The sequence below is a fragment of the Oncorhynchus clarkii genome, chromosome 26, assembly GCF_045791955.1.
Source record: "Oncorhynchus clarkii lewisi isolate Uvic-CL-2024 chromosome 26, UVic_Ocla_1.0, whole genome shotgun sequence".
In the NCBI taxonomy this organism is placed as follows: Eukaryota; Metazoa; Chordata; class Actinopteri; order Salmoniformes; family Salmonidae; genus Oncorhynchus; species Oncorhynchus clarkii.
This window is the reverse complement of record NC_092172.1, coordinates 8,305,148-8,377,236: the sequence shown is the minus strand read 5'-3', so window position 1 is coordinate 8,377,236 and position 72,089 is coordinate 8,305,148. Positions and strand designations below refer to the sequence as shown.

The 72,089-nt window shown below is 44.0% G+C and overlaps 1 protein-coding gene and 1 pseudogene across 1 annotated transcript; both read right to left on the bottom strand.

Annotated features, from left to right (window-relative positions):
• Positions 1-25,575: 25,575 nt before the first annotated feature.
• On the bottom strand, positions 25,576-48,227 carry LOC139385297 (cadherin-17-like; annotated as a pseudogene).
• Positions 48,228-62,681: 14,454 nt separating this feature from the next.
• Positions 62,682-65,642, bottom strand: LOC139384309 (GTP-binding protein RAD-like). Its single transcript, XM_071128990.1, has 5 exons — positions 65,555-65,642; positions 64,853-65,218; positions 64,268-64,341; positions 63,865-64,069; positions 62,682-63,664 (listed from the first exon to the last, which is right to left on the bottom strand). Exons 2-5 carry the CDS (start codon positions 65,205-65,207, stop codon positions 63,387-63,389), a joined length of 912 nt encoding a protein of 303 aa, XP_070985091.1. The 5' UTR covers positions 65,208-65,218; positions 65,555-65,642; the 3' UTR covers positions 62,682-63,386.
• Positions 65,643-72,089: the final 6,447 nt, after the last annotated feature.

Below are 72,089 nucleotides of genomic sequence, written 5' to 3'. Positions count from 1 at the left end.
ACTTTTTTAGGGTACTTTATTGATGAGAGATAAGCACCTCCTCTGTCGTAAAAACATGTTTGACAGTGTTATGGTTATCATGTATACTATACTGAACAAAAATATGAACGCAACATGTTTCATGAGCAGAAATTAAAGATTCCAGAAGTTTTCCATGCACACAAAAAGTGTATTTTTCTCATGTAGTGCATACATTTATTTATATCCCTGTTTAGTGAGCATTTCTCCTTTGCCAATATACTCCATCCACCTGACAGAGGTGGCATATCAAAAAGCTTTTTAAACAGCATGAGCATTACACAGGTGCACCTTATGCTGGGGACAAAAGGCCCCTCTAAAATGTGCGGTTTTGTCACACAGCACAATGTCACAGATGTCTCAAGTTTTGAGGGAGCATGCAATTGGCATGCTGACTGCAGGAATGGCCACCAGAGCTGTTGCCAGATAATTTAATGTTAATTTCTCTACCATAATGTCGTTTTTGAGAATTTGTCAGTAAGTCCAACCGGCCTCACAACCGCAGACCACATGTATCCACGCCAGCCCAGGACCTCCACATCCGGCTTCTTCACCTGCGAGATCGTCTAAAACCAGCCACCCGGACAGCTGATGAAACTGAGGGGTATTTCTGCGTCCCTGCCCAGTCATGTGAAATCCATAGATTAGATCCTAATTCATTAATTTCAATTGACTGATTTCCTTATAAATTGTAACTCAGTAAAGTTGTTGGAATTGTTGCATGTTGCGTTTTATATTTTTGTTCAGTATATTTTAAATAAAGGCTATAAAATCCCTCCATAGGTGATTTACCAAGACTATGCAACTTTGTGTATACGTTGTCTGATATCTATTACTCTAAATATGCTAAATTAATGTGAACGGCCCAATGCAGCTGGTTTTTTTCACAATATCAAATCATTTCTGGGTAACAATTAAGTACCTTACTGTGATTGTTTTCAATCAAAATGGTCATAAATAAATAAAAATAGCTTTTTAGCAAGAGTAATTCCTCAATCAAGAATTTAGCTAGGACTGTCTGTGTGGTCTGAGTGGGGAGGGGGAAAACAAAAACTAGCTGTTATTGGCTGAGAGATTTGGAACTCTCTTTGTTATTAGTCAGCTAATGAATTTACTGTCCGGTAGGTCAAAACTCCATCTAATCAAAACAGATTGAAATTCCAGGCAGTCTTTTCAAATAGATCTTACACTAAAAGAGCATTATCATTCATTTCACAATATTATTCCAACCTCATAGTGTGGAAATATATATAAAAAACACAGGTAAATCACGTGTTTGACTGGACTATGCCTTTATGGAGAAGCAATGTCCCGAAGAAAGGATTGCCATGACTCCATTACAGTCAAAACAAGGTCAAACAAAATAAAGCCCTGAACTTCCCCTCTGAGTGCTTTGTGCTCAGTGAGTGAAACGACTGAAGCCTTTGGCTGGCCTTGCGGAGTGCACTGAGGACTGGCACCAATGACTGCCTAACACTCACCCAGGAGCCTTGACAGGCCTGTTTACCTGAGGACGGGGATGTAAAGTCCCTCTTCAAGTTTCCAGGACACATACTTGATAAGGCGACAGCAGCAGGCTCGTTTTGGAATAGCAATTCAGTGGCTGTACTAATGTGAGAGACAATATCCGCCATCACTAAGTGGAGAAAGTGGAGACTCTGGACGTGACAACTGTGTTAATTAACGCCATAGAGTCGATTTGATATTGGTGCTATTGGTGCTTCGTAGCCATGGCAACAAAGGGAGAGGTCAGCTGACCTGAGGTTGTAGAGGCTAAGCCCCACCGCAGCCAGGATGACAGGAGGCCAGGTGTTGGAATTCCTGAATGGAACCCAGTACGGGAGTGGATGATTGGTTAATCCTGAGAGATCCACAGGGCCCAGCCGACACACTGAAGCTGCTTGATGTAGTTTGTGTAGTAGTGTTTAAACTTGATGATCAGACACCAGCAGCACCCTGGGTAGTGTGTTATATCACGTCCACGTTACGGCCTATATAGCATTGCAGATCAGTTAACAAGAAATGGAATAGGGTTATATGCATGTTACAACAATGTTTGTCTATTAGGCCATTTTAGGGCGTCTGCCAATATATTTTTAAGGACTTTACTCACCCTAAAGAGTCATGGACAATACTGTCTGAGATCACAGGACTATAAAGGCACCCGCATTCTAGGTTCGGTTTGCTCTGCTAGGCGAAGCGAACGCCTGTGCCTCGCATACTCCCTTAAAAGACCTTGCATAGAAAAACTAGAAAAAATCGTCAATTTTACTGTTTGTCCCTTCTGAGACGCTGAAGCAACAACATACCCAGTAACACATCCTCAAAATAGTCATAATTAATCTAAAACCAATCTATATCTGAATATATCTCAAATCAATCTATAAATCTGTCATTCATTTTGACATTTTAGCAAAGGAGGTCTTAGTCACGTAATTTTACACATAACTAAAATGTTTGCAGTATTTCTTGAGTGAAACAAAATGGGCATGCAAACTAGTTGTCTCTCGGTGAATGACAACAAACACTTCATTGAAGAATCCCATCCATAGTTCCCACTCCTACTTGGAGTAGTACTGTTGGCCAATCACCGACAATGGGGGCGTAGACTTCGGCTACTGAACTTCGATTTGCCTAAAAAAAAATGCTTTGTGTGGGTGAACAGCCGGGGGGGAAAAAAACCTGCCGAACACCAAAACGAACAAAAACGTCACAAAATGTCATCCTAATATATGCGCAAAATGTTTCCGACTGGGATCCATATGACAGGCTTTAAGAGTGCTTTTGGCTTTGCTGCCCCATCATCTTGGAACACATTGCAGAAGGACTTAAAAATGAGATCATTTCCTTCTGATTGATGATTTTTAAATCCTGGATTGGAGGGCTGCTGACGACTGACTGCACGTGTTTTTAAACCTGCTCTTTTAATCTCTCCTATGCACTTTGCACTGTTTTAACTTCCATTTAATTGTTACCTTTTATGTGTTGTTGTATCTATTGTGTAAATACATGTAGGCTGCTCTCTTGGCCGGGGGCTCACTTGAAAAAGAGATGGAGATCTCAAATGTGACTTCTCTGGTAAAGGAGAACAATTAAAGCAAAGCAGCTTTGTGGACATGTAACCCGACACTGGCTACTCTAGGTGAAATCTCGCTCGTTGTAATAGTTTTATTTTGTGTAGCCTTCAGCGTTGTTTTGTCTCCGTTTCATTTTGTTGTGTTGTCATTATTGGTTCGTCTGCTCTTCAGTTGTTTTAAAAGCCTTCGTCATAGTCATCTATAGTACATCCAACTCTGTCAACGTCTGTCTGTGCGTGTGCTCATCTCTGTGTGTGTAAAGTTGCATTTGGGCATAATATTTTTGGGATGTGCACAGGCTCTGTGGCCCACAGGGCTCTGTGAAGGGAGAGGTTCCTTCAGGACCGGCGTAGCTCCATGATGTCAGCAGAGGAGAGGGAGAAAGATTTGCAGGAGTTCTGAGCAGCGGCAGCCTTTACAATTGCCAGGCTCAACTTTTAATGGAGCTATCTGTGCCTCTGTTGTTACTGGGACAGAACCGTCAGATTAGAACCATTGATAGTCCCCTCACCGTGGGAGGTACTATGAAGCTTGGTGTTTCAAATGAAAGAGCCGTTGGAAAGAGGGTCAGAGGGTGAGGGGGGCGATGAGTTTAAAGAGGGGGCTTGTGTAAATGGAAAAAGTGGGTTCAAGGCCTGCATTTGTCATTTCAAATGACGCCACTATAGTAGGTTCTGTCTCTCGCTCATATCCCAAAACAAACAGATGAGTAAGGAATTCTTAGCTGTCTGCTTTGCTTTTATTATTCTTTAGACAGTCTAGTAATGATTATCTTTTCATTTCACCAATTTAAAATCAAAATGCTCTCTTCTCTGTTGGCGTCGTTGATTTGATTTAAAACAGACTGACCTACTATAGCTCCCATTCTGATGATATCGAGCAATATCATATTCATGTAGCCAGGCGTATTGTTTAAAGTGTATACGTTGATTGCACGCATACTAAGGTGCTGATAAACATGTACCTTGAAGCCTTATGCCTGGTCTATCTTGAATTTCCCTTGCAGTAGGAGATGAAATATCACACAGACTGCCTGTGCCTTGTTCTGAGTGGAATCGCCCACACAGAGACAGAGGATCACATCCCACACAACTCAAGGCTGCTTCTGCTGGTGACCTTACACGTTGGCACTCCACTACACACTCCACAGACTCAGACAGTGGGCGAATAATGTGGGATACTACTGTATGTCAGTGTGACTGTGGAGCAGCTTAGTTCGAGGTGTTACTCTTCCACTATCGCATACTGAACGAGTGAGCTGGAAGTGCTGGGAAGAGTGGGCGGCCATGTTGGATAAAGTGAGCAACTCTTGCTCTTTTGCGGTGTGGCTGAGTTGAGTCGAGCCATCAGTAAGCCTTGAGAGGCGATGTGTGTGACTGTGGAGGCTGACTCTGTGTGTGACAGTGCACTGCAAAGGAGTATGTGTGGGAGTAGGAGAGAGGGGTTTGTGTAGGCAGGTTGTGTAGGCAGCAAGTGACTGTTCAGGGTGTTTGTAGTGTTTGAAGTCAATTTATGTGCTGTGTTTTGTTGTTCCGTTGTTGGCAATTATCGATGACGGGTGACAAATTGGTCATTTGGGTTATGGTAGGCACTTACATGGGAATTATATGTAAAAAAAAAAAGAGTAATTAACAAAAAAACAATATGAGTGATGTGGGACAATTATAGGTTTTGTTCAGTGTTGTAAAAGAACAGCAGCAGGCCATGCAGAGTGCAGCATTTTATGAGTGATAGTGCACAGTCACATCTGTTGTGTTCTCACAGCATGCTCTCGTTATGATGAATTGTACTGACTGCTTTCCTTTCTGGTGAAGTCCAAACCTCTGTCAGTTACTATAGGAGCAGATGGGAGGAATCTAAAATGGAGTTTCTGTTTTACTGGGGATTGTTTCACTAAATTTCGACTCTTTCTTGACAGACAGCAACATTGAGTAGATGGCCAGACCAGCGCACATGCTATATGGTTCTGGGTGCAGAGATCACTAAATGACAGACCGTAAATATCTTACTATAAGAGAAAAATCATACAGATACTGCATGTGGTATGTTTATTTTACCTTTATTTAACTAGGCAAGTCAGTTAAGAACAAATTATTTTTTTAAATAACGGCCTGTTCAGGGGCAGAACGACATATTTGTACCTTGTCGGCTCAGTGGTTTGAACTTGCAACCTTCCGGTTACTAGTCCAACGCTCTAACCGCTAGGCTACCCTGCCGCCCCATGTGTTGGACGTGCCGGCAAAAGCCAGCGATGCAGAGGTCCTCTCATGCTCCTGATTCTTTTCATAGCACCTATTCAGAAGCATCTTTCTGGCTTCCCAAAGAAAGCTGCGTAGCTCTCAATGTCCCCCATCTTAATGTGAGCCATTTGATTTAATGAAACCATTGTCCCTGAACAACCTTCCCTCTCTCCACAGTCATCCACTCCTCTCCTCTTCTCTCTCCACCTAGCTGTGAATCACACGGGTAGGCCTACTTTCTTCCCTCCCTGCCATGTAATCACGCCGCTCTTTTGTGAAGTGAAAGTGTCACGCATTCAAAGAAGAATGATGAATGATACTCTTCTTGGAGTTATGTAGTAGTTGACTGAGGAGAAAAACGCTTGCCATGTCATACAATTGAGGCATAGGGCAATCTTCAGGAGGGTTACAATAATCAAACAACAAACCAAAAAGCTCTCCATGTTTTCATCCCTCCTATGTAATTATGGGTCACGATTATCTGCGACCTTTTACAGTTGAAGTCGGAAGTTTACATACACTTAGGTTGGAGTCATTAAAACTCATTTTTCAACCACTCCACAAATTTGTTGTTAACAAACTATAGTTTTGGCAAGTTGGTTAGGACATCTACTGTATGCATGACACAAGTAATTTTTTCAACAATTGTTTACATACAGATTATTTCAAATCAAATCAAATGTATTTATATAGCCCTTCTTACATCAGCTGATATCTCAAAGTGCTGTACAGAAACCCAGCCTAAAACCCCAAACAGCAAGCAATGCGGGTGTAGAAGCACGGTGGCTAAGAAAAACTCCCTAGAAATGTCAAAACCTAGGAAGAAACCTAGAGAGGAACCAGGCTATGAGGGGTGGCCAGTCCTCTTCTGGCTGTGGCGGGTAGAGATTATAACAGAACATGGCCAAGATGTTCAAATGTTCATAAAGGACGAGCATGGTCAAATAATAATAATCACAGTAGTTGTCGAGGGTGCAACAGGTCAGCACCTCAGGAGTAAATGTCAGTTGGATTTTCATAGCCGATCATTAAGAGTATCTCTACCACTCCCGCTGTCTCCAGAGAGTTGAAAACAGCAGGTCTGGGACAGGTAGCATGTCCGGCGAACAGGTCAGGGTTCCATAGCCGCAGGCAGAACAGTTGAAACTGGATGAGCAGCACGGCCAGGTGGACTGGGGACAGCAAGGAGTCATCATGCCATGTAGCCCTGGGGCATGGTCCTAGGGCTCAGGTCCTCCGAGAGAGAGAAAGAAAGAGAGAATTAGAGAGAGCATACTTAAATTCACACAGGACACCGGATAAGACAGAAAAATACTCCTGATATAACCGACTGACCCTAGCCCCCAGACACATAAACACACTTATAATTATAATTCACCGTATCACAATTCCAGTGGGTCAGAAGTTCACATACACTAAGTTGACTGCGCCTTTTAAACAGCTTGGAAAATTCCTCAATTGTTTAAGCTGAAATAAATCATTCTCTCTACTATTATTCTGACATTTCACATTCTTAAAATAAAGTGGTGATCCTAACTGACCTAAGACAGGGGATTTTAAACAGGATTAAATGTCAGGAATTGTTTTAAAAAAATGAGTTTAAATGTATTTGGCTAAGGAGTGTGTAAACTTCCGACTTCAACTGTACCTATCACGACATTATAGTGTATTTTGTGACATATTGTTGGTAGCCCGTCAGTGACTTTTGCCATGTTCTACTATTCATCTAACTGAGTACAAAAATAAGTGCTAGACCAAAAGCTAAGCTAATTGTATTAGCAAAGCCAAGCAGTAGCATTCTCACAGGGCAGCCAATACTGACTGCCTTAATGCAATTACACAAAGGTCTATTCCAAAGCCCACGCCTGCAACACTACTTTGATAGGGAAGATGCAGAGCCCATTAGCTGCTACGTGAGTTTAAACGCCGGTGCCTCTGTGAATGATTGTGTACTACGTCACAAGGCTTCAAGGTCCAAATGAATTAAGAGCACCATCCACATCTCGCCCACCGCATCGCCATCCAGCAGATAGCATGAGTGACGCACAGACCTGGTCCAACCTGCTGCTTACTTACACGTGCTCCACTAAGGCAGTTATTTATCTTATAACTTGTGGTAAAAATTATGTAGGTAAAACAAAGCACAAATTAAAAGTACGTATCTCAGAGCATCGTAGCACCATTAGGTGTAAAAACTTTACTTATCCAGTTGCGGCCCACTTCTTGGAGGCAGGCCACTTGATTTCGTCTCTGCGTTATATTGGCATCGAACATGTCACCCTCCCTAGGAGAGGGGGTGATCTTGATAATTTATTGTTAAAACGAGAGGCTGCCTGGATCTTTAATTTAAAGACCCTTGCGCCCTTCGGTCTCAACGTAGACTTTGATCTGAAGCCATTCTTGTGATTATTGTGACTTTGCCATTGTAATTGTTTGTAAGCTTGTGTAGTCAAATAAATCTATGATCGTATGCTATCCATTTGTTGTTTGTATGCTGTTCTTTGTATGACATTTTAACATTTGATTATTAACCAATGACATTAGGCCACTCTTGGCCATGATTACAGACACCTGTGTCTTTTGACACTATATTAACAAGTCATCCCGCAGTGTTTGTGATTATACCCTGATGAAGACAGCTTGGCTGTCGAAACGTTGGTATTAACATTTTTGCATCTGAGCTCCTAGAGTGTGCGGCTCTCTTTTATTTTCAAGTTTCTATTCCGCTAGCCAGCACCTCGTCTTAATAGGTGTGCGTTTCTTTTTCTTCTACTTACAGTATCAAACATCCAAAAGGGTTATTTTTCACACAAAAAGAGTGACACGAAATCAGATGGACTCAGACATAAAGCTCGGAACAAGCTGTTCCTAAGTGTTGTTCAGCAGTCTAACAGGCAGTAATGTACTTCTCTCTTTTCAAAGGACTTTCTGCTCATACTCTGTTGCTTGGCAAACAATGCCTGAAGTGGGTCTGGAGACTGGAGAGTGCCTTTTATTTAGCTGCCTACTTTACACACCTCTGTGCTTTGATGAAGTGATGACCTTGCCCTGCTGGAGCACAATGCAAATGCCACATGTGATGTTACTTGAACATGTACCGTGGAAATGACTGTAAAATGACTGTAAAATCATTATGAAATACAAATTCAGCATTTGTAGTATACATATTATTTAGCCTGTTGTTTTCTTCAGAAGTGGTGTTATCAATGGTTTTAGGCTACCATTTTCTATTGATGTGTGAGGGCAGGACACGAGTGCTGAGAATGCTCTCCTGTAGTTCTAGGACGTGATGGCTATAGTAAACACAGGATTAACGCCACTCAGCGTAGCCAGTGGAGCGACACCGTTTCTGAAATAGACTCCTCCCACGTCTGTGCCAGCCCCCTTCGGCAGGATCCGTTTCTGTCACTAAATGGGGCCTTATTGGAGCCAAACCATGCCTTTCTGTTTCTGGGAAGGCTATGACGTCACGAGGAGCAGCTGGGGACAGTTGGATATACATAGTTCCATGTAGCACAGTTAGGCTACCACAGAGCAGAGGCAGCCAGCTGGAGCATGGGGTTCATTGTCATGCAATACCAATGCCTTAGTCACTTTTTCAATGTTTCCTGTCACTGAGTCTGCTTACAAGTTCATCTAGAAAGAGCTTGAATAGCCAAGGCTTTTCATAGGTAGGACACTAATAGGAATAAGAAAATAATAAATCCTACCCATGTGTTTTGTCAGCGAATCCAATCAGGTTGTAATCAAAATGCTCAATTCAGACACCCTGTTTCTTGATTTGAACTTGATTCAAATGAGACTCTGCTTTTGAATTTCCGACGAGGGTAATGTAGACAGACGCAGACACATTTGAAGGAGAGAAGTCATTTTCGGCAGACCTATTCTGTGTGTCGCAGAGCAGACCCAAATCACAACCCCAAAATTGGATTTCATGCTTGTCCCTTTCCCAAACCCACAGGAGATAGAAATGCTCGATATGATTAAATATACTTCAGATCAGGGAAATGACAGGTTTCCTGGTAGAGAGAGGAAGGCTTTTCCAATTTTCTGTCTTCTAACCTTCAGTCGACTACTGTAATCTTGCCCGTTGTAAACAGGCCGGTGCAATGGAGGTAGGTTGAGAGGGACTAAGTGGCCAAAGCCCTATTAAATGAATCAAGGCAGTGAAACGGCCCTCTCTTTCTGAGATAATAAGTGGGTTTATAAATAGGTGGTGGAGGTGATGGTAAATTCCTTCCAAGTGTGTAACTTTCTATCTGCCCAGAGTTTTGTCAGAACTGGCAGCGGTGAGAGCAGCTAATTTTCACACTGCTGCCAAGGCTGGCATGGCATCAATTTAAGGTCATTCACTTCCTGCCCTTACCAGCTGCAGATAGACAGTAGAAGTGGGTCCCCCACTCACGGTCAAGCCCAGCAGAGGTACCCCAGGGATTCCCTAACGAAACATTCAATATGGCCGCTTTTAAACTGTCTCAGGAACTCCTGCTAGGTTCTAAAATGGTTACTGTGATGTCAAACTTTCCCCGTGCTTGACTTGGTGTGAAATAGGTTCCGGGACTCCTTTTGGGCTACGGTAGTGTTTATATTTAGGTGCAAGAGCTCCACAATACTTTGAGCTAATATTCTATAAGAAGAACAGGAGCTCAAGCAGTAGAACATTATGAGGGACCGGTACTCCACCTCCGGTGAGCTCCTGCGCGAGTCAAGCACTGAACTTCCCTACATGCTGCTGATATACAGATAACCCCCATTACAGATGAGCACATGATCATGTTTGGCGAAAGTCTAATTGCTCACTGAGAGAATTCAAAATATACTTTTTAAGAGGAGAAAACACACAACAATGTTAAGTGACCCAGCAATGGAAACAGTACGGAACGCAAGCAAAGTCACAGAGCATCCATATGTGGTACATTACCTCTCGTTTTCCTTGAGCCAGTTGGCGGGGACAGGGTCGAAAATGTCTCCTTCATACGTGTCCCTGCCCCATAGCCAGCTGAACTACTCTGGTCCACAGAGACACAGAATATGGGCACAGAGAGGCTAAATATAGAGCAACAGTCCCTCGCAGCCATACTAATGCTTGACCCTATGTCAAAAGCAGGCTCGTTGGGCCTTTTCTACGGGGCCTTTGCGGTTATTCTGCTTCCGAAGTACGTAAGCCTATGCTGTTTTTAGCTGGGTCACGTGTGTATTAGTTCCAGTGTAATTCCCTTGTGTATGATTCCATGCACATGTACTGTTGGCTACTATTAGAAGACGACATGGAGGAAGGAGCAACTTGCCTGCCCTTTCTATATATAGTATACTGGATTTTAATGTTATTTTTATACGTCCTAATGCTTCCTGTTGTTGTTGTTGTTATTATTATTGTGTTCTTCCTAGTACAGCCTAGTACGCTTGTGGAACACGGCTGAGCGGAGCGTCTGTGGATGTGAGCTCCTTTCTGCTTTGATTCCCCACAGCCCATTTAACCCTGCATGGGAGATGACATCGCTAACCCATCTGCTAACCTGCACACAGATGTATACATGAATAGCTATAATCTCAGCGTTCACATAAACCAGATGCATGAAAGGGTATAATGTGGCTGCTGGTCTTTGTTTATAGGGCCGCCAATGGAGCTAGGGCCAATTCCTCCCAGGGTAAATGTACCATTAGAAAACCAGAATGCATCAACTTGGTTCTAAACATCATTTTTTAAATAAAATTGTGTTGGTTTGCCGCTGGGCGTCATTCAGAGGACCTTGAGCATTGGGCTATTTATGGCATCCCCTGGGTGTATATATAGCCCAGCACGCTTGTCAGGTCATCAAGGTCACTTAAGCTATTGTCATTATCCTGTAAATTGGAGGCACATTGCTAAATGTGATTAAGACTGCTCTCTGGATAATCCTGGCTGTCCTATTACATGTGCAACCATTTTGAGGTGGTTATTATAGATCCACAAGGGATGGAATGATAACAGGCCTGGCGGTGCAGTCAAAAACGTGATTTCCTGTATTTTATATACATTTCAACACTATGAGGTTGGAAAAATACTGTGAAATTGTGAAAATTATGATAATGCCATTTTGGAGGTTTCTAGAGCTGTTTAATAAGACCCCCTGAAATTTCAGCCTGTTTTGATGGGATGGAGCTTTGGCCTGCCTGCTGACATCACCAGGCGGTGAATTAGATAATAGACCAATAAGAAAGAGAATTCCAAACTTCTCTGCCAATAATAGCTAGTTTTCAGTTTTCCCCTCCCCACTCAGACCACTCCCAGACAGCCCTAGCAAAATTCTTGCTTGAGAAATTGCTTTACTAAGAAGCTATTTCTGTTATTTTATACAGTTTTATTAGAAAACCGTAAAAGTAAAGGTACGTACAGGGTATTAAACCTGGGATTGCTTTAACAATATATCAACCTCGATGTGGTTAAGCCTCCTAAAAAGCATTGTGAATGAACAGTAGGCTCTTTTTTTCTCTTTTCAGTAGATTTACAATGGCTTGCGTAAGTATTCACCCCCTTGGCATTTTTACTATTTTGTTGCCTTACAACCTGGAATTAAAATTGATTTTTGGGGGGTTTGTACCATTTGATTTACACAACATGCCTACCACTTTGAAGATGCAAAATATGTTTTATTGTGAAACAAACAAGAAATAAGAGAAAAAACTGAAAACTTGAGCGTGCATAACTATTCACCCCCCCAAAGTCAATACTTTGTAGAGCCACCTTTAGTCTCTTGGGGTATGTCTCTATAAGCTTGGCACATCTAGCCACTGGGATTTCTGCCCATTCTTCAAGGCAAAACTGCTCCAGCTCCTTCAAGTTGGATGGGTTCCGCTGGTGTACAGCAGTCTTTAAGTCATACCACAGATTCTCAATTGGATTGAGGTCTGGACTTTGACAAGACCATTCCAAGACATTTAAATGTTTCCCCTTAAACAACTCAAGTGTTGCTTTAGCAGTATGCTTAGGGTCATTGTTCTGCTGGAAGGTGAACCTCCGTCCCAGTCTCAAATTTCTGGAAGACTGAAACAGGTTTCCCCTCAATAATTTCTCTGTAATTAACACCATCCATCATTCCTTCAATTCTGACCAGTATGCCAGTCCCTGCCGATGAAATACATCCCCAGAGCATGTTGCTGCCACCACCATGCTTCACTGTGGGGATGGTGTTCTCGGGGTGATGAGAGGTGTTGGGTTTGCGCCAGACATAGCATTCTCCTTGATGGCCAAAAAGCTCAATTTTAGTCTCACCTGACCAGAGTACCTTCTCCCATATGTTTGGGGAGCCTCCCACATGCCTTTTGGCAAACACCAAACGTTTTCTTATTTTTTCTTTAAGCAATTACTTTTTTCTGGCTACTCTTCCGTAAAGCCCAGCTCTGTGGAGTGTAAAGTAGTCCTATGGACAGATACTCCAATCTCCACTGTAGAGCTTTGCAGCTCCTTCACAGGTTATCTTTGGTCTCATTCTTGCCTGTCTGATTAATGCCCTCATTGCCTGGTCTGTGAGTTTTGGTGGGCAACCCTCTCTTGGCAGGTTTTTTGTCGTGCCATATTCTTTCAATTTTTAATAGGGCTATTTAATAGGGCTCCATGGGATGTTCAAAGTTTCTGATATTTTTTTATAACCCAACCCTGATCTGCACTTCTCCTTCTTTGCATCTGACCTGTTTGGAGAGCTCCTTGGCCTTCATGGTGCCGCCTGCTTGGTGGTGTCCCTTGCCTAGTGGTGTTGCAGACTCTGGGGCCTTTAAAAGGCCTCTGGGGCCTTTATATACAGGTGTATATATACTGAGATCATGTGACACTTAGATTGCACACAGGTGGACTTTATTTAACTAAATATGTGACTTCTGAAGGTAATTGGTTGCACCGTATCTTATTTAGGGGCTTCATAGCAAAGGGGGTGAATACATTTGCACGCACCACTTTTCCGTTTTGAATTTTTTGAAACAAGCAATTTTTTTTATTTCACTTCACCAATTTGGACTATTTTGTGTCCATTACATTAAATCCAAATAAAAATACATTTAAATTACAGGTTGTAATGCAACAAAATAGGAAAAACGCCAAGGGGGATGAATACTTTTGCAAGGCACTGTATTACGATGTGAAATGTAATCAGTTGAATGATATGGTGCAAAGAATAGATTCAATTTGTCATTGTGCATTTAATTACAAGGTTTAAAATCAACATTAAACAGGAAAAACCTATGGATTCTTACAAATCATTACTTGTCAATATTTTAAATAGCTACATGCTAAAATAAATAAATAACAAGTAAATGTAACATAATGCATAGCAGTATGACGCAATCTTAATGATAATATTGTAATTGCGAGAACAACTAAGTATTGTGTGTGTCACAAACTATGACAGATACTATAACTAAACTCAACAAATGTGTCATATATTCTGTAGATAAGCAATGCCAAAAGTCTACAACTAGGGTGGTTCTTGAATTGAGGTGGCATTTAAAACCATGAAAAACATTTTAAAATTACAAATAGTTACATTTCAAATATGTTTTTGTCAATGATCAAATATAATACATGCCATTTATACTGCCTTATGTTTATGCATTATTTAAAGTATTTAGGGATAGAAAATGGCCTTGTCCTAGTTGTGACCCAGTAGAGTTGTAGTCAGAGCTATATATTAAGAGAGTTCAGCCAGGTTTTTATAATGGTTGGTTTCAAGTTTTCTTAGTCGTATGTACGGGATACACATGTTATACATAATATACATTATCCAACAAAATACTTGTTAGCACCTTTATTCACAATGTTTTGTTGATGTAACTATACGAGAGTGTCTCCCGACAATTCCCTATGAATTCCGTAGGAAAACAACAGTATTTCCGGGAGTAATCATGTAGAGATTACTACTACTTATTGTTGGTACTAAATAAGTATTCAAAACACTACAGCTTTACTACACAGGCTTGTCTATAGCAGTCAAGTAGAGTTTTTACTACTTGATGTTGGTAGTAAATAAGTATCACAACACTACAGCCAGACTACCCCGGTTCTTCGCAACCTCAGAAGAAGGCAAAACAGGAAGTCGTAGCGACTGTTTTTGACAATCCCAAATGTAATCCTCTCCCATCCTTCGTCATTCTGTCTTTCACAGCTCTTATGCTGGCACCGCTTTTAGATTTTATTTTTATTTATACGTTCATGCCGTTGCTCAGCCATTTTCTAAAACGTTTTACCACATCAAAAAGATTGCTAACCAAAACGGTATTAGCTGATAGCCGTTGTCATAGAGATGTATTGAGTTTAGCTTAGCTGTTTGCTAGCCACATGGAAATGTAGATATGTAGCCTGTTTATGTCATGCTAGTTAATCCGTATGTGTGTTTGTATGCAATTGTTGGGTATGTTCATATCGGTATATTTACTCATTCTACTTACCTCTTTTGACATAAGAAGAATGCTTTTCTGTGCTGTCTTATGTGACCTCTGTTAGCAGATGATTGATAATGGCTTATTATTGGTTGTCTCTTCTGCTTCTCTTTATTTTCTAAAAGGTGACGTGGTGGAGAAATGTGGCTGCAACAAAAAAAAGAGGATCTGAAGAAATTGAGGCAAATCTGAATGAAGACAAGGCCTCAAATGGATTATCAAAGCAAGTGTAAATGTGTAATTTAATATGTCATTCATCTAATACAAATAAAACATGCATATATCATTGTTTAATGACATGACAACAGTTATACAGTCGTGACACAGTAGTGAAACAAGATCTCAATAGTGATTTTGAATAGGTAAACAGTAATACAATTTTTTTCAAAGGGTTTATGTTGGAAATGAAAAAGGATCTGGAGCAATTCAGTAGTGATCCGTAGTGACACAACACTACACACACAGATGGCAGTAGTAATTCAATAGGGATGGAGTAGGCATGCTGTACAGCAGTAATGTAGTAGATACCCAAATGCTCAGTAGTTATACAGTGGTCATTAAGGGAGAATTATGTAGTGATTTGAGTAGGAAATAATTTGTGTTCAAATTATTAGTTTTTTATGATTAGCATTCAGGACTATGTGTATCCCAGTCTTTACTGTGTTGTGGTGTCAACCAATTGCATATCTGCTTTCACTGAACATCTTCAGAGGTTTTAAAAATAATCCCAAATAAACATTACGACGTAGATGCGTCGATTATCACTTAGCAATGGCTATGGAGGAAAAAGTGGCACTCTCAGAACGTTCAGAAAGAGATTACATTGGCCAAACTCTATATACAGTATACAGTATGACTCTGGTTGTTTTCTGACATGTTTTTGAGGATTTAGAGATATCTATATATTATATTTACTGCTTGAAAGTAAACAAAAGTATTAAACATACTGTATAGATCTATAAAATCAAAGTATGCTATTAAAATACAAATGTATTTACTAATATAATGTGTCCCTCAGTTTTATGTCATTGGTGTTACCGCCTTGAAAATCATTTCATTACATAATGGATGATTAACGATAGGCATGCGTTCTATGCAAAATAATAAACGACTTGGAAGGTGTGGTCCACGCGGATTCCCTCCAGTGGCAAACTGTTAACGGGGGAGTGGTCTATTTTAAATACAATTACAAGCTAATCATACCCTTTTAGTATATCATACATTTGAGGATTTCATTGATCATTTGGTGTGTATAAATCTAAAGTGTCACTTGGTGTTACTCTATGTAAATGAAGGGAAATTACATTGGGAGCATAATTATTAATCATATCTCTTTAGTAAGGGATTTTTAAAGGGTTAATGACCTTAGATTTTAGTATATGTGGCCTCCATTTCAGAAAATCCTCATTTGCCTAAAATGTATCATAGGTGTTATCGTCATTGGTGTTACTACTCCTACTGGTGGTATAATGTTATCATAATTGTGAAAATTATTTAAAGTCATTAAGCTGCCATTAGTTGATTTAGACTGAGAAGATGTACCCAAATACATTTACTGTAAATAAATAAAAATAATCTAGAAAAATTAAGTAGATTTTTTCCCCAGATGCACTGCCTAAATACCACCACAATCCAAGAACTACCCACTAGGTAAATACTATGCACATTACTGAATAAACATTCTCACTATATCATTGCTCTACTAAGGGCAAAGTCAGAGACATATGCAGGCAGTACCCTCACAGTGAGATCCTCAGGGGCTCTCTCTCCTGGTTGGTTTTGCACGGCGGTTTGGGGTTCTGGTAGGACAGCCTCACAAACACAACGATTAGAATGATTCCTGGGATAAATAAGAAAGATAAAATCAAGCCCACCGTACTAAAATCTCCCATGACTCACTCAAGTGTAAGATCCTGAAAAAAAGATCCTAAGTGAACTCAGATCATCATGACACAAAATTACACAAAGGACCAGTTTGCTTCTCCTTTAGGCTCGGTTTCTGTACAAGCACTTTGTGACAACTGCTGATAGAAAAGGGGCTTTAGAAATACATTTGATTGATTGATTAACCTTGCCGTTTTAACTTGGTAGCTTAAAGGTTTTCAGTCTACAATCCAACCGCAGCTACTCTTACCTATGACCCCCAGGGTTCCCAGTAGGATGCCGACGGTGGACTGGACAGTTGGCATGCCTTGCTGCTGCTTAACGGCGGTCCTGCAGTTTCCTTTCACATTGCGCGGGCACACCGCCACTGTGATTTAAGACACAGTCAACACCACTCACACAGTACAGGGACATATTCAGCCCTCATCAGCAAATCACAGCCACCCTGAGCAGACCACAATGACAGGGAGAGAACGTTTCAATGCCCCTGAGGCCTCAGGGTTTTACTAAATCAGTTCAGTGTGCTGTAGAGGGGGGATCACCAGGCAGACTGGGCTGAGACCAGGCTGCGACAGGGTGAGAGGATGCACCTGCGGCTCAACCTGCCCTGAGACTGAGTCAGTCTGAATATTATGTCTCAGGATGACAAGTACTCTATTCCAACATGCTGCCATACATCAGGCGTATAAAGAAACAAATTGACAGGGATCTATGAGATGTCCTTTTCTATTTACAGAGCAGATGCTGTCGACAAGATTGAGTTGTGGAGATATTCTGAGGGGAGGGAGGGCCAGGAGAAAACACATGAACACAGACCCAGCATATGCCCAACCCAGTCCTATTTGCTTTCAGAGAAAGGACAGACATTACAGAGTAACTACAGCTCCAATGGCCCAGTGTGAAAGGAAAGCCCAGAAGTGACATTGATTGTAAACACTACATGTTTCTTTTGATAGTTCAATAATCCATTGACATGACTGTAATAACAGCACAGCTACCAGAGCGAACAATGGTGGTGCTGACAGAAATGTATACTCTACTGAAAGGAATGGACAACAAACAATGGCCATCTATTATTGAGTCCTCGGTTGCAGCACTCACTGCCGAGTTCCAAACTGCCTCTGGAAGCAACATCAGCACAATAACTGTTCGTCTGGAGCTTCATGAAATGGGTTTCCATGGCCTAACAGCCTCAGACAAGGCTAAGATCACCATGCGCAATGTCAAACGTCAGCAGGAATGGTGTAAAACACGCCGCCATTGGACTCTGGAGCAGTGGAAACGCGTTCTCTGGAGTGATGAATCACACTTCACCATCTGGCAGTCCGATGGACGAATCTGGGTTTTGCAGATGCCAGGAGAACGCTACCTGCCCCCAATGCATAGTACCAACTGTACAGTTTTTGTGGAGGAGGAATAATGGTCTGGGACTGTTTTTCATGGTTCGGGCTCGGCCCCTTAGTTCCAGTGAAGGGAAATCTTAACACTATAGCATACAATGACATTCTAGACAATTCTGTGCTTCCAACTTTATGGCAACAGTTTGGGTAAGGCCCTTTACGGTTTCAGTGTGCACAAATGGCCATGATTTTGGAATGAGATGTTCGATGAGCAGGTGTCCACATAATTTTGATCCTGTAGTTTACTTATAAGACCAATTTGACTGACGATACACAGAGGTATCTTGTCCATTTTGGCTAGCGTCTAAAAGCAAAGTAAACATCAGAGGGAAATTCCAAAAGCTCCAGAGCCCGTGCGAGAACGAAAAACATTACCTCAGATATATTTTTAAACATCTGCTTGGACTCAGTAAAAAGTCTTTGGATACAGGCCAATTCATTGGAAATGTAATTCACAGCCATGTATAAATAACCACGGCTGATTGATTAACTAGGTTTTTGGAAAACACGAGAAAAATACTGACATGATCAACAGCCCACACCAACATTATTCTAACAGAGGAAAGACTTAGGTCTGTTTATCATACACGTACTGTATGTGTGAGGGACCCTGTCACTTGTGTGTGGTGGAGCCTCTGTGACTCAAAACAAACAAACTGGCCAAAGGGTGACAAAGGGGGGGGGGGGGGGGGGTTCTAGAGCAAATGCTCTGATTACTTTAACTAATCTATGAACGAATCCAAAATACAGCGGCATATACCATAGAGGCAGGAGCTCCCGTCTCGTAAACAGAGGTTTACTATCAGACTGTTAGCTGTTATCTGGGGGTGCAAAAGCCCCTGGCTGGCCTCTGACACTGTTCCCCTTCATGTGCCTCTGTTCTGAAAGAGATAGAGAGACTGTGACACACCTCTGGATCAACACAAATAACATTATTATCTTCTTCTACTATTACCACGACAGGTCCTCAGGTCTGACAGACATTATAGTATATTACACTTTATGCACAGCCTTGCACAGTTTGACGTGTCATTATGTACCTACCTTATGTAATGTCAGATGCACAGTGCATTCGGAAAGTATTCAGACTCCTTCCATTTCCCCATATTTTCTCATAAATCTACACACAATATCTCATAATGACAAAGCGAAAACAGGTTTTTGGAAATGTTTGCAAATGTATTACAAATAGAAAACAGAAATACCTTATTTACATAAGTATTCAGACTTTTTGCTATGAGACTCTAAATTGAGCTCAAGCGCATTCTGTTTCCATTGCTCACCCTTGAGATGTTCCTACAACTGGATTGGAGTCCACCTGTGATAAATTCAATAGATTGGACATGATTTGGAAAGGCACACACCTGTCTATATATGGTCTCACAGTTGAAAGTGCATGTCAGAGAAAAATCCAAGCCATGAGGTCGAAGGAATTGTCTGTAGAGCTCCGAGACAGGATTGTGTTGAGGCACAGATCTGGGTAAGTGTACCAACAAAAAGTCTGTAGCATTGAAGGTCCCCAAGAACACAGTGGACTCCATCATTCTGAAATTGAAGAAGTTTGGAACCACCAAGACTCTTTCTAGAGCTGGCACCCGGCCAAACTGAGCAATCGGGGAGAAGTGCCTTGTTCAGGGAGGTGACCAAGAACCCGATGGTCACTCTGACAGAGCTCCAGAGTTCCTCTGTGGAGATGGGAGAACCTTCCAGAAGGACAACCATCTCTGCAGCATTCCACCAATCATGCCTTTACGGTAGAGTGGCCAGACAGAAGCCACTCCTCAGTAAAAGGCACATGACAGTCCGCTTGGAGTTTTCCAAAAGACACCTAAAGGACAAACAAGATTCTCTGGTCTGATGGAACCAAGATTGAACTCTTTGGCCTGAATGCCAAGCGTCACGTCTGGAGGAAACCAGGCACCATCCTTATGGTGAAGCATGGTGGTGGCAGCGTCATGCCGTGGGGAACGGAGCAAAGTACAGAGAGATCCTTGATGAAAACCTGCTCCAGAGCGCACAGGGCCTCAGACTGGGGCAAAGGTTAACCTTCCAACAGGACAACAACCCTAAGCACACAGCCAAGACAACGCAGCAGTGGCTTAGGGACAAGTTTCTGGATGTCCTTGAGTGGCCCGCCAGAGCCCAGACTTGAACCTGATCGAACATCTCTGGAGAGACCTGAAAATAGCTGTGTAGCGACGCTCACCATCGGACCTGACAGAGCTTGAGAGGATCTGCAGAGAAGAATGGGAGAATCTCCCCAAATACAGGTGTTCCATGCTTGTAATGTCATATTCAAGAAGACTCGACGCTGTAATCACTGCCAAAGGTGATTCAACAAAGTACAGAGTAAAGGGTCTGAATACTTATGTAAATTTGATATTTAGGTTTTTTATTTTTAATACATTTCCAACCATTTCTAAAAATCTGTTTTTTCTTTGTCATTAAGGGGTATTTTGTGTTGATTGATGAAGGGGGAAAAACAATTTAATCCGTTTTAGAATAAGGCTGTAAGGCAACAAAATGTGGAAAAAGTCAAGGGGTCTGAATACTTTCCGAATGCACTGTATATCATCTTGTTAGGTAAGGTTGCAGCCGGCAGGCGTCAGTGACATAAATAGTAGAGGAGCCCTTGGTCTCAATGGTTCTTATTGTGACCTTTCTTTGACGTCATCATTGACAGGAATAGTATATGTGAGAGGGGGTTTTAAATATACCTGGTTTTATCACGGCCCAGGAATAATGGGAAATATAGAGGTAAATGATTGCTGTGTGATTAATTATAATTGACTGACGGTCTGTTCTGTTCTGTTCTGTCGTGAACAGGAACAGTGGAATCTACTGGTACCCTCTCAGAACAAGCACGGCACAGATGCAGCGTCACACCTCCGTCACTCTCTCCAGCATCCCCAGTTATCAGGGAGGAGGAGGGCGAAGCACCACAAAGGTGAGGTAAATAGGTGCGCCATGGCACGTCTGCAGCAGGTGTTATTAGGGACAAGTCTTGCAGCTGCTAGGCACTGCTGGGAAAAATACACTTTTAGCCTCTTAGCCTTTCAGCCCAGCGGGCCCCAGCTGTGACATCACACAAATTAAAGGGGAAATATAATTACAGCCAGCCCCCGCTGCTTCCATTAATAACGCGTCAGAGAGTTTGGGCGGGAGAAAAAAACGAAGACAAAATGTTGTCACAGTGAATCAATAGAGACTATGTCAGCACAGCAAAGTGGACAAGTCTGATTAATGTATGTCAGCCTGACACATTACAGACAAGTACAGCGACAGGAAGAGGGCCATTAGGCGTATTACTGACACTGCCTAGTCAGAGCGCCTCAGAAGAAAGGATAGGGGCCATTTTTACTTCCACTGCCAGTCAGTGTCTCAGTGGCACTCACTCCAATCCTCTCTACATGTGACTGTGGATCTACAGGTGGCCTGAATGGATCCCTGAATTACATCCTATCTGAATTACATCCTATCATCCTATCTATTTTGAAAACCATTTTATTGTCGGTGACGTCACCCGATACACGGGTAACCACAGTGAGTGTCAGGTCTAACATCCCCATGACGATTCAAATAGAATGGTCTAATTTGTCACTTTAATTTAGCTGTCTGGTAGTGGTTCTTACACAGACTCAACCAATACAACACCTCGATCTAGAATGGCACCGGAGAGGATGGCTGACGTTTTACGTGCTCCTGGTGTTGTTTGTAACTTATTTTTTTACTTATTTAGTACATAATGTTGCTGCTACCATCTCTTATGACCGAAAATAACTTCTGGACATCAGAACAGCGATTACTCACCTCGAACTGGAAGAAGCTTTTTCCTTTAACGAGTCCAACGCGAAGGACATACTGCTTTCTCGGGAACAGGCCCAGATCCCCATCATTTGTGTGAAGAAAAGACGGAGAAAAAGAGGGCGGATGTTGAGCTGTCTTCTGAGAAATCATGGGCGAGCGAGTAAACACCCACTGCCATCCGTTCTATTGGCCAATGTGTAATCATTGGAAAATAAAATTGATGACCTACAATCAAGATTATCCTACCAACGGGACATTAAAATCTCTAAAATCGTATGTTTCACCGAGTCGACGCCGATAATATAGAGCTGGCAGTATTTTCCATGCACCGGCAGGACAGAGAAGCTACATCTGGTAAGACAAAGGTAGGGGTGGGTGTCTATTTGTCAATAACAGCTGGTGTGCAATGTCTAATATTAAACTCAAGGTATTGCTCGCCTGAGGTAGAGTACATTATGATAAGTTGTAGACCACACTATCTACCAAGAGAGTTCCCATCTATATTATTCGTAGCCGTCTATTTACAACCACAATCCGATGCTGGCACTAAGAGCGCACTCAACCAACTCTATAAGGCCATAAGCAAACAAGAAATTGGTCATCCAGAATCGGTGGTTCTAGTGGCCGGTAACTTTAATGCAGCCAAACTTATATCCGTTAAATGTGCAACCAGAGGGAAAAAAACTATAAACCACCTTTATTCCACACACAGAGATGCATACAAAGCTCTCCCCTGACCTCCATTTGGTAAATCTGACCATAATTATATCCTCCTGATTCCTGCTTACAAGCAAAAACTAAAGCAGTAAGTGCCAGTGACTCGCTCAATACGGAAGTGGTCAGATGAAGGGGAATGCTATGCTACAGGACTGTTTTGCTAGCAGAGACTGGAGTATGTTCCGGGATTCATCCAATGGCATTGAGGAGTATACCAACTCAGTCATTGGCTTCATCAATAAGTGCATCGACGAAGACGTCCCCACAGTGAACGTACGTACATATCCCGACCAGAAGCCATTGATTACAGACAACATCCGCATCGAGCTAAAGTCTAGAGCTGCCGATATCAAGGAGTGGGACACCAATCCTGACGCTTATAAGAAATCCCACTATGCCCTCAGACGAACCATCAAACAAGCAAAACGTCAATACAGGATTAAGATTCATTCCCACTACACCGGCTTTGATGCTCGTTGGATGTGGCAACTATTACGAACGACAAAGGGAAACATAGACACGAGCTGGCCTGTGACCCGAGCCTACCGGACGAGCTAAATGCCTTTTATGCTCGCTTCGAGGCAAGCAACATTGAAGCATGCACGAGAGCACCAGCTGTTCCGGACGACTGTGTGATACGCTCTCGGTAGCCAATGTGAGCAAGACCTTTAAACAGGTCAACATTCACAAAGCTGCGGGGCCAGAAGGATTACCAGGACGTGTACTCAAAATATGCACGGACCAACTGGCAAGTGTCTTCACTGATATTTTCAACCTCTCCCTGACCGAGTCTGCTATACCCACATGTTTCAAGCAAACCACCATAGTCCCTGAGCCCAATGAAGCGAAGGTAAACTGCCTAAATGATTACCGCCCCGTAGCACTCACGAGGTAGCCATGAAGTACTTTGAAAGGCTGGTCATGGCTCACATCAACAGCATCCTCACGGATACCCTAGACCCACTCCAATTCGCATACCACCCCAACAGATCCGCAGATGACGCAATCTCAATCGCACTCCAGACTGCTCTTTCCCACCTGGACAAAAGGAACACCTATGTGAGAATTATGTTAATTGACTACATCTCAGTGTTCAACACAATAGTGCCCACGAAGCTCATCACTTAGCTAAGGACCCTGGGACTAAACACCTCCCTGGATCCTGGACTTCCTGACGAGCCACCCCCAGGTGGTAAGGGTAGGCAACAACACGTCTGCCATGCTGATCCTCAACACTGGGGCCCCTCAGGGTGTGAACTTAGTCCCCTCCTGTACTCCCTGTTCACCCATGACTGTGTGGCCAAACACGACTCCAACACCATCATTAAGTTTGCTGACAACACAACAGTGGTAGTCCTGATCACAGACTACGATGAGACAGCCTAAAGGGAGGAGGTCAGAGACCTCGCAGTGTGGTGCCAGGACAACAACCTCTCCCTCAATGTGAGCAAGACAAAGGAGCTGATCGTGGACTACAGGAAAAGGCGGGCCGAACAGACCCCCATTAACATCGAAGAGGCTGTAGTGGTGCGGGTCGAGAACTTCAAGTTCCTTGGTGTCCACATCAGCAACGAACAATCATGGTCCATACACACCAAGACAGTCGTGAAGAGGGCACTACAACACCTTTTCCCCCACAGGAGACTGAAAAGATTTGGCATTGGTCCCCAGATCCTCAAAAGGGTCTAGAGCTGTACCATCGAGAGCATCCTGACCGGTTGCATCACCGCCTAGTATGGCAACTGCTCGGCATCTGACCGTAAGGCGCTACAGAGGGTAGTGCATACAGCCCAGTACATCACTGGGGCCAAGCTTCTTGCCATCCAGAACCTACATACTAGCCGGTGTCAGAGGAAAGCCCAAATAATTGTCAGAGACCCAGTCACCCAAGTCATAGACTGTTTTCTCTGCTACCGCACGGCAAGCGGTACCGGAGCGCCAAGTTTAGGACCAAAAGCCTTCTTAACAGCTTCTACCCCCAAGCCATAAGACTGCTGAACAATTAATCAAATGGCCACCGGACTATTCACATTGACCCCCCCCCCCCCCCCCCCGCGCCATCCCTTGCTGTTTATTAACTATTTTGCATAGTCACTTCAAGTTCAAGTTGAGCCTGCCACCATGCTGGGGACCATCGCCGTCCACGGGATGCCAGCACCAAGGCCTGGTCCTCCCAGCGAGGGGTACACAGGTACTTCCAGGAGTAGTCCCCCACCAAAACAGGACTGTTGTCGTTCACATCCAGGACATGGACTATCACCAGGGTGGAGGAGGACAGAGAAGAGTTCCCTGGGAGGCAAATAGTACAGTTTTAATTAATATTAGTACCCATTGAATCATTGTTAACAACAGTCCTAATGGTGTACTGAGTGATGCCGTATTGGGTGATGCTGGATTGGCTTTGACGAGCACAGAGAGGGTCATTAGAAAGCACAACCTCTCTGAACGACAAAGCAGATTTTTTAATGTTTCTGATACCTGTACACTTCGATCCAACCAACATAATACAGTATCTCCACCAATTAACACCACTGTCCTCTCTAGCCTCTATAAGTGTGGACTCAAGATGTGAGTCAGAGCCCCCATTCTTCAGGTAATGGACCAGTCTGAAAAGATTTTTCACTCAATGTGATAATAAGTGCCTGCGAGGGATAAGGGCAGCGGGTAATTGGAGAGGTGCCGTGTGCAGCTCTCAGACCCTGCAAGTCTGTCTTCTGTTCGGTTCTGAGTCATGCCTATCTAGTGTGGGGGAGGATTGGATTGGAGTTTTCTATACAACATAAACCCCCTCCTCACTTCCCACTCTACACCCAGCAGCTAGCTAGCGACACACTGGCTGTCACTTCGCATGACTCACTCCCTGCTTATTACTTTGTCACTGAATACTGTCTGGTCTTGAATTGTCAATGGAAGTATTGCTTTAGCCTTGCCTTATTAAATTTGACACCCACTGGGACAAACAGAAGGCCGAGGTCTAAGCTGCCCTGAAGCCTCTGTCTGGAAATATAGAAATATACATTATTCTCAGAAAACCATGGTCTCCATGGTGTAGGTACTGTTTTCCTCTCTGTCCAAGGCCTAGATGGTCTTTAGCTCACCTGAGTACTTCCCATTAGAGAAATACCTATTTCTGTCTCCTCTGAGCGAGTATCTGGACAAAAGTATAGTCGGGGTGGGATAACACCCTGATTAATGCCTTTAAACTGTGAATTCATTTTATTTTTTTCATTATTTCCAATGAATGATGTTTCACCTGATTGGGTGTGAGTCTGGGTCATATCCAAGAATAGTGACAATAACCCGTCCTGGCTCCTCCCCCTCTCTGACGGTGACCTCATAGTGGTTCTGGGACAGGATGGGGCCCTCGTTGACATCATCCACATAGATGGAGACGGTTGCCGTGAATGCTGACCCATACCTCCCTCAGACCAGGGCCACCGGATATTCAGCACTAAGGAGCAGGATGTACTCGCTCTCCCTCTCGAAGTCCAGCACCTACATGCCATACAGGTTGCCATATAAATGCTGTTCATATGGAAGTGCATGCACTAACACACAGTTAAAGTCGGAAGTTTACATACATCTTAGCCAAGTACGTTTTTTCACAATTCTTTACATTTAATCCTAGTAAAATTAACCTGTTTTACGTCAGATAGAATCACCACTTTATTTTAAGAATGTGAAATGTCAGAATAATAGTAGAGAGGATGACTTATTTCAGCTTTGATTTCTTTCATCACATTCCCAGTCGGTCAGAAGTTTACATACACTCAATTAGTATTTGGTAGCATTGCCTTTAATTTGTTTAACTTGGGCCAAATGTTTTGCGCAGCCTTTCACAAGCTTCCCACAATAAGTTGGGTGAATTTTGTCCCATTTCTCCTGACAGAGCTGGTGTAACTGAGTCAGGTTTGTAGGACTCCTTGTGTAACGGATGTGAAATAGCTAGCTAGTTAGCGGTGGTGCGCGCTAAATAGCGTTTCAATCGGTGATGTCACTTGCTCTGAGACCTTGAAGTAGTGGTTCCCCTTGCTCTGCAAGGGCTGTGGCTTTTGGGGAGCGATGGGTAACGATGCTTTGAGGGTGACTGTTGTTGATGTGTGCAGAGGGTCCCTGGTTCGCGCCCGGGTATGGGCGAGGGGACGCTCTAAAGTTATACTGTTACACTTGCTCGCACTCGCTTTTTCAGTTCTGCCCACAAATGTTCTATAGGATTGAGGTCAGGGCTTTGTGATGGCCACTCCAATACCTTGACTTTGTTGTCCTTAAGCCATTTTGCCACAACTTTGGAAGTATAATTGGGGTCATTGTCCATTTGGAAGACCCATTTGCGACCAAGCTTTAACTTCCTGACTGATGTCTTGCTTCAAAATATCCACATAATTTCCCTGCCTCATGATGCCATCTATTTTGTGAAGTGCACCAGTCCCTCCTGCAGCAATGCACCCCAGCAACATGATGCTGCCACCCCTGTGCTTAATGGTTGGGATGGTGTTCTTCGACTTGCAAGCATCCCCCTCTTTCCTTCAAACATCAGGATAGTCATTATGGCCAAACAGTTGTATATGTATATGCTGTACTCCATATCATATACTGCATCTTGCCATCTTTATGTAATACATGTATCACTAGCCACTTTAAACTATGCCACTTTATGTTTATATACCCTACATTACTCATCTCGTATGTATATACTGCACTCTATATATGTATATACTGCACTCTATACCATCTAATGCATCTTGCCTATGCCATTCTGTACCATCACTCATTCATATATCTTTGTGTACATATTCTTTATCCCTTTACACTTGTGTGTATAAGGTAGTAGTTGTGGAATTGTTAGGTTAGATTACTCGTTGGTTATTGCTGCATTGTCGGAACTAGAAGCACAAGCATTTTGCTACACTTGCATTAACATCTGCTAACCATGTATATGTGACAAATAAAATTGTATTTTATTTGGTCATTATGGCCAAACAGTTCTATTTTTGTTTCATCAGACCAGAGGACATTTCTCCAAAAAGTACGATCTTTGTCCCCATGTGCAGTTGCAAACCGTAGTCTGGCTTTTTTAAGGCGGTTTTTGAGCAGTGGCTTCTTCCTTGCTGAGCGGCCTTTCAGGTTACGTCGACATAGGACTTGTTTTTACTGTGGATATAGATACTTTTGTACCTGTTTCCTCCAGCATCTTCACAAGGTCCTTTGCTGTTGTTCTGTGATTGATTTGCACTTTTCGCACCAAAGTACATTCATCTCTAGGAGACAGAACGCGTCTCCTTCCTGAGCGGTATGACGGCATGGTGTTTATACTTGCGTACTATTGTTTGTACAGATGAACGTGGTGCCTTCAGGCATTTGGAAATTGCTCCCAAGGATGAACCAGACTTGTGGAGGTCTACAATTATTTTCTGAGGTCTTGGCTGATTTCTTTTGATTTTCTCATGATGTCAAGCAAAGGGGCACTGAGTTTGAAGGTAGGCCTTGAAATACATCCACAGTTACACCTCCAATTGACTCAAATTATGTCAATTAGCCTATCAGAAGCTTCTAAAGCCATGACATCATTCTCTGGAATTTTCCAAGCTGTTTAAAGGCACAATCAACTTAGTGTATGTAAACTTCTGACCCACCGGAATTGTGATACAGTGAATTATAAGTCAAATAATCTGTCTGTAAACAATTGTTGGAAAAATCACTTGTGTCATGCACAAAGTAGATGTCCTAACCGACTTGCCAAAAGTATATTTTGTTAACAAGAAATTTGTGGAGTGGTTGAAAAAACGAGTTTTAATGACTCCAACCTAAGTGTATGTAAACTACCGACTTCAACTGTATATGTAGTGTTCTAATAGCTGTAAAACATGGGAACATAGAGTTCTACGGTGCAAGAATGAACACCAGGAAAATAATCATGGGAGAGCTTTACTAACATTTCCCAGAAAACAGCAGATTTGATCTAAAAAGCAAAAAAGCAATCAATGAATCTGTTGCGAATGTGCCATTTCAGCACTCCATGAGACACACAGGTTGCTCATTTAGACTGAGCAAAATATCGAACTGCCCCCTCCAACAGAGGCATGGGATTGTATTAAGCTCATGGAGCAAACACAGGAGGTAAGAAAGAGCCTGCATATGTCTGCTGCTAATCGGCGTGTTCCACAGATTTACAGGCTGATCCCACTGGGAAGGAGAGGGTTGTGGAACAATACACAGTGACTCTAAACAATGCCTGCATAATACCGGCAGACAAGTTGATTTACCGGCAGAGAAGAGTTTTATTTTCACCGTAAAATGGAAACTGGAATGACAGGGACGGCCATTTGATTAAAGTGTCACCTGACATGAATCCTGAGTGTGATGGAGAATCCCGTTAGTGGACAGCCATTGCTATGCTTACTCTGTGAGGTCATAGCCCAGGATTGTATCCCCTTGTGTTGTCTACGTTCTGGTGAAATGAAGTTATTGCTGTTGCTCATAACATGTCAATTGGCCCAAATAGCTACCTCTGTTGCTAGAGAAAAAACACAGACGTTGATCAGTGTTGGAGTGACTCATGGTGCTGACTGGAAGTGAAGTGCAGGTTTGTATCAGGCAACAACCAGAAGAATCCAAACACCCCTCAGCTGCCGTTGTTGGCCTTAAGTTGCTGTGTGGAGGGCGGCCCTCTAGGTTAAATGGGGACACTTGAAGCATGAGAGTCTCCAGCTCAATGGGTTTAAAAAGAAGGAGACGATTGCTAGTGATCCCCTCTTTTACATCAAGATTGTAATAAGATCAAAGAAGTAGTCCTTTGTGTGTGTGTGTGTGTGTGTGTGTGTGTGTGTGTGTGTGTGTGTGTGTGTGTGCGTGCGTGCGTGCGTGTGTATGACATGTGTAGTGCGTGTGTGTGTGTGTTCATCTGTAATCTCTATTCTTCCCTTCTGAAAATGGTTGAATCAGCTATGTGCACCTGCCACCTAGCACACGGCCACCAAACACACATTTTTTGACGCCATCCTCTCTCATTCACCATTCATGACGGCAGGTACTGTATGTACGCGTGTAGGAGGCATCTGAACAGAACACGTGCTTGACATGGGCCTGGTAGAAAAAAGGCCCAGAGTTTTTCCTGACCAGGTCACGTGGATTAGCATGCTACACCCAACCTCAGACACACACGCCTACAGCACAGCAGGAGCTGAATACTCTCATTGATATTATCCTCACGCTATCGAAACAACCGTAGCACAGCACCAGAGAGACAGATTAGCTAGTGTTTAGTTAGCGGTGCCCTTGCCTGTGTGGTAAACAGGTAATTACTTTCCACAGACTAATGGCACTGTGTCATTATTCAGTTAGACGTAGTGCAAGCTGCTGTTATAGAGACAACGGGACTACCCTCTGGGTTGTCTCAGTCTCGCCACAAGGCAACATGTTAGTGAGCGTGCTCGGATGTGCTAACAAGCTATTTTATCAGACGGACAGTCGTTGGCTGGCTTTAAGCCTGTAACTCCTACACTAAATATTCACTGTATGTGGTGGTTCAAAATTGGCTACAGTAGGCCTATGTCAGAGCCTTATACAGCATGTCATTACTGTATGGCAGGGTTCATCAGAGACAATGCAAAGGGGTTGTGCTCCAGTCCTGTATCAGTTTAGACAATACCGGAGGCAACTCCTGGTTTACCTCTGCGGAATATAGGTAACAGTCCTCTACTCCCATGGAGCGGTAGAACGTAGTTGCCCCGCTTCCAGAGAATGGGTACACAAACAATGACAAACACTCCCTCTCTTCTCTCCAAAGCCCTCCTGTCCAGGCCAGGGGAGAGAGCTGAGGCAGGGCGGTGCTGGGGCAGGGCTGGGAGCGTGGAGGGGATTACAGGAGACCAGGGAAGAGCCAGAGAGACACCCCAGGGATGGGCTCAGATTATTTGGGGATAAACTATTGTTTGTGTCATGGCTTATTTTTGGGACACGTGCCGTGGAAATGCCCGCATGTGCGCGTATGAAGAGACACAGAAAGGGATATACAAAGCAATATTGAATATTTCTACGTAGTTATTAATACCATGTTGAGATCATGTTAAAATGCCTCCTATTCAATCGATGTCTAGGGCTCTCTGGGTTGTCTTATTTGTGAATGAACAAGAGAGAATAGAGGCTATTGAATGAAGGAGATTGCCGTACCTTGGAGAGGATGAGTGAAACCTCATTGGTCTGCTTGTCTGTGACCGGTGTGAACACCTCCTCATTGCCAGATTCCAGCCTGTAACTCACCTGCCAGCTGTCTCCTCCCCTCTCATCAGCATGACATGCCAACACCGCCGTTATCATGGCTCCCAAAGGAGCATCCTCTGTCAGGTGGAAGGGGCCGTACTTAGAGAGGGGGGGAGGAGGTAGAGAAAAAGGTGAGAGGAGAAAGGGAGAGAGGATAAAAAAATAATGAAGCAGGGGCTACTATCTGCATAGCTTTCTCTCTGGGGTTTTTATGCTGGGTATCCGTAAAGCACTTTGTGACAACTGCTGAAAAGGGCTTAATAAAATACATGCGATTGTTTGAGAAATAGTTTAAAAGTATATTATTTAGTATTAGATGGATTTAGCTGGGAATTTGCATTTTTAGGACTACACCATTGGTTCCGTTGTTCCAGGCAAACCATATCAAGTGCATTTCAAATATTTCAACATATTTGACATAATCTAGGATATGTACAGTGTATTTGACCCAGGTCTGGTGTGTGTATGCAGGCATGTTCCGTGTGGTCCTGTGTTGTTGACCTTCATTCACACACCTCCAATCTCTCTGCTTTGGAGTCCTTTAATCAGCCACTCACTGTGGCCCTCCACTGAAGCGGCTGAGTCTCTGATCTGCCTGCCCGGGCTAGAGGGTCGCTGATACCATGGGCCTCATCACTCACCTGCCAGCTCCCTACAAACCCGTTCACATGTTGCTGGAAAAAGCAGGGGCACTCTGGCGTGACCCACTCAAGAGCTTTTTCCACCTCAGTGTGTGTGTGTGTGTGTGTGTGTGTGTGTGTGTGTGTGTGTGTGTGTGTGTGTGTGTGTGTGTGTGTGTGTGTGTGTGTGTGCGTGTGCGTGCGTACGCGTGCCAGAGTGAGAGAACATGAGCCTGGGGCTGGCATCGACTCAAAACATGATTGACAGCATTGTTGAGGTGCATAGAGAATCCAAAATGAGAATCCAAAATGAGCTGTAAATCTTTTGTCATGGCATGCACCCAATGAAGAAGACACTGGATGACTCTGGGATGACTCTGGGATGACTCTGGAATATGAAGGCAGGGCACTGTCTACTGTATCGTAACAGTACCTTCTCTCACTCCGAGAGCATCTGAACTTAACAAGCACAGTTGGGGTTTACATTGACTTAGCACCAGTGAGGACAACGAGAGCTTTGTGTCCCATTGTCAAGTCCCCATTTTAAGATGACTATCCTGTCTCCTGCATTATTCAGGAGGTGTGGGTGTAGACTGTTTTCTGCTCCGTAACAGTGTGTGAGAAAAGGGTCTATCTTTGGCCCGTATACTGCATACCTTGAGGCCAGCGCAAACCAAATGTTGTCTCATGGAGACCTCAGCGGTGACTTCATTATTCATGAGGATCGACTATGGAAAAGACCACTGGAAACACTGACTGTCCCCAGAGATGCTCTCATAGATCAGAAATAGCCTTTATGTTAAGACTGAGGTCCATTTCAATGGTAGGCTCAGCTACACTCCCCCCGAACCAGAGGAGATGACAACACTGTGCGGCTAACGAGAGCTCGTATGAGTTTTTTTTCTTGACAAAATTGCAGAACGATGCAGTTCATTTCTGTACTAGAAGGGATGCATTTCACTTTTAACAAAGTATTTCATATTTCATTAAAAACGGCTTTTTTTTTACCGGTGAGCTCAGACGTGATAGTAAATATTGCTCAGTGCAACAATTTTCCTATGAAGATGTGAAATGTTCTGACTGCCGCAAGTGTCAGGGATATCATTTAGAGCTTTCTTATGGTGACGCTGGGGATTTGCCTTATTCTATAAATAAAGGATTCTCACAGGACTCATCTGAGGCTTATTCAGATTAACTCAGAGAACATTGTCCATTTGGAGCACAATGAGAAATAAACCCTACAATAATACGTTTCCATCTCCACAGATGTAGCATATTAATTTGATCACCCTGTTGTAGGAGAACTGTCCTGCAATGCAGGAAATGTCAAACGTGTAGCGTATTTGAGATTAAAAAAAAAAAAATTGAAATGCTTGTGAAGTTTGTAACTCCCACTTTTAAATTTCAGACTTGACTTAATTCATTGTCCATTAATTATAAGCCACGTAACAATTCACATTTTCTGTTGCTGAAGGATTACTTCACTGCTGTAGCGAACTGGCTCAAATGAAGGTCCTACATTTGTATAAGCCTGAGATTTAAGCTTGGATCCCCCTAAAAGCACTCCATCTCTCTCCCCTCTGGGAAATCAAATCAGTGACCTGGAGGGAGAGTTCAAACACAGCAGGCATTCAACAGAAAAGAAAAAAAACGAATATACTGTCTAAGCAGATAGATTTGCAATGAGCGCTCTGAATCACTTCTATCCCCCCCAAACCAAAAAATCACGCTGTCGGTCCTCTCTTCAGCCTGGGTAAAGGCACCTCGTGTTGAGTGAAGACGGGTGGGTTGTCGTTCTCGTCCTGCACTGTCACAGCCACAGTACAGGAGCTGTTTAAGCCTGCAAAGGAAATCATCATCAGAGAGAGACAGGCTCCATCAGTGAGTCACTTAGTTTGGCATGCCTCTGTCATACTGATGCCTTCAGTCTTAATCATGATCATCAGTCACTGCAGTGTCATATTTAAACAATATTCTCCTCAGAAGAAGCAGAGGGAAAACCTCCAACATTACATCTGCTAGTCTAAAACTAATTTACCCTACCACTGCACCTGTCTACATATCACAATAGGTTACTACTATAGAGTATCTCTGGATTATCTTTACATTGTACTATGTATACATTATCTTTGTGGAAGTAACCCCTCACCCCTCTCCCTAACACCACAGAACCACATTGCCATGCAGCACTGTTGGTCACCTTTAGCGTCCTCAGCAGTGATGGTCAGTGTGTACTGTGGGGCAGCTCCCTCCAGGTTGTCTGCCTGCACTGAGATGACCCCAGAGTCACGATCCACCTGGAACAAGGCACAAGAGCTCTCTAGGATCTGGCCAACCAGCCGCTAGAAGATTGTCACGTTATCGGTTTTCGGATCATCGTTGTCGGCTGCTTGAACTGTGAGGATTTCTGTCCCTGGGAAAAGAGCAAAGTCCTCACAGATTAGTGTGTGGGCAAAAACACATTTTCTTTGAACCCTCAAGTGAGAAACACCGAATCCTATTTTGAGCATCCTGATGAATTTCTCCATCGTTTTTTATTTCTCAGTATTTCGTTTTAAGCGTAAACAAAAGGCCTTTGTGATCCAGTATGTTCCAGAGTTGTCTGTAGGAGTGTCATATGAGTGTTCCGAGGGTTGCGCCTCACGCCGTGGGGCAAGCTCCTTGACCACGGTGTGGTACTGTGTGGTAGGGAACGTGGGCCTGTTGTCGTTGGCATCGTCCGCCATCACTCTCAGCTCCACAGGCTTGGCGGTCTCCCTGCCGTCTGGACGCTCCACCACGATGCTGATCTGGAACTATCAGACATGTGCTTTCACAAAGTGTCCAGATCAAATCTCCCTGTGTGGACGCACAGTGAGACCACAGACCTTCACACTGGAATAACACAAAGCGCCAGTTCTCAGCCATGGAAAGATCTTCATGTTCTGTATTGAACGATGCACAATTACACACTGGAACCACAGTCTGAGATAAAGCCCCAACGATTTTGTATTCGTTATTTATTGAGCTTTCTTGGAATAGATAGGGGGATGGGAGGTGTGTGGGGTTTATGTGTGTGAATGAAATTGCTTTTTTAGAGTGCAGATTGCTCACCCCCCTCTCTCCCCTTTCACTCTGACCTGTCTTTAGAAGATGAAGCCATTAGGTGAACGATAGGCAGTGACAGTGCTAACACTCAGTGTGTCCATTGATTCCTGGGCTGCCATTCAGCTCACGGCACTGAGCCATTTTGCTTCTTTGACACGTCCAGAGATGATTCATCATACGGGCACGCAACTCTGTCAACACCAAGCGAGAGGTACTGTACACGTGCATGCATCCCCTCCTCCTCTCCTCCCTTTTCCCTCCATCAGCTGTAAGAGTCACATGGCGCGGACATACGAGTCTCAGTCAGTCAGCGTGGAACCATCGCAATCAGGGAACCTGGACTGCCTCACTCGTGTTGTGTTGCGTGAGGAGGTGGATCAATAGGCTGTGACTCATGTGTGATGCATGCTGGAACATGACAGCTCCATCATGATAGGTGACAGTCACTGCCGGGCAGGGGGAGAGGATAAGGAGGGGAGAGGGGGTGTATCTGACTTTATGATTACTGTGCTATAGGAAAGGTTCAGACAGAATAGACTCTCTGAGGGCTTTCTGTAGAAACAGAACCTCCAATAACCTGATGGATTTCTCCTTACTTGTGTCAGACCAGTGAGCAGTTAAGGTCTCTGGCCAAACACGTTGCTTGTTACTCTGCGGAATGACCCCAAAGACAACCTGTGCCAAAAAAATGGATGTTTATCTAATCCTGTACAGCTTTGGAGCTTAGCTTTTTGGAAAACTGCAGAGGAGGAAAAAAGACACGTTGTGATTTGAGTCATGATCCTCCTTTTCTTGTTAACCCCGATTTTCCTCTGTTCTTACAGTGTAATTCCGTACATCACATGACATGACGATGCGTTCACAGTCCTAACAAGTCCTTACTATATGTTAAAGACAAGGAGGTACGATACATTATGAATGAAAACTGTGTGGCCACTCGCCTGGTCCTGAGTCTCTCTGTCCAGTGGGGCGTTGAGAGAGATGACTCCCTCTTTGCTGACAGTGAACAGCATCTCTGGGAATTCCCCCTCCAGGCTGTTCCCTACCAGACCCCCCCACTCCACTTCACCTAGACACCGCACAGGGAAGCAGGGAAGGCACTGAACAGCTCATAAACTGAACATAGTAAATTCAACGGTCTCTCTGCACTGCAGGATTGTAGGATTGAGGCCCCCTTCAGCTGTTCCCACTCACTCTCTCTCCTTCTCTCTCTCTTTCTAGTAAAGTATAGACACCTAGGCTTTACTAGAGAGGGAAACCTGTAAGGTGTTTAAATTATAAAGCGCTGAGTCAATGTACAAAAGCTCATACATGTTGGATGGGGGGGGCCTTCCACTGATTTAAAGAACAGGGCCGGACAGGGAGCTGTATGATTAGCTCAGAGGGCCCCATGAAACAGCACCGAAGAAGGAGCGGTCACCGGCAGAGATACAGGGGGGCATGTGCATCTCCTCAACCCACTGTCACACTTCCACTCCATTGTTTTGGAGATGGCTCCCCAAACGCCGAGGCTGTGTATACACAAGTCCCTCTTCTCACGACTTCCCATAACCAGTGTTATGGTGTTTCAGGGCCTCAGTGCTTTGAAGAGATGTAGTATATAACAACGTGATTGATGACCTGATTGCTCTAAAAATGGATGAGTAGAGTACACCGTAGCTGATGTAATGTCTTGCTTTCATTGCTTTTTTTTTGAACAGCTTGCAGTGCACGCTCTGTCTTCTACGTCACCTTAAAAGGGCAATTCCAACACTTTTCAACCTCATATTCATTAGCTCCAGCACCGTACCGGTGTCTACATATGTGAAAACGGCGTGTTTCTATGACTTGTGGTTAAAAAGATAAGAAGAAAGGTCCTACATTTGTCTTTTTTTAAATCTGTGACAGTGATTTTCAAAAACCTACAACGGGTTTCTAGCCAGAGGGAGGGTATTTTCTTGCTCATCACGTCATCAAGAAATTCTCATAGTGTTTGAAAATCACAATTTTTCAATGTTTTCACCATTGATGATGTCATCATGTAGAACCTTTTAACTTATATATGTATAGAAATGCGCTGTTTTCACATTTGTAGACACTGGTACTGTGCTGGAGAAAATGAAAATGAGGTTGAAAAGTGGTGTAATTGCCCTTTAAGTGCACAACTACTGTATTTATAATACAGCAATTTTATTTTACAAATCTGACTTAGATGTATAAGAAGTAGGCACAATGTGGAATTCTCCTGCCTTGATTTAGCCTAATTGTTATTTTAGAAAAAGACCAAAAATGCCCAAAGATGAGCAATGCTTCTTGAGATCAACAACCAAAGTGCACCTATATCAATATCAATGACTGAAGGAAAATATTTAGAAAAAAAATTATTATTATTATTTTCATAATGGATAATGGAAGAAAAACCCATCAGCATAATGCATACGTGTTGCACAACATTTCACTGAGTAGAGAAATGACTTTCCATACTGCCGATAGTAAAGGGCTCCCAGTTATACTCAGAGTCTTTCAACATGACCCACTCATCTGTTTGGTAACTGCACAGCTGTGAGTCCTACCACCTACATACACATGGTGGTAAAGGCAGAGTGGGTGGAGAGAGGCTTTTCCCATCATGTGGGCACGGTCGACCAGTGGTGGATTCTATACTGTTACCTCTTTACATGGACATGCAGATATGGTGTTGTGTTCTGCCCCTACAATACAAGTTATAGCCTAATTAATTGTAATATAGTAATAGCATTTTGACCAGCAGATGATATTTTTTATGAGGGTTTGAGAATCTCAAGGACAGAGTAGTCTTGTATTTTAAACCTGAGCCACACACACGCACACACACACACACACACACACACACACACACACACACACACACACACATGCACACACACGCACACACGCACACTCACTCACACATGTTCCAGCAGAGATTTGTATGACATGTTTGAGATTTTGCCTGTCCACATTTTAGGTTGGTAAATTGGCATTGAAAATGTGAAAAAAAAAGATAAAATCTGCCCACGTTTTGATACCACATGTTTTGAGTCCACACGTTTTCAGTGGGCGGATGGAGCTGGCGTGAGTGAGAGGAGGAGAGGAGGAGGAGAGGGGGAAGAGGAGGAGGAGGAGGAGGGGAGTTACTGTGGCGACACCCACAGACCACAATGAAATGTAGAAATGCACATATTCACAGCAAATCATGACTCTATGTTCTCAAGTTTGCGTTACTGTCTTGAGGTCTTGGGTTTGCATTTCTGACCATGTTCCATTGTTGTAAGCACCTGTAACTAGTAAACAGACTATTGTTCCATCCTCATAAGGACCTACATATAGAAAACAGACTATTGTTCCATCCTCATAAGGACCTACATATAGTAAACAGACTATTGTTCCATCCTCGTAAGGACCTACATATAGTAAACAGACTATTGTTCCATCCTCATAAGGACCTACATATAGTAAACAGACTATTGTTCCATCCTCGTAAGGACCTACATATAGTAAACAGACTATTGTTCCATCCTCATAAGGACCTACATATAGTAAACAGACTATTGTTCCATCCTCGTAAGGACCTACATATAGTAAACAGACTATTGTTCCATCCTCATAAGGACCTACATATAGTAAACAGACTATTGTTCCATCCTCGTAAGGACCTACATATAGAAAACAGACTATTGTTCCGTCCTCATAAGGACCTACATTGTAACGGCGTTCTTCGTTTGTTGAAAGAGAGGACCGAAATGCAGCGTGGTGGTTACTCATGTTCTTTAATGAATGAATGACGATACATGAAATAACTAATAAATACGAAAACAACAAACGGAACGTGAAACCTAATACAGCCTATCTGGTGAACACTACACAAAGACAGGAACAATCACCCACAAACACACAGTGAAACCCAGGCTACCTAAATATGGTTCCCAATCAGAGACAATGACGAACACCTGCCTCTGATTGAGAACCATATCAGGCCGAACATAGAACTGGACAAACTAGACATGTAACATAGAATGCCCACTCAGATCACACCCTGACCAACCAAAACATAGAAATATACAAAGTAAACTATGGTCAGGGTGTGACAGTACCCCCCCCCCAAGGTGCGGACTCCGGCCGCAAAACCTGAACCTATAGGGGAGGGTCTGGGTGGGCATCTGTCCGCGGTGGCGGCTCTGGCGCTGGACGTGGACCCCACTCCATAATAGTCTTGGTCCACCTCCTTAGCGTCCCTAGATAGGTGACCCTCCTTAATGACAGCTCGGGACAGAGGGTCAGCTCGAGACAGAAGGACAGCTCGGGACAGAGGTAGCTCGGGACTGATGGGTAGCTCAGCACTGAGAGGAAGCTCAGCACTGAGAGGAAGCTCAGGCAGGTAGTTGGATCCGGCAGATCCTGGCTGGCTGGCGGTTCTGGCAGATCCTGGCTGACTGGCAGATCTGGCAGATCCTGGCTGACTGGCAGATCTGGCAGATCCTGGCTGACTGGCAGATCTGGCAGATCCTGGCTGACTGGCAGATCTGGCAGATCCTGGCTGACTGGCAGATCTGGCAGATCCTGGCTGACTGGCAGATCTGGCAGATCCTGGCTGACTGGCAGATCTGGCAGATCCTGGCTGACTGGCAGATCTGGCAGATCCTGGCTGACTGGCAGATCTGGCAGAGTCTGGCTGACTGGCAGATCTGGCAGAGTCTGGCTGACTGGCAGATCTGGCAGAGTCTGGCTGACTGGCAGATCTGGCAGAGTCTGGTCGACTGGCAGATCTGGAAGAGTCTGGTCGACTGGCAGATCTGGAAGAGTCTGGTCGACTGGCAGATCTGGAAGAGTCTGGTCGACTGGCAGATCTGGAAGAGTCTGGTCGACTGGCAGATCTGGAAGAGTCTGGTCGACTGGCAGATCTGGAAGAGTCTGGTCGACTGGCAGCTCTGGCTGCTCCATGCTGACTGGCTGCTCTGGCTGCTCCATGCTGACTGGCTGCTCCATGCTGCCTGGCGGCCCTGGCTGCTCCATGCTGACTGGCGGCCCTGGCTGCTCCATGCTGACTGGCGGCCCTGGCTGCTCCATGCTAACTGGCAGCTCTGGCGGCTCCTTGCAGACTGGCAGCTCTGGCGGCTCCTTGCAGACTGGCAGCTTTGGCGGCATCCTGCAGACTGGCAGCTCTGGCGGCTCCTTGCAGACTGGCAGCTCCTTGCAGACTGGCAGGTTTATGCAGACTGGCAGCTCCTTGCAGACTGGCAGCTCTATGCAGACTGGCAGCTCCTTGCAGACTGGCAGCTCCTTGCAGACTGGCAGGTTTATGCAGACTGGCAGCTCCTTGCAGACTGGCAGCTCCATGCTGACTGGCAGCTCCATGCAGACTGGCAGCTCCATGCAGACTGGCAGCTCCATGCAGACTGGCAGCTCCTTGCAAACTGGCAGCTCCTTGCAAACTGGCAGCTCCTTGCAAACTGGCAGCTCCTTGCAAACTGGCAGTTCTGAACAGGAGGGAGACTCCGACAGCGCTGGAGAGGAGGAGGGCTCCGACAGCGCTGGACAGGCGAGGCGCACTGTAGGCCTGATGCGTGGTGCTGGCACTGGTGGTACTGGGCCGAGGACACGCACAGGAAGCCTGGTGCGGGGAGCTGCTACCGGAGGGCTGGGGTGTGGAGGTGGTACTGGAAAAACCGGACCGTGCAGGCGCACTGGAGCTCTTGAGCACCGAGCCTGCCCAACCTTACCTGGTTGAATGCTCACGGTCGCCCTGCCAGTGCGGCGAGGTGGAATAGCCCGCACTGGGCTATGCAGGCGAACCGGAGACACCGAGCGCAAGGCTGGTGCCATGTAAGCCGGCCCAAGGAGACGCACTGGGGACCAGCTGCGTAGAGCCGGCTTCATGGCATTAGGCTCGACGCTCAATCTAGCCCGGCTGACACGCGGAGCTGGAATATACCGCACCGGGCTATGCACCCGCACTGGAGACACCGTGCGCACCACTGCATAACACGGTGCCTGTCCGGTCTCTCTAGCCCCCCGGTAAGCACAGGGAGTCTGCCCAGGTTTCCTACCTGGCGTAGCCATACTCCCTGTTAGCCCCCCCCCAAGAAATTTTTGGGGCTGCCTCTCGGGCTTCCTTCCGCGCCGCCGTGCCTGCTTCGCCAACTCCATTCTCTGATAACCTTCCGCGCACTGCTCCATTGAATCCCAGGCGGGCTCCGGCACTCTCCCTGGGTCGACCGCCCACCTGTCGATCTCCTCCCAAGTAGTATACTCCATGCCATTGCTGTCCATAACGTCCTCCTTTCGCTGCTGCCTGTTAACACGCTGCTCGGTCCGAGTGAGGTGGGTGATTCTGTAACGGCGTTCTTCGTTTGTTGAAAGAGAGGACCGAAATGCAGCGTGGTGGTTACTCATGTTCTTTAATGAATGAATGACGATACATGAAATAACGAATAAATACGAAAACAACAAACGGAACGTGAAACCTAATACAGCCTATCTGGTGAACACTACACAAAGACAGGAACAATCACCCACAAACACACAGTGAAACCCAGGCTACCTAAATATGGTTCCCAATCAGAGACAATGACGAACACCTGCCTCTGATTGAGAACCATATCAGGCCGAACATAGAACTGGACAAACTAGACATGTAACATAGAATACCCACTCAGATCACACCCTGACCAACCAAAACATAGAAATATACAAAGTAAACTATGGTCAGGGTGTGACATACATATAGTAAACAGACTATTGTTCCATCCTCATAAGGACCTACATATAGTAAACAGACTATTGTTCCATCCTCGTAAGGACCTACATATAAATCAAATCAAATTTATTTATATAGCCCTTCGTACATCAGCTGATATCTCAAAGTGCTGTACAGAAACCCAGCCTAAAACCCCAAACAGCAAGCAATGCAGGTGTAGAAGCACGGTGGCTAGGAAAAACTCCCTAGAAAGGCCAAAACCTTAGGAAGAAACCTAGAGAGGAACCAGGCTATGTGGGGTGGCCAGTCCTCTTCTGGCTGTTCCGGGTGGAGATTATAACAAAACATGGTCAAGATGTTCAAATGTTCATAAATGACCAGCATGGTCGAATAATAATAAGGCAGAATAGTTGAAACTGGAGCAGCAGCACAGTCAGGTGGACTGGGGACAGCAAGGAATCATCATGTCAGGTATTCCTGGGGCATGGTCCTATGGCTCAGGTCCTCCGAGAGAGAGAAAGAAAGAGAGAATTAGAGAGAGCATATGTGGGATGGCCAGTCCTCTTCTGGCTGTGCCGGGTGGAGATTATAACAGAACATGGCCAAGATGTTCAAATGTTCATAAATGACCAGCATGGTCGAATAATAATAAGGCAGAACAGTTGAAACTGGAGCAGCAGCACAGCCAGGTGGACTGGGGACAGCAAGGAGTCATCATGTCAGGTAGTCCTGGGGCATGGTCCTAGGGCTCAGGTCCTCCGAGAGAGAGAAAGAGAGAAGGAGAGAATTAGAGAACGCACACTTAGATTCACACAGGACACCGAATAGGACAGGAGAAGTACTCCAGATATATAACAAACTGACCCTAGCCCCCCGACACATAAACTACTGCAGCATAAATACTGGAGGCTGAGACAGGAGGGGTCAGGAGACACTGTGGCCCCATCCGAGGACACCCCCGGACAGGGCCAAACAGGAAGGATATAACCCCACCCACTTTGCCAAAGCACAGCCCCCACAACACTAGAGGGATATCTTCAACCACCAACTTACCATCCTGAGACAAGGCTGAGTATAGCCCACAAAGACCTCCGCCACGGCACAACCCAAGGGGGGGGGGGGGGGGGGGGGGGGGGGCGCCAACCCAGACAGGATGACCACATCAGTGACTCAACCCACTCAGGTGACGCACCCCCTCCAGGGACGGCATGAGAGAGCCCCAGTAAAGCCAGTGACTCAGCCCCTGTAATAGGGTTAGAGGCAGAGAATCCCAGTGGAAAGAGGGGAACCTGCCAGGCAGAGACAGCAAGGGCGGTTCGTTGCTCCAGAGCCTTTCCGTTCACCCTCCCACTCCTGGGCCAGACTACACTCAATCATATGACCCACTGAAGAGATGAGTCTTCAGTAGAGACTTAAAGGTTGAGACCGAGTTTGCGTCTCTGACATGGGTAGGCAGACCGTTCCATAAAAATGGAGCTCTATAGGAGAAAGCCCTGCCTCCAGCTGTTTGCTTAAAAATTCTAGGGACAATTAGGAGGCCTGCGTCTTGTGACCGTAGCGTACGTGTAGGTATGTACGGCAGGACCAAATCAGAGAGATAGGTAGGAGCAAGCCCATGTAATGCTTTGTAGGTTAGCAGTAAAACCTTGAAATCAGCCCTTGCTTTGACAGGAAGCCAGTGTAGAGAGGCTAGCACTGGAGTAATATGATCAAATTTTTTGTTCTAGTCAGGATTCTAGCAGCCGTATTTAGCACTAACTGAAGTTTATTTAGTGCTTTATCCGGGTAGCCGGAAAGTAGAGCATTGCAGTAGTCTAACCTGGAAGTGACAAAAGCATGGATTAATTTTTCTGCATCATTTTTGGACAGAAAGTTTCTGATTTTTGCAATGTTACGTAGATGGAAAAAAGCTGTCCTTGAAATGGTCTTGATATGTTCTTCAAAAGAGAGATCAGGGTCCAGAGTAACGCCGAGGTCCTTCACAGTTTTATTTGAGACGACTGTACAACCATTAAGATTAATTGTCAGATTCAACAGAAGATCTCTTTGTTTCTTGGGACCTAGAACAAGCATCTCTGTTTTGTCCGAGTTTAAAAGTAGAAAGTTTGCAGCCATCCACTTCCTTATGTCTGAAACACATTCTTCTAGCAAGGGCAATTTTGGGGCTTCACCATGTTTAATTGAAATGTACAGCTGTGTGTCATCCGCATAGCAGTGAAAGTTAACATTATGTTTTCGAATGACATCCCCAAGAGGTAAAATATATAGTGAAAACAATAGTGGTCCTAAAACGGAACCTTGAGGAACACCGAAATTTACAGTTAATTTGTCAGAGGACAAACCATTCACAGAGACAAACTGATATCTTTCCGACAGATAAGATCTAAACCAGGCCAGAACTTGTCCGTGTAGACCAATTTGGGTTTCCAATCTCTCCAAAAGAATGTGGTGATCGATGGTATCAAAAGCAGCACTAAGGTCTAGGAGCACGAGGACAGATGCAGAGCCTCGGTCCGATGCCATTAAAATGTAATTTACCACCTTCACAAGTGCCGTCTCAGTGCTATGATGGGGTCTAAAACCAGACTGAAGCATTTCATATACATTGTTTGTCTTCAGGAAGGCAGTGAGTTGTTGCGCAACAGCCTTTTCTAAAATTTTTGAGAGGAATGGAAGATTCGATATAGGCCGATAGTTTTTTATATTTTCTGGGTCAAGGTTTGGCTTTTTCAAGAGAGGCTTTATTACTGCCACTTTTAGTGAGTTTGGTACACATCCGGTAGATAGAGAGCCGTTTATTATGTTCAACATAGGAGGGCCAAGCACAGGAAGCAGCTCTTTCAGTAGTTTAGTTGGAATAGGGTCCAGTATGCAGCTTGAAGGTTTAGAGGCCATGATTATTTTCATCATTGTGTCAAGAGATATAGTACTAAAACACTTGAGCGTCTCTCTTGATCCTAGGTCCTGGCAGAGTTGTGCAGACTCAGGACAACTGAGCTTTGAAGGAATACGCAGATTTAAGGAGGAGTCCGTAATTTGCTTTCTAATAATCATAATCTTTTCCTCAAAGAAGTTCATGAATTTATCACTGCTAAAGTGAAAGTCATCCTCTCTTGGGGAATGCTGCTTTTTAGTTAGCTTTGCGACAGTATCAAAAAGGAATTTCGGATTGTTCTTATTTTCCTCAATTAAGTTAGAAAAATAGGATGATCGAGCAGCAGTAAGGGCTCTTCGGTACTGCACAGTACTGTCTTTCCAAGCTAGTCGGAAGACTTCCAGTTTGGTGTGGCGCCATTTCCGTTCCAATTTTCTGGAAGCTTGCTTCAGAGCTCGGGTATTTTCTGTGTACCAGGGAGCTAGTTTCTTATGAGAAATGTTTTTAGTTTTTAGGGGTGCAACTGCATCTAGGGTATTGCGCAAGGTTAAGTTGAGTTCCTCAGTTAGGTGGTTAACTGATTTTTGTCCTCTGGCGTCCTTGGGTAGACAGAGGGAATCTGGAAGGACATCAAGGAATCTTTGTGTTGTCTGTGAATTTATAACACGACTTTTGATGATCCTTGGTTGGGGTCTGAGCAGATTATTTGTTGCAATTGCAAACGTAATAAAATGGTGGTCCGATAGTCCAGGATTATGAGGAAAAACATTAAGATCCACAACATTTATTCCATGGGACAAAACTAGGTCCAGCGTATGACTGTGAAAGTGAGTGGGTCCAGAGACATGTTGGACAAAACCCACTGAGTCGATGATGGCTCCGAAAGCCTTTTGGAGTGGGTCTGTGGACTTTTCCATGTGAATATTAAAGTCACCAAATATTAGAATATTATCCGCTATGACTACAAGGTCCGATAGGAATTCAGGGAACTCAGTGAGGAACGCTGTATATGGCCCAGGAGGCCTGTAAACAGTAGCTATAAAAAGTGATTGAGTAGGCTGCATAGATTTCATGACTAGAAGCTCAAAAGACGAAAACGTCATTTTTTTTTTTGTAAATTGAAATTTGCTATCGTAAATGTTAGCAACACCTCCGCCTTTGCGGGATGCACGGGGGATATGGTCACTAGTGTAGCCAGGAGGTGAGGCCTCATTTAACACAGTAAATTCATCAGGCTTAAGCCATGTTTCAGTCAGGCCAATCACATCAAGATTATGATCAGTGATTAGTTCATTGACTATAATTGCCTTTGAAGTAAGGGATCTAACATTAAGTAGCCCTATTTTGAGATGTGAGGTATCATGATCTCTTTCAATAATGACAGGAATGGAGGTGGTCTTTATCCTAGTGAGATTGCTAAGGCGAACACCGCCATGTTTAGTTTTGCCCAACCCAGGTCGAGGCACAGACACGGTCTCACGGTCTCATAGTAAATATATAGTAAATATAGTAAACAGACTATTGTTCCATCCTCATAAGGACCTACATATAGTAAACAGACTATTGTTCCATCCTCGTAAGGACCTACATATAGTAAACAGACTATTGTTCCATCCTCATAAGGACCTACATATAGTAAACAGACTATTGTTTTCCAGAATAATAAATGCTGATGGAGATGCAGATAAGATCCATACCACTGAGCAGTAACAGAACTTCCTGTTTTCCTCTTTTTGATAATGTCAGATGTTTCCAGTTATTTACACAGCTTTAGCGATTTGGTGCTGATGCAAGCACAGGGCCGTGGCTAATATTATAAATGTTGAATAACAAGCTAACGGTCCGACTGTAAAGTAAACCAGGTGCAGATACGGCGACACTGGCCTGGCACAGAGCACAGAGACTGATCCCTATTCAATCACAACCGCTAAGTCAGAAACAAATGTAGGTTTTGATTGAACAATCTTCAACATTATGGACACACACACACACACACAGACACACACACCAACCGCGGGAACGGAACCTCGGGCTACAGGGACTCAGGCAGGGGAAAGCCTAGGGGTAAGAGTGACATTAATAATGCACACCGTGGTCGCTTAGGAAAGCCCGTGGGGGACTAAAAAGACAACAACACAACTGCAGTATCCTGATGCTTTACCCATTCCATTACATAATGACATTTTACAATGAACAGTCAAATAAAACATTGGATGAAAGTTTACAGTGTTTGACATTTGTCAGATGACTGCTTTCCATTATTCTAGACTAGAGGCAAAGGACACATGGGTAGGGACACCTGCAGGAATATATAGGACACCTGCAGTTATATACAGATATCTCTGTGATCCCTGAAAGCATCACTGTGTGTCACGTATGAGATGGGGATGGAGATGGAGCATGATACTATGTCACCTGTGAGATGGGAATGGGGTAGGGGCCAGGGAGGTTCTACCTGTGAGATGGGAATGCCGTAGGGGCCAGGGAGGTTCTACCTGTGAGATGGGAATGGCGTAGGGGCCAGGAAGGTTATACATGTGAGATGGGGATGGGGTAGGGGCCAGGAAGGTTATACCTGTGAGATTGGGATGGGGTAGGGGCCAGGAAGGTTATACATGTGAGATGGGGATGGGGTAGGGGCCAGGAAGGTTATACCTGTGAGATGGGAATGGGGTAGGGGGCAGGAAGGTTCTACCTGTGAGATGGGAATGGGGAAGGGGCCAGGAAGGTTCTACCTGTGAGATGGGAATGGGGAAGGGGCCAGGAAGGTTATACCTGTGAGATGGGGATGGGGTAGGGGCCAGGAAGGTTCTACCTGTGAGATGGGAATGGGGAAGGGGCCAGGAAGGTTCTACCTGTGAGATGGGAATGGGGAAGGGGCCAGGAAGGTTATACCTGTGAGATGGGAATGGGGTAGGGGCCAGGAAGGTTATACATGTGAGATGGGAATGGGGTAGGGGCCAGGAAGGTTATACCTGTGAGATGGGGATGGGGTAGGGGCCAGGGAAGTACCTGTGAGATGGGGATGGGTTAGGGGCCAGGGAAGTACCTGTGAGATGGGGATGGGTTAGGGACCAGGAAGGTTATACCTGTGAGATGGGAATGGGGTAGGGGCCAGGGAAGGTTCTACCTGTGAGATGGGAATGGGGAAGGGGCCAGGAAGGTTCTACCTGTGAGATGGGAATGGGGAAGGGGCCAGGAAGGTTATACCTGTGAGATGGGGATGGGGTAGGGGCCAGGAAGGTTATACCTGTGAGATGGGGATGGGGTAGGGGCCAGGAAGGTTCTACCTGTGAGATGGGAATGGGGAAGGGGCCAGGAAGGTTCTACCTGTGAAATGGGAATGGGGAAGGGGCCAGGAAGGTTCTACCTGTGAGATGGGAATGGGGAAGGGGCCAGGAAGGTTATACCTGTGAGATGGGGATGGGGTAGGGGCCAGGAAGGTTATACATGTGAGATGGGAATGGGGTAGGGGCCAGGAAGGTTATACCTGTGAGATGGGGATGGGGTAGGGGCCAGGAAGGTTATACCTGTGAGATGGGGATGGGGTAGGGGCCAGGAAGGTTATACCTGTGAGATGGGAATGGGGTAGGGGCCAGGAAGGTTATACCTGTGAGATGGGGATGGGGTAGGGGCCAGGAAGGTTATACCTGTGAGATGGGGATGGGGTAGGGGCCAGGAAGGTTATACCTGTGAGATGGGAATGGGGTAGGGGCCAGGGAGGTTCTACATGTGAGATGGGGGTGGGGTAGGGGCCAGGAAGGTTATACCTGTGAGATGGGAATGGGGTAGGGGCCAGGGAAGTACCTGTGAGATGGGAATGGGGTAGGGGCCAGGAAGGTTATACCTGTGAGATGGGAATGGGGTAGGGGCCAGGGAGGTAATACATGTGAGATGGGGGTGGGGTAGGGGCCAGGAAGGTTATACATGTGAGATAGGGATGGGGTAGGGGCCAGGAAGGTTATACCTGTGAGATGGGGATGGGGTAGGGGCCAGGAATGTTATACATGTGAGATGGGGGTGGGGTAGGGGCAGTTGAGTGAGGGGCCTGTAACTCACCGTCCTCAGTGAGAGACACCTCGCCGATCACAGAGTCTATGAAGAACATGTGACTGGAGGGGATCCTGGGGGTCTGGTCCATCAGACTGATGTGCAGGTCTCAGCACGGGCTGTGTTACAGTCGTCGCGGTCACATGGCCCCCACTTGCATGCATGAGATCCTTAGCCAAGAGAAAGATAGACAAGCTTCTGTACAGCGGTGTACATTCACACGGTGATTTGACTAGTCAATCATAAGCAAGGGTGACAATAGCTCGTTCTGGTAGTGAAACATCCTTACTCAGTTCAAATGCTAGTATTCCTCCTGGACAATCTTGATTTAATCATGATAACCTTCTGACTTTATTCTAAGATAATTTTACATTTGGTAAGAACATTAGTTGTTTAACATATTCATATCTACTGTAGTTCATTTGAATAGAGGCAGACTTTATGAGATATTCATGAGATATAAGATATTCTCAATGTAAATTCTGCTCCTATCCTTTCCTGAAAGTCATGTGACAATGTAATCAATGGCAACCCACTATTATCTGGTGGTGTGATGCTCACCCACGCACACAGCTCCCTCTGTTCATCCACTCAAACGTGAGTCCCCTCAGTCACATAAATCCAGACGCTTGAGTCATCTCTGACGCAAAAACGCAAAGAACTACCCCACAATAGCCCAAGGTCAGACTTTAGTAAGACTCCAAGAAAAGAAAATAAAAAGTACATCACCTCCACTTCTAATACACATAGTGTATATGTCCTTCACTAGAGACATGTGGATAGTTCAAGTGATGCTATTTCTGTATAAGTCATAAAGATTCAGACAATGCAAACATCACTCATCAGTATGTATTGAAAAATAAACTCACGAATGGGTCATCCCTTACAATCCCTTCCGTGAACGAACAATGTTTTCTCCTCAATGGCGAATCATCTGGATTTCTGCACAAGTTGGTCATAACATTTTATCTGATGTTCATCTAAGTCACAACAACAGACAAACACAGTCTGCTTCAACTAATAACACACAAGCAATTATAATTGTTCTTGTCTTTATTGAACACACTGTGTAAACATTCACAGTGCAGGTTGGAAAAAGTGTGTGAACCCTTGGATTTAATGACAGGTTGACCCTGCTTTGGCAGCAATATCCTCAACCAAACGTTTTCTGTATTTGCGGATCAGATCTGCACGACGGTCAGGAGGAATTTTGGACCATTCCTCTTTACAAAACTGTGTCAGTTCCACAATATTCTTGGGATGTCTGGTGTGAACCGTTCTCTTGAGGTCATGCCACAGCATCTCAATCGGGTTGAGGTCAGGACTGACTGGGCCACTCCAGAAGGCACATTTTCTTCTGTTCACGCCATTCTGTTGTTGATTTACTTCTGTCTTTTGGGTTGTTGTCCTGTTGCATCACTTAACTTCTGTTGAGCTTCAAAATGATTTGATAAACTCATTTTTCCGTCGGTGATAGCAAGCTGGCAGCAAACCTCAAACCATGATGCTCCCTCCACCATAGTTTACATTTGGGATGAGGTTTTGATGTTGGTGTGCTGTACCTTTTTTTCTCCACACATAGTGCTGTGTGTTCCTTCCAAACAACACTACTTTAGTTTCATCTGTCCACAGAATATTTTGCCAGTAGCGCTGTGGAACATCCAGGTGCTCTTTTGCAAATTTCAGACGTGCAGCAATGTTTTTTTTTTGGACAGCAGTGGCTTCTTCCATGGTGTCCTCCCATGAACACCAGTCTTGTTTAGTGTTTTACCTATTGTAGATTCGTCAACAGAGTTGTTAGCATCTTCCAGATATTTCTGTAAGTCTTTAGCTGACACTAAGATTCTTCTTAACCTCATTGGGCATTCTGCAATGTGCTCTTGTAGTCATCTTTTCTGGGCAGCCACTCCTAGGGAAAGTAGCAACAATGCTGAACTTTCTCCATTTATAGACAATTTGTCTTACCGTGGACTGACTTTTAGATCTCTTTTGTTAGAAGCATGGTTCACATCAGGCAATGCAGTGTTTTTTATGGGGCAGGGCAGTTCTTACCAAAATCTCCAATGTCGTTTTATTGATTTGACTCCAGGTTAGTTGACTCCTGCTGAGAAGGACACCTGCGAAAAGCACACAAGGTTTCAAGCACTTAGTATCTAAACGTGCACCTCATAACATGTCAAAAATGTCTCCAATGCTATTTGAAGACATTGTAGTCTCTCACCTTTACATATACAGTATTTCTCACCAATTTCCTCCAATCTAAAATTGTAAGACTTTATTAGGAATGTTGTACAGAGATTGAAATTAAGCATGGAGGAAATAGCATTCTTTCACTCAGACTGCTACTCAAATGGCAAATATTGACTTCCTAATTTACAGTTGAAGTAGGTGCCTTTTGTGAAGTGGTGCCTGCAGCAAACCACCCCCACGACATGATTCTGCCACCCCCATGCCACGGTTGGGATGGTGTTCTTTGGCTTGCAAGCCTCCCCTTTTTCTCCAAACATAACAATGGTTTTAATTAGAGGCGCCAACAGAGATGGCCGCCTCGCTTCGCGTTCCTAGGAAACTATGCAGTATTTAGTTTTTTTTACGTGTTATTTCTTACATTGGTACCCCAGGTAATCTTAGGTTTCATCACATACAGTCGGGAGGAACTACTGAATATAAGAGAAACGTCAACTCACCATCATTACGACCAGGAATATGACTCTCCCGAAGCGGATCCTGTGTTTTGCCTTCCACCCAGGACAATGGATCGGATCCCAGCCGGCGACCCAAAACAACGACGCCGAAAAAGGGGCAAACGAAGCGGTCTTCTGGTCAGGCTCCGGAGACAGGCACATCGCGCACCACTCCCAGGCATACTACTCGCCAATGTCCAGTCTCTTGACAAGAAGGTTGATGAAATCTGAGCAAGGGTAGCATTCCAGAGAGACATCAGAGACTGTAACATTCTTTGCTTCACGGAAACATGGCTCACTCGAGAGACGCTAACGGAGTCGGTGCAGCCAGCTGGTTTCTTCACGCATTGCGCCGACAGAAACAAGCATCTTTCTGGTAAGAAGAGGGGCGGAGGGGTATGCCTTATGATTAACGAGACGTGGTGTGATCATAACAACATACAGGAACTCAAGTCGTTCTGTTCACCTGACTTAGAATTCCTCACAATCAAATGTCGACCACATTATTTACCAAGGGAATGCTCTTTGATTATAATCACAGCCGTATATATTCCCCCCCAAGCAGACACATCGATGGCCCTGAACAAACTTTATTTGACTCTATGTAAACTGGAAACCACATATCCTGAGGCTGCATTCATTGTAGCTGGGGATTTTAACAAGGCTAATCTGAAAACAAGACTCCCTAAATTCTATCAGCATATCGATTGTGCTACCAGGGCTGGTAAAACCCTGGATTATTGTTATTCTAACTTCCGCGACGCATATAAGGCCCTCCCCCGCCCTCCTTTCGGAAAAGCTGACCACAACTCCCTTTGGTTGCTTCCAGCCTACAGACAGAAACTAAAACAAGAAGCTCCCGTGCTCAGGTCTGTTCAACGCTGGTCCGACCAATCTGATTCCACGCTTCAAGACTGCTTCGATCACGTGGATTGGGATATGTTCCGCATTGCATCCAACAACAACATTGACGAATACGCTGATTCAATGAGGGAGTTCATTAGAAAGTGTATCGGCGATGTTATACCCACAGCAACGATTAAAACATTCCCAAACCAGAAACTGTGGATTGATGGCAGCATTCGCGCGAAACTGAAAGTGCGAACCACTGCTTTTAACCAGGGCAAGGTGACCGGAAACATGACCGAATACAAACAGTGTAGCTATTCCCTCCGCAAGGCAATCAAACAAGCAAAGTGTCAGTATAGAGACAAAGTAGAGTCGCAATTCAACGGCTCATACACAAGAGGTATGTGGCAGGGTCTACAGTCAATCACGGATTACAAAAAGAAAACCAGCCCCGTAGCGGACCAAGATGTCTTGCTCCCAGACAGACTAAAAACTTGTTTGCTCACTTTGAGGACAATACAGTGCAACTGACACGGCCCGCTACCAAAACCTGCAGGCTCTCCTTCACTGCAGCCGACGTGAGTAAAACATTTAAACGTGTTAAACCTCGCAAGGCTGCAGGCCCAGACGGCATCCTCAGCCGCGTCCTCAGAGCATGCGCAGACCAGCTGGCTGGTGTGTTTACGGACATATTCAATCAAATCTTATACCAGTCTGCTGTTCCCACATGCTTCAAGAGGGCCACCATTGTTCCTGTTCCCAAGAAAGCTAAGGTAACTGAGCTAAACGACTACCGCCCCGTAGCACTCACTTCCGTCATCATGAAGTGCTTTGAGAGACTAGTCAAGGACCATATCACCTCCACCCTACCTGACACCCTAGACCCACTCCAATTTGCTTACCACCCCAATAGGTCCACAGACGCCGCAAACGCAACCACACTGCACACTGCCCTAACCCATCTGGACAAGAGGAATATCTACAGTGCCTTGCGAAAGTATTCGGCCCCCTTGAACTTTGCGACCTTTTGCCACATTTCAGGCTTCAAACATAAAGATATAAAACTGTATTTTTTTGTGAAGAATCAACAACAAGTGGGACACAATCATGAAGTGGAACGACATTTATTGGATATTTCAAACTTTTTTAACAAATCAAAAACTGAAAAATTGGGCGTGCAAAATTATTCATCCCCTTTACTTTCAGTGCAGCAAACTCTCTCCAGAAGTTCAGTGAGGATCTCTGAATGATCCAATGTTGACCTAAATGACTAATGATGATAAGTGCAATCCACCTGTGTGTAATCAAGTCTCCGTATAAATGCACCTGCACTGTGATAGTCTCAGAGGTCCGTTAAAAGCGCAGAGAGCATCATGAAGAACAAGGAACACACCAGGCAGGTCCGAGATACTGTTGTGAAGAAGTTTAAAGCCGGATTTGGATACAAAAAGATTTCCCAAGGTTTAAACATCCCAAGGAGCACTGTGCAAGCGATAATATTGAAATGGATGGAGTATCAGACCACTGCAAATCTACCAAGACCTGGCCGTCCCTCTAAACTTTCAGCTCATACAAGGAGAAGACTGATCAGAGATGCAGCCAAGAGGCCCATGATCACTCTGGATGAACTGCAGAGATCTACAGCTGAGGTGGGAGACTCTGTCCATAGGACAACAATCAGTCGTATATTGCACAAATCTGGCCTTTATGGAAGAGTGGCAAGAAGAAAGCCATTTATTAAAGATATCCATAAAAAGTGTTGTTTAAAGTTTGCCACAAGCCACCTGGGAGACACACCAAACATGTGGAAGAAGGTGATCTGGTCAGATGAAACCAAAATTGAACTTTTTGGCAACAATGCAAAACGTTATGTTTGGCGTAAAAGCAACACAGCTCATCACCCTGAACACACCATCCCCACTGTCAAACATGGTGGTGGCAGCATCATGGTTTGGGCCTGCTTTTCTTCAGCGGGGACAGGGAAGATGGTTAAAATTGATGGGAAGATGGATGGAGCCAAAAACAGGGCCATTCTGGAAGAAAACCTGATGGAGTCTGCAAAAGACCTGAGACTGGGACGGAGATTTGTCTTCCAACGAGACAATGATCCAAAACATAAAGCAAAATCTACAATGGAATGATTCAAAAATAAACATATCCAGGTGTTAGAATGGCCAAGTCAAAGTCCAGACCTGAATCCAATCGAGAATCTGTGGAAAGAACTGAAAACTGCTGTTCACAAATGCTCTCCATCCAACCTCACTGAGCTCGAGCTGTTTTGCAAGGAGGAATGGGAAAAAATGTCAGTCTCTCGATGTGCAAAACTGATAGAGACATACCCCAAGCGACTTACAGCTGTAATCGCAGCAAAAGGTGGCGCTACAAAGTATTAACTTAAGGGGGCTGAATAATTTTGCACGCCCAATTTTTCAGTTTTTGATTTGTTAAAAAAGTTTGAAATATCCAATAAATGTCGTTCCACTTCATGATTGTGTCCCACTTGTTGTTGATTCTTCACAAAAAAATACAGTTTTATATCTTTATGTTTGAAGCCTGAAATATGGCAAAAGGTCGCAAAGTTCAAGGGGGCCGAATACTTTCGCAAGGCACTGTATATGAGAATGCTGTTCATCGACTACAGCTCAGCATTTAACACCATAGTACCCTCCAAACTAGTCATCAAGCTCGAGACCCTGGGTCTCGACCCCGAACTGTGCAACTGGGTACTGGTCTTCCTGACGGGCCACCCCCAGGTGGTGAGGGTAGGTAACAACATCTTCACCCTGCTGATCCTCAACAGTGGGGCCCCACAAGGGTGCGTTCTGAGCCCTCTCTATTCACCCACGACTGCGTGGCCATGCACGCCTCCAACTCAATCATCAAGTTTGCGGACGACACTACAGTGGTAGGCTTGATTACCAACAACGACGAGACGGCCTACAGGGAGGAGGTGAGGGCCCTCGGAGTGTGGTGTCAGGAAAATAAACTCACAGTCAACGTCAACAAAACAAAGGAGATGATTGTGGACTTCAGGAAACAGCAGAGGGAGCACCCCCCTATCCACATCGACGGGACAGTAGTGGAGAGGGTAGTCAGTTTTAAGTTCCTCGGCGTACACATCACGGACAAACTGAATTGGTCCACCCACACAGACAGCGTTGTGAAGAAGGTGCAGCAGCTCAGGAGGCTGAAGAAATTTGGCTTGTCACCAAAAGCACTCACAAACTTCTACAGGATGCACAATCGAGAGCATCCTGTCGGGCAGTATCACCACCTGGTACGGCAACTGCTCCGCCTACAACCGTAAGGCTCTCCAGAGGGTAGTGAGGGCTGAACAACGCATCACCGGAGGTTCAAATACCTGCCCTCCAGGACACCTGCACCACCCGATGTCACAGGAAGGCCATAAAGATCATCAAGGACAACAACCACCCGAGCCACTGCCTGTTCACCCCGCTATCATCCAGAAGGCGAGGTCAGTACAGGTGCATCAAAGCAGGGACCGAGAGACTGAAAAACAGCTTCTATCTCAAGGCCATCAGACTGTTAAACAGCCACCACTAACATTGAGAAGCTGCTGACAACATACTGACTCAACTCTAGCCACTTTAATAATGGAAATTGATGTAAAAAATGTATCACTAGCCACTTTAAACAATGCCACTTAATTTAATGTTTACATACCCTACATCTGTATATACTGTACTCTATATCATCTACTGCATCTTGCCATCTTTATGCAATACATGTATCACTAGCCACTTTAAACTATGCCACTTTATGTTTATATACCCTACATTACTCATCTCATATGTATATACTGTACTCTATACCATCTAATGCATCTTGCCTATGCCGTTCTGTACCATCACTCATTCATATATCTTTATGTACATATTCTTTATCCCTTTACACGTGTGTGTATAAGGTAGTAGTTGTGGAATTGTTAGGTTAGATTACTCGTTGGTTATTACTGCATTGTCGGAACTAGAAGCACAAGCATTTCGCTACATTTGCATTAACATCTGCTAACCATGTATATGTGACATTATGACATGGTCATTATGGCCAAACAGTTCTATTTTTGTTTCATCAGACCAGAGGACATTTCTCCAAAAAGTATGATCTTTGTCCCCATGTGCAGTTGCAAACCGTAGTCTAGCTTTTTTAAGGCAGTTTTGGAGCAGTGGCTCTTCCTTGCTGAGCGGCCTTTCAGGTCATGTCAATATAGTGCTCGTTTTACTGTGGATATAGATACTTTTGTACCTGTTTCCTCCAGCATCTTCACAAGGTCCTTTGCTGTTGTTCTGGGATTGATTTGCACTTTTTGCACCAAAGTACGTTCATCTCTAGGAGACCGAACGCGTCTCCTTCCTGAGCGGTATGACAGCTAAGTGTTCCCATGGTGTTTATACTTGCGTACTATTGTTTGTACAGATGAGTGTCGTACCTTCAGGCATTTGGAAATTGCTCCCAAGGATGAACCAGACTTGTGGAGGTCTACAATTATTTTTTCTGAGGTCTTGGCTGATTTCTTTTGATTTTCCCATGATGTCAAGCAAAGAGGAACTGAGTTTGAAGGTAGGCCTTGAAATACATCCACAGGTACACTCAAATGATGTCAATTAGCCTACCAGAAGCTTCTAAAGCCATGACATCATTATCTGGAATTTTCCAAGCTGTTTAAAAGGCACAGTCAACATAGTGTATGTAAACGTCTGACCCACTGGAATTATGATACAGTGAATTACAAGTTAAATAATCTGTCTGTAAACAATTGTTGGAAAAATCACTTGTGTCATGCACAAAGTAGATGTCCTAACCGACTTGCCAAAACAAGAAAGTTGTGTAGTGGTTGAAAGAGTTTTAATGACTCCAACCTAAGTGTATGTAAACTTCCTGACTTCAACTGTAGGTCTGTCTTCCGTTCCTGTAATGACTGGCTCTGCCTGTCACTCAATTCTGGGCTAATGTGGGTGACATTACTAGACTTCCTGTGCTAATTATTTTCTTGAATGGCAATTACAGCTGAGAAGCTGGGGGGAAAAACTCACTTCCAGCTAAAAGTAAATTCAACTGTAAGTATGAATGGTGAATATATGTTCATTAAGACACATACGGTAGCCTAAATATCTAATCTGATTGTAATTAACTAAGGATACTGTGTCTCATTTGGTCTTGCTTGACAGTACATTGTTTGAGGACAAGCCAGAGATAATACACCCCAATTAAAACAAATCATTGCAATATATTGCATTCAATTTTATGGTATTTTTGATGACGATGATTACAATATCGTTCCATCCCATCCAATCTCATAGGTCACATTGCATTCCATCTTTGCCAATGGCCATAATAACCGCATGGATGACTAATCACATGTATTGTAAACATATCACTACATGCAGAGATAATGCCATAAATGTGTGATTGTCAACCTGCAGGGAGTAAGATGGCTGCTTCTCTCTGTCCAGAGGCTTCAAGGCGTAAAGAAATCCTGCCTCAACAAAGATCCCCTCATCGTCCCCTGTCGCCATCACGTCAGTGGAGGGAGCTGGGAGGTTAGGGAGCTGTGTTGGACAAGGACAAAAATATTCATTCAATCTACAATTCCCCCTTCAATACAATTAGACGGTTAGTTTAGTATTCTCGGCAAGAGTAAGATTGGAGTTCAAATAAAACTGCTGCTTACTGTGTGTCGGCAAATGTTGACCTTTTACACCAAAGTTGAGAGGATATGTCGCTGCAAGCACAGGAGATCTCTGGGCCTTGTGTAATGGATTTTTGCTCTGCTCATTCAAAGTCAATTGAACATTCACCCGTTCGATGATGTGTAAATGGTTGGGTATGCGCATGTATAGCTCCATCTGGCAATCCTTTTGACTCTTTTGAGTGAGCGGTTATGTGTCATAATGACCGTCGACATTTTCCCCCTTATGGAAAACTTGTTCACCGCTGACAGTTTGTTCTCAAGGATGTCACAAGCTGCTGGCAGAGGGGCTGTCACGAAACAGACACCCTCTGTTCCAGATCCACAATGCCCGTGTCTGGCCCAGCCGCGGTCAGGTATGAATGGTCACGGTATCCTAGTCATGGTGGTGGTGTGACTGTATGTCGTAGAGGACTGTCATGCAGCCTGGCCTGGCATGGTGTGGCTGTGGCATGGCTCGAGCATCCTATGAAACAGGAGCATGCTCGTGATCTGTGCTGCCACTCAGCACTGCATGTTTTACGGCTTCACATACCACATAGCAACTGGCTCTCAGCTGCCACAGCCGTGCCAATGATCTCGGCATGCATTCAACTCCTGAGAACCCAACATTTTGATTTGGTCTGGGAAACTTATTTTTTTTGACTGCTCCATAACCTAATTTTAGACCAACAGGCTGAAAAGTCTATATTTAAAAGCTGTGCAGTGGTTGGCAACGTAGCTAATCGTTCACCCCAAACATTCTTCTCTTGTTATGCCTCTAATGCGTTGACATGAAATGCAAATGTTTTCATGACAAAAATGTATCCGGTAGCCTAGTGGTTAGAGCGTTGGACTAGTAACTGAAAGGTTGCAAGATTGAATCCCTGAGCCGACAAGATACAAATCTGTCGTTCTGCCCCTGAACAAGGAAGTTAACCCACTGTTCCTAGGCTGTCATTGAAAATAAGAATTTCTTCTTAACTGACTTGCCGGGGAAAACATTTAATAAGAAACATTCATGTTATGATAAAACCCCAGCAATCATGTGCCAGAGCAGAATACCTGAGAAGTTCAGAGCCATTCAAAAAGTAAAGCGGGTGAGAAAACAACTCTGACTCATAGACCTGACTGTCAGTGCCGTTTCCGCTCAAGAACACACATTTTTTGAGTAATAATGTTGTCCTTTCCACCCGAACACAAAGTAGTGCCAATTATCCGACCTCCACACCTTCACCGTGTCCGCCATTAGAGTGAATCTGAGGTGTGTTTTGATCATACATCATGCAAAAAGGAAGAACGTTGACTGGACCGCGGATTGAATTTGACAGCTTCAAAAGGCCTCCAATTACGGTGTCAAACACGTGCGCTGACAGGACAAACCTGATGATTTCTAGGTGGCATTTCGAAAATAATCCTCCTGCCATGAATGCAGTGCTGGCGGTCTAGCATTGAACAGACAGCCAGAGGCGCTCCAATTTTTCTTTAGTGATGAGGGGGCTGTGCGGGAGTAGCTCCGTCATAATTACATATTGAGCGCTGAGTGCAGTGCAACAGCGAAACGTAGCTTTTTTTTATGGCCCTTCTCCCTCTTTAATTTGCATATAGCCATTAATACATAAATCTCAGCAGGACCAGGGTATGATGCATCACATAGACTGGCAGAAATATGGAGAGAATTATTCCTTCATTATTATTTCCCGATAAGCAAGCTGTTTTGATGTAAATGTTTTTTTTATTTTTAATAAATGGTCCAACTAACTCAAAAGTCTTACCTTGGCCAGGTACCATGGGAAAATACCATCATAGTTTTCAGGGATGCCAATTTTAAGATTGGTTCCTGAGCACGGTGCAGGAGTACCACCAACCACAAAATTCCAAGGAGACAAAGGACATTATGAATTTCAATCATTTAGTCAAAGTTTGTTTTCCCAAAAACAGTATAAATAATACTACTAATCTGAGATGGCTGTAATAACCTGTGGCCACATTCAAAGGAAGCATACTTCTAGTCAGTGTAATGATAAAGATGGACGTAAACTTATCTTCTAGTCATGTGTTTCTGTAACTGTATATCTGTAAAGTCGGGATGCGCAACATTTCCAGTCAAACAGTCTTCTACGTTTGGGAACACATTCTATGGTTTCTGTCTTGTTGCTGATTGATTCTCACTGTTATGATGCAGAGAAAGAAAGATGGAGAAAGACAGAGAGAGAAAAAACAATGTGAATGCTAACAATTCTAATTTAATCATCTTTAAAAAAAAAAAAATATGTTTTAAATGGACCTGCCAATCTGCGGAATCAACCATCTTTAAACTGTAAAGACAACTTCAACAGGCCTACACTTGTGCAAGAAAATGTTGCATTTAAATGCCTGTTAGGTTATACTCAGTAATACTCAGTAAACACAGGCAGTAGGCCTACATGGCACATGAATGTCTCAGCACATTCAGACTTAACAGCAGAACTAACCCTGCAACCTGGAACCTGGGTCACTCAAATTAGTACGATATGTTGCAAATTACAATTTGTATATGTTACAAATTACAATCTGTGTGATATGTTATGAATTGCATATTTGTATAATATGTTACACATTTGAAATACATAAGATATGTTACGAATTCCAAATTTGTTTTGGCTAATGTTAGCTAGGTGGCTAACATTAGCTAGGTTAGGGGTTAGGGTTAAGGTTAGGAGTTAGGTTAAAGGGTTAAGGTTAGGGGAAGGGTTAGCTAACATGCTAAGTAGTTGCAAAGTTGCAAAAAAAGTAGACAGTATTTGCAAAGTTATACACCCAACCAACCATCCTCCTTTAGTTTTTGCCTTAGTTAAGTAACTTTATGTACCCATACCAAAACCATACTATTTTGAGTGCACTATGTTACGTCTAGTCTGTGAGACCACACTCTCTGTTTCCCAGCACACGATTATACCTGCGACACAAAACATCCTAGCAATGAATTGTTCTCTCTATAACAAGAATAGATAGATAAATAAATAAATAAATATTATGACTTTATAGTATGTGTTAGATGGTCACAAAAGACAAGGCAATAGGCACAAGAAATAGTTAATGATGAGATTTGGCACTCCAATAAATCCCCCCAAAATAAAATAATGCTGGGCACAAGTCCCGGGAACCTCTGTGCCTCGCTGATGGCCCATCGCGCCGCAGACAGCACGCAGACAGCAATTCACAACATCCATAGGCAATTCACTTGCAACAATATTTACATGTCTTATTGATGATTCACAAAGACCGGCGAATGAAAACAAACTCACTCTCTGAACCTCAACCTGTAGGCCAGAATAAGAGCCTATACCTCACAAAAAACTGAATCAATCAATGGTGAACATCACTTATTTACCTAACCCTCCACGGTCATTTAAAAAAAAAAAATGTTCATTCGGAAAACGTTGTATTTATTTTGTCTTACCTTCTCTCAACCATATGCGTGTTCCCTATGAAGGTGGGAGAACGGTTTGAATAGTGTGGAAATACGAAGTGCGTTTTGCAGGACTCTCCAGTTTTAATGTTTCACTACATTGTTTCCTTCCAGTAATGCTGTTGGTCCACAAGACTCCAGTCCACTGAACAATCTAATGGATTCATATTTATGAGGACATCAATCAAATAACAAGGAAGTCTGTTTTATATGTACCCTTCCGTTCAAAAGTCTGTGGTCACTTATAAATATCCTTGTTTTTGAAAGAGACTCACGTTTTTTGGTCCATTAAAATAACATCAGAAAAAAAAGATCAGAAATGCAGTGTAGACATTGTTAATGATGTACATGACTATTGTAGCTGGAAACGGCTGATGTTTTTATGGAATATCTACATAAGCCGTACAGAGGCCCATTATCAGCAACCATCACTCCTGTGTTCCAATGGCACGTTGTGTGAGCTAATCCAAGTTTATCATTTTAAAAGGCTAATTGATCATTAGAAAACCCTTTTAAAATGATGTTTGCACAGCTGAAAACTGTTGTGCTGATTAAAGAAGCGATCAAACTGGCCTTCTTTAGACTAGTTGAGTATCTGGAGCATCAGCATTTGTGGGTTCAATTACAGGCTCAAAATGGCTAGAAACAAAGACCTTTCTTCTGAAACTCGTCAGTCTATTCTTGTTCTGAGAAATGAAAGCTATTCCATGTGAGAAATTGCCAAGAAACTGAAGATCTTGTACAACCCTGTGTACTATTCCCTTCACAGAACAGCGCAAACTGGCTCTAACCAGAATAGAAAGAGGTGTGGGAGGCCCGGGTGCACAACTGAGCAAGAGGACAAGTACATTAGTGTGTATAGTTTGAGAAACAGACACCTCATAAGTCCTCAACTGGCAGCTTCATTAAATAGTACCCGCAAAACACCAGTCTCAACGTCAACAGTGAAGAGGCGACTCCGGGATGCTGGCCTTCTAGGCAGAGTTGCAACGAAAAAGCCATCATTCAGACTGGCCAATATAAAGAAAAGATTAAGATGGACAAAAGAACACAGACACTGGACAGAGGAAGATTGGAAAAAGGTGTTATGGACAGACAAATCTAAGTTTGAGGTGTTCGGATCACAAAGAACATTCGTGAGAAGCAGAAAACTTGAAAAGATGCTGGAGGAGTGCTTGATGCCATCTGTCAAGCATGGTGTAGGCAATGTGATGGTCTGGGGGTGCTTTGGTGGTGGTCAACTGGGAGACTTGTACATGGTAAAAGGGATCTTGAAGAAGAAAGGCTATCACTCCATTTTGCAACGCCATGCCATACCCTGTGGACGACACTTAATTGGAGCCAATTTCCTCCTACAACAGGACAATGACCCAAAGCACAGCTCCAAACTATGCAGTAACTATTTAGGAAAGCAACAGTCAGCTGGTATTCTGTCTATTATGGAGTGGCCAGCACAGTCACCAGATCTCAACCCTATTGAGCTGTTGTGGGACCAGTTTGACAGTATGATACGTAAGAAGTGCCCATCAAGCCAATCCAAATTGTGGGAGGTGCTTCAGGAAGCATGGTGTGAAATCTCTTCAGATTACCTCAACAAATTGACAACAAGAATGCCGAAGGTCTGCAAGGCTGTAATTGCTGCAAATGGAGGATTCTTTAACGAAAGCAAAATTTGAAAAACACAATTATATTTCAATTAAAAATCATTATTTATAACCTTTTCAACATCTTGACTATATTTCCTATCCAGTTTTCATTGAAAACAAGGACATTTCTAAGTGACCCCAAACTTTTTAACGGTAGTGTGTTTAACTTTCGTTTTTGGTGTAGTCTAATTGTTTTATGATCTGGGCAAGAAAAAATATGGAATAGTTGTATTTCATTTTTTTTTATTAAAAAAGTAAACTTAACAAAATGATTGAATATTAAAAGGAAGTGAAAATCAACTGTATTTAAAACAAAACATTAAATTCACATGACAAATATAACTTATTATTGCTTTCTTCATTCATATCTGGACTGAAGGATAGGACAATGAATCATATATTTTTCCCAAAACCTTGGCCTAACCCCCATTACACATTATTCCTGTCCTTAGTATCATGGCCAAAGTACGAACCTGCGTACCCAGTTTCAAGTAGAAATGACTCCATGTGACAGAATGCAGTGAAATCACTGTGCTTACAGTTCCATTGCTTTTCAGGACTGTGTACCATAATCTAATCTTTAATGAGGGCTATATACAACTACCAACACTAAATGGAGTAGAACCAAACACACTGTCCCCCATTATCAAGGCAATCTTACAACTCATGGTTGAAAATAACAAGCCTCGGTGGATTGAATATACATACACAAGAAGTATCAACAACTATACATAAGCAAGACAAAAAAAACTCAACTGAAACCTCATGCAGATCATTAACATGGACATGTCTGTTGGTGTTTAATGAATATAATAAAATATATAATTTCTGTACAGCTCTATAAGTCCTTGGGGGGGTTAGTGTTCAAAAACCACACACAGCGTCTGGTCTTGAAGGCCAAAGAGAAAACAGCAGTCCAGATACTGTACTCTCAGAGGACCGAGAGGTCATGGCAGGACTTGGACTTCTGTCTGAAGGCCATCTTCTTGTTCTTCCGGGCCACCATCCGGCCCAGGAAACGCTTGGCCTTCTTGCCGATGCTCTCGCGTCGCTTGCAGTTGGCCATACGGCGAGCGTTCTCCTCCTTGCTGTCTTTGCGCAGCCGGATCTGCCGGACCATGCCCTCGAACAGGTCCCTGACGTTGTGGTGGAGATTGGCTGAGGTCTCGATGAACTTGCAGTCAAACACCACAGCACAGGCGCTGCCCTCTGCAACAACAAAAAAACAAAAAAGAGGGGAGGCGCAGGTGAGAATCTATAATGTTCCCTGGGGACAGTGACTTCACCCTCGTCATTTTGCCTTCGCATAACATCTTGATTACGAGCGTTAACTACGGCAGTCATTCTAACATAAGTAGCACTATGCAAATACAGAGATGCCTTGGACAGAAGAGATCACCGTCACTTACCATCCACAGAGACCTCTCTGGACCGCACCAGGTCGCTCTTGTTGCCCACAAGGATGATGGGAATGTTCTCAGACTGGCGAGCTCTGCGCAGCTGGATGCGTAGCTCTGACGCCTTCTCAAAGCTGGACTTGTCTGTCACTGAGTAGACGATGATGTAGGCGTCACCTATCCTCATGCACTGTTCCTTCAGCCACTGACTGTTATCCTGTAGGTGAAAGAGAAATAGAATTTGATTAGTTACATTGCTTATCCAATCAAAAGCTGCAGGTGCTCCAATTAAAGTTGTTATATTGGTATATTACACTTACACCAGCATCAGAGCACTACACATTACATCAAATGATATGCTATGACCAAGACCAATTTTCTGAGGGTCAAACTGAAATTGCATTCTATGCCTCACCTGTTCCCAAATGTCGTACAACAAGATGGACGCCTCCTCCTCGTCCACCTCGATCGATCTGTCATATGTGTTTCCTGATACAAAAGCAAGCAGACAGATAAATACTCCTGGCCAAAATGAAATGTACCCGCTAACTGGGTCAAGTGTGAGATCACACTCACCATTGCCCATTTCATGATGCCTTTAGTACAGCCTATTAACATTCAATTAACCTATATCCGTGATGGGTACTACTGTGCATTACTGTCTCCTTTCCTCAGTCATTGATTTTCATATCTCTCCCATCCACTATCTCTGTGGCTGTATATGTCAACAGCAGTACTTTGATATGTGTGGCGCCTTACTGACTGGATGGAAATAGCAATAATCAATGTACTTCAGCCTGTGTGCCAAGATGATATGGAAACCAATCCTATATTTACTTAATTTGGCCTATGTGCATTAGCTCTAATGGGGTGCTGAGGACAGCCACGGTGAAACAGTTCTTGTCTTTGCTTTTTTTTTTAAGTATTGCTTTGTGGTTTATTCTCAATGCCATATAAACTTCAACTCCATCATCATCAGTAATGGTCATCAGACACACACCTGTCTCGTCGCAGTCGTGACCATCCTCGACTCCACCGAAAATACGTGCCAGGCTAGACTTGCCGACACCCTGCTCGCCGAGGAGAACCACCTTGTACACCTGTCCCTCGGAGTCGCTGCCGGAGGATATAACCGAATCGGACGAGTCCGATACACAGCTGTCTCGGTGAGGCTCACCGGGGGTGTAGGACGTGCGGCGCATGAGGTTGGACAGCTCTCCAGTTTGCGCCTTGCGCATCTCGCGGTCGTCCACTGGCATGCTTCTTCTGTGCAGGTTCTGCAGGTGCATGGGAAACGGCATGCTCCCTCTTCTTTTGTCCATGTTCCGCAATTTGTCACTTTTGTTCAAAGTCATGACTTTTTGGTCTGTGAAATAGATGCGCTCTTTAGTAAGATTCTGCTAACATGAAAAGCAACCAACTCCGACAAAAAAATGCATTTCACATCACTACACCTAGGTGTTGATTATTTTTTTTAAAGTCCTTTATTAGGCCACAGTTTATATGAACTTTTCTGCCATATTTATTTGAACAAAGTCATTTAAGACAATAATGTGCCTGTGTCCTATAATATTAATTACGGTTTGATGGAGCATTGAGCAATGTTAAAATTGAAGTTGAACTCAAATGATTTGAAACAGCCATTGCCTAATTAATGTATTATCACGACTGCAAACTCATTCAATTCCATAAGCAAACTTACATTTGATGTGGGTCTGACGTATTCCAAAATCCTGAACCAGGCAATCCACTTGCGATCTATCCTTCAGTGAAGAAAAGTTTCGGTTTGATCCAGTGAAACGTACGGATCCCCATATTTATCTAGTAGCCGAGCGAGTGACGTCACCATGAGGCAGGGTTTGCCTCTTGAGAGTCACGTCTCAGGGAGGAGAGGGAGTGTGGACCGCTCTACAGAGACGTGATGGAAAATGATGCGCAGGCGGGCTGAGGGATTCTCCTCTCCTGCAATGCAATGCCGTCATGCCACTGATGTAATTATTTTTGCCGAGTAATTCGGCCATTTACTGTCAATAAATTATAGCCTACCTGCGTTGAAGGGGTTGGCTAACTTGGCTAACTTGCATAGTTTTAACACCAGTTGGCCCAGAGCCATGGAGAGTTGGTGATGGAGGGCGCTAAAATTCATCTGGACAGTTAAGTTTTTTTCCCAGCCATTCGCAAGGCTGGCAATGTTCAATCAAACATTTTGAATAACACGATTTGTTTGTAATTGATCAGTTATGTGCTACAAGTTGTCAGTGGATTAGCCAAGAGCATCTGAGACATCAAGCATTGCCAATAGATGCTTCTCAGCATTTCGGCCCATAGGTCGCGTAGCCTTGGTGACAAGAAGTTGTGAATGAGGCTAATGTGAAAAAAAGCAGCTGTTCACCACAGAAACAGGACACATTATTTCTTAAAACGACGCCTAGACATATCACTGGGGACACGGGTATCCCACAAGACTCAGCAGGCGACAGGAAAGAAAGCCCATGAAAGAAAGCCATTGCGATCCAAATTAATGATGATTTCACATGAATCAGTCTGATTGAGGTTATTTAACCTGGTCTGTTGTCGCCATCTGATGGTGATTATGTGAAATGCACAATGTGATTGTAGGCTGCTGGAACTGCCAGGTCTGTCTTTTACCATTCTGCTCCCTGAGAAGGAGAGAAGATCAGTGACAAAGGAATATTTACGAGCTTACTTCATTATTATCTCTGGCAAGTTGGCAAGCCTCATTCCTCATGACAATGCTCAATGCATAAAGTCATTGGGTGGTGTATTGGTGGACAGACTAAAGTTAAACACCTTCTCAAGTGACATTAACAGTAACACAGTTCCCAAAGGTTGTCAGTTGAATAGCACAATGTTTCCAAAAACATGTATTGGTCAGATTTTTTCATTGGTTGATTTTTTTCTTTGTTGCCGGGGCTTTTTTTCGGTGCTCTATGAAACGTGTTTGACTCACTGGGTTGCTCTGACTCAGTGGTAGCCTGTACTTTTTAAATGGGTCAGACAGTGCCATATATATTTACAGGAAGAGGAGAACGGGCCTTCCTCCCCCAGGGTTGGATAAGCGTCTCTCAACATGACCGGTCTTTTTTAACAAGGAAAGTGACCTTGCATAGGGCTCTTTAATTAAAAATCTCACTCTGTGTACGTGTGTTCAGTACATGTTTTAATCTTCTGTCTCCATCACTCACATACACATGCAGAACAGTGTGGAGGAGGAGATGTTTTTCTCCCTTCTTATAAACAGTCCACATTAAGTTACCAGCTGTTTTGCCCTCTGTGACTCTAGCTATATTGGGTTGCTCCTGTAGTTTCATTGGCATAACATTTTTAACATTGAATAATAGATCAGTCAGTGTTTACGTAGCCTACTGAAGCCTGCTGAGTGGTCTGAGTGGTGATCACTGATTGTGGGCTATATAAATATGAACTCCTAAGCGTGAGAACCCAGGGTGTAGGCTTGTTGTTATTCATAGAAGTACATTTGCATATTTCCATTAGGGAACGCCTACTCTGTGAAGTGCGCGTGTGCAATAACGAAATTCGCCTTTGCACTCCTTCTAAACAACGCAATTTAAAAAAAACTTTGGCGAAGGGTAAAGTCTACAAATCTTAGTCCACTGTGATCGGAACAGATTCTAGTTTTGGGGACAGACATCTGTATTGAGATCAAATGTTTCATCGATGAGAAAATGTGCGGAATGTTGGCCAAAATCCATCTCGTTCCATCTTCTCCCACCGCCGGCCAATGGGTTTCCCATCACTACCGTATTTGGCACATTTTATTAATAAAGTAATTCATCAGTTGTCTTCCTCAAATGAATGAAGTGGATTATGACACAATCTTTGCGAGAGGGAGGGAATCTGATTTAATTGGTCCTCAACTCGCGGCTAAGACACTTAATTCATGACAAATGTAGTTAGCCCTGAGTTAGCCTGCCCAGGAGCACGTTAGATCTGAAGATTTCGGTGACATGTAAATGTACCTGGCTAAAAGGAGAGCGACTTTATTGGTAGCAGTTATCCCAAGTTGAACTCAGAGTTGACCAAAGTTACCTCGCTAACTCCTCAAACTACATTCGTAGTATAAGGGTCTGCAGGCTGGCTCTGGCATTTTCAGGTATTTACTTAAAAAAACAAATGGTAAAATGGTAATAACACAATAATAACCTATGTCACAAGGAATAGTCTTATGTACTTAAAAGTCCCATAGGGAATGAAGCGGAGTAAGTTAGTAGTCGTGCAAGGAATAGTCAGCTCCAGTGAGACATGCTGTATACACAAAACAAATGAAGATGTCAAAGTTGAACTTACTGTCCCATGTTGATAAACTACAAACACACACACACACACACACACACACACACACACACACACACACACACACACACACACACACACACACACACACACACACACACACACACACACACACACACACACACACACACACAGTGCATCTAAGTAGGCCTAGCTACAACCATTCTGTCCTGGAAGTCAATTCTGCCTTCCACAGAGGTGAAATACTTAGTCAAACTTTTCCCTGACAGAAACTGCCTCCTGACCTGCTCTGTTGGCCTGGATGGCTATGCCTCTCATGCCTCGACTCATCCCTGCCTCATCCCTGCCCCACCCTGCCACATCACAAGGCTTTGTGATGAAGTTGTGGAGGATGCACATTGCAACCACTAGGGTATCAACCTCACTTGGCAGTACGTTTATTTTTTGGTAGAGGATCCTCCATCTGGCCGCAAGGATCCCGAATGCCTTCTCCACTGTCATTCTAGCTCGACAGAGACGATAGTTGAACATTTATTTCTCGTAGCTGATGTTATGCCCGGCATATGGCCTCATCAGGTAGGGCTTTAGTGGGAAGGCAGCGTCCCCCACCATTGTGTAGGGTATCTTTCCTAAATCTTCACCCCCAGGCAGAAAGGCATCTTGGGGCAGCTGCAGGGTTTTTGATGCCATTGCCCTTCCAAGTGGGGAGTTGGCATAGACTCCTCCGTCACTGTTTCTCCCAAAATCCTTGAACTTGAATAGCTGTGAAGCGGTAACTGGCATCCAGAAGGGCGAGTAACACCACAGAGAAGGTTCCATTATAATTAAAAAAACGGCTCCCTGAGTTTGGTGGTTTGGTGATCATACGTTTTCCATCAACCGATCCCAAACAATTGGGAAAGTCCCATTTTTCATGAAACTCTTGAGAAGTTTGTCTCCAGGTTTCCTCAGTAGGTTGTGGCAGATGGATCGCCAGCATCCTCCTCTCTATGGCCTCACAGGTCTCCATAATGCACTGCAACACTGTCTCGAATACAAGACGATAGGTGAAGGCCAGGCTGCAAAAATAGAGTCTCCAGATGCCAAATACCTGTAATGACAAAATAAATGTTTTGTTATTGGATAACAATCTAAATTGTATTTTACTCTTCACAGAAGTTGAATTGTGCAAAACCAGATGGAAGTCCGTCCATGACACTTTTGTAAGGCACCTACGGAAGGCCCAGCCCAGTGGTTCTGGGGGAACCAATCAGAAAGAATGGAAATACATGAAAATATTATCATTCTTGATACCTTACGTTCAGCCGAGAAGTTAAGTTATAATATACAGTGCCTTGCGAAAGTATTCGGCCCCCTTGAACTTTGCGACCTTTTGCCACATTTCAGGCTTAAAACATAAAGATATAAAACTGTATTTTTTGTGAAGAATCAACAACAAGTGGGACACAATCATGAAGTGGAAGGACATTTATTGGATATTTCAAACTTTTTTAACAAATCAAAAACTGAAAAATTGGGTGTGCAAAATTATTCAGCCCCCTTAAGTTAATACTTTGTAGCGCCACCTTTTGCTGTGATTACAGCTGTAAGTCGCTTGGGGTATGTCTCTATCAGTTTTGCACATCGAGAGACTGACATTTTTTCCCATTCCTCCTTGCAAAACAGCTCGAGCTCAGTGAGGTTGGATGGAGAGCATTTGTGAACAGCAGTTTTCAGTTCTTTCCACAGATTCTCGATTGGATTCAGGTCTGGACTTTGACTTGGCCATTCTAACACCTGGATATGTTTATTTTTGAACCATTCCATTGTAGATTTTGCTTTATGTTTTGGATCATTGTCTTGTTGGAAGACAAATCTCCGTCCCAGTCTCAGGTCTTTTGCAGACTCCATTAGGTTTTCTTCCAGAATGGTCCTGTATTTGGCTCCATCCATCTTCCCATCAATTTTAACCATCTTCCCTGTCCCTGCTGAAGAAAAGCAGGCCCAAACCATGATGCTGCCACCACCATGTTTGACAGTGGGGATGGTGTGTTCAGCTGTGTTGCTTTTACGCCAAACATAACGTTTTGCATTGTTGCCAAAAAGTTCAATTTTGGTTTCATCTGACCAGAGCACCTTCTTCCACATGTTTGGTGTGTCTCCCAGGTGGCTTGTGGCAAACTTTAAACTACACTTTTTATGGATATCTTTAAGAAATGGCTTTCTTCTTGCCACTCTTCCATAAAGGCCAGATTTGTGCAATATACGACTGATTGTTGTCCTATGGACAGAGTCTCCCACCTCAGCTGTAGATCTCTGCAGTTCATCCAGAGTGATCATGGGCCTCTTGGCTGCATCTCTGATCAGTCTTCTCCTTGTATGAGCTGAAAGTTTAGAGGGACGGCCAGGTCTTGGTAGATTTGCAGTGGTCTGATACTCCTTCCATTTCAATATTATCGCTTGCACAGTGCTTCTTGGGATGTTTAAAGCTTGAGAAATCTTTTTGTATCCAAATCCGGCTTTAAACTTCTTCACAACAGTATCTCGGACCTGCCTGGTGTGTTCCTTGTTCTTCATGATGCTCTCTGCGCTTTTAATGGACCTCTGAGACTATCACAGTGCAGGTGCATTTATACGGAGACTTGATTACACACAGGTGGATTGTATTTATCATCATTAGTCATTTAGGTCAACATTGGATCATTCAGAGATCCTCACTGAACTTCTGGAGAGAGTTTGCTGCACTGAAAGTAAAGGGGCTGAATAATTTTGCACGCCCAATTTTTCAGTTTTTGATTTGTTAAAAAAGTTTGAAATATCCAATAAATGTCGTTCCACTTCATGATTGTGTCCCACTTGTTGTTGATTCTTCACAAAAAAATACAGTTTTATATCTTTGTTTCAAATGTGGTGTAGTGGATCTCAAAACTCTTCCGCGAAGGACAGGTAAGATACTCTTGTGCTTCCTCTTTGGGAGGAGGCTATCGCGCAGGCGAGGGCACTCCTCTGTTCGCCTGCTAACTAATTGGCCCTTTCTCAATTATGGAACGCCGTTTGGGTCTTAAAGCACGTGGTCAAAAGGCGACAGTTTTAATGCTGTATGTGTAAAGTAAGCAGGTGCAGGTGCTAAATTAACGTCTTCACACGCTAAATGAAGTTCGTAGGGTCCAGTGAGATACATTCCTACATTGGAGAGGGATGCCCTTCTAAGTTCTACTTAGAAAGCAGGATATGGTATGCTCTAAGCAATCTCAAGTTTGGTTAAATTCTTCAGGGCAAATTCAAAAAGGGTCTGGAATGTCTAGGTCTCCTGCCTTACATGAATAGACACTCAAGCCTCTTCAGAGAGGTTTTCATCTATGCTGAGAAATCTCTTTTGGCCAAAGACATGGCTTCTCTCTTCAAAGCAGAGCACTCCCCACCTGGTACCAATCAGAGCAATAGAGAGAAGAGTCATTTGTTTCTGGAGGGACTGACTTCTGGAGGTGGAAGGTTAGATGCAAAACCATGATCAATGAAGTAACACGACCCACATCAGTAAAACATCACCTAATCACTCTCACAACTGTGGGACAGCATTTTATAGCCTTATTCTTCCATGGGACCCTAAGAATGTAATATATTAAATCCCAAACTACGTTCTCCAACAAGTGCAACAAATGCATACCTATGTTACATTTTCACTTCAATGCTTCAGCATTCTTAGGCTGGGATTGCCAGTGGAGCCACAGCTACAGTTCTTTCTGCTACCGCACGGCAAGTGGTACCGGAGCGCCAAGTCTAGGTCCAAGGAGGCTTCTAAACAGATTCTACCCCCAAGTCATAAGACTACTGAACATCTAATCAAATGGCTACCCAGACTATTTGCTGGTACTCTATGCATAGTCACTTCCTCTACCTACATGTATATATTAACTTGACTAACCGGTGCCCCCACACATCATCTGTAACGGTACCCCCCT

Bases quoted from the DNA above. Each gene is read 5' to 3' on its own strand.
- LOC139384309 (XM_071128990.1), bottom strand. From the start codon at position 65,207: ATGACTTTGAACAAAAGTGACAAATTGCGGAACATGGACAAAAGAAGA. The intron at 64,070-64,267 runs GTGAGGCATAGA...TTTCACCTACAG, and splicing joins TGTACGACATTTGGGAACAG to GATAACAGTCAGTGGCTGAA. The intron at 63,665-63,864 runs GTAAGTGACGGT...TTGTTGTTGCAG, and splicing joins CAGAGAGGTCTCTGTGGATG to AGGGCAGCGCCTGTGCTGTG.